Raw genomic sequence first — 60,948 nt, forward strand, 5'->3', positions numbered from 1 at the left:
TTTTTGTCGATTTAAGGCCTTGCACCGCCACATACAGTGGTTAATCAAGGTGGTTCTTGAGTGGGTTTTGTAGAGGGACGTGAGATATTCAAGATGGTGGTGGTGGCGTCCAAAAATACTGTCGGAGTTAACCGAAATTGGCTTCGGAAGTTCATGGGTCGCGAGGGTTAATTGGGTGGGTTTTCTGGGTTAGTTTATGGTTTTGGGTTCAGTTTCCAAAAATAGAAACTTACCCCTTTTTGGGTTTCCACAAATAGTCCTTACTAATTATAGTATGTCCACATGTCTAAAAGGTCTCATTACTTTCAAGGCTCGTAACTTCTTCATTTTAACTCGAAATTAAGATCTGCTTGCGCACTGATAGAATCAAGCTCTACCTAAATAACACAAGAGTTGACCGAAAAGGTTGGGTAAATTTTGAAATGGCAGAAATACCCTTCACTTCACTTTTCTCGAAATCGGAGAATTAACAAACTAATTTCAATTCCGTAATATGTCAAAAATAAAATAAAATACTAATTTTGGGGACGGGATATCACAATTATAACCTTTTGAAATCAGTCTTATCCTTTCGGAATTGTTGTAAATGTTGACTAAAACAATTTTATCCTTTCGAAAAAATTGAATCAAAAAACAAAAATGCGAACCCAATACTTAAATCATCTGATGAGGCCCAAGACCCAAAGCCCATCTTTAATGTATTAATATTAGTATATACCCAAGCCCAAACCCAAACTCAAGATCACAAGGTCCATGGGTAGGCTTAATTCATTTTAATTATAAGGAGCCCTCACTTATATTGCCTCATTGACTTAAGGTTTTGGTTGATGTAGGACTTGCCATCCCTCATAATCCCAATTGAGTAAACACAACTAAATTCTCTAATTAATCAAAAATAAAATTATTTCAAAAAATAATATAAATGAAGAAAGTTGAAGTTCGACTATAAAATTAATTGACGATAAGCAATCCAACTCCATATAAGCATATGGAAGATTCTTTTACGGAAATGGATTCTCTCTCAACAATAAAACATGAACACAATTGATTACGTGTCAGGACATATCAATCATCATATAAGGTGGTATCCAATTGTGGTATTAAAATGTGAACATTGTTGGTAATAGGTTAAAAGCCTACGATTTTGGGAACTTTCATGAAAAGGGCTTGAGCTAAGCTTATTTTAACAAAAAACCATGCTTAAATTTAATAAAAAAAAACTCTTAAATTTTAATAAAAATGATAAAAGAACTTAAATTTTAATGAAAAAGACATAATTTTAATATTAAAAATTTTATATAAAAAAAAAAAACTGAAGCTCGGGACTCGCGTGTCCTCACATATACTGTTTATGAAACTTACTACATTGTTTATGAAACTAAATGGTACTACAATGTTTATGAACCTTAACGGTATTACACTGTTTATGAAACTTAACAGTACTATACTGTGTATATACGTATTGTTGATGCACAAAATCAGTGAGGACTTTGGTACAACAGAAAATATTAAGTTTGTGATCTTCGCTAGATTAGTGTGGATAAGTATGTAAATGGATAGAGACAGGGAAGCAAACACAAAATCTACGTGGTTCACCCAGATTGGCTACGTCCATGGAGTAGAGGAGTTCTCATTAATTGTGAAAGGTTTACACAAGTACATAGGTTCAAGCTCTCCTTTAGTGAGTACAAGTGAATGATTTAGTACAAATGACATTAGGAAATATTGTGAGAGAATGATCTTTATTTATAGAAGAGAGTTTCTAGTTTCATTCTGACATTGACAAGTGTTGTGTTGTGATTGGCTTCTGATGTTGACATATGTCGCGCTATGATTGGTTTCTGATGTCGACACGTGTCGCGCTGTGATTGGCCTCCTGGTTTGAGGGAAACTCTTCTGGGTCATTGACGGTATAACGTTGATCGGTGCTCAGTAGTTTCGGAATTGGTCAAGAATGATACAAACGGTGCTCCCCTAAGTTCCCAAGTGAGGGAAGCTCCTCGGTTGGGGACTTGCAAGATCCAAGCTATTAAGTAATCACGAAACTTCTAAGTACCGAAGTGTGGTATCATTTTCACTTGCCTTATCTGTCTCATGTGTAGATGTGACATCTTCTCTGGAAGTACTTTTCCTCCATCCAGGGGTGGTATCTTTAACCGATGAAGATGCACAAGGTAATGTATCAATTTCACTTGAAGCTTACTTATAGTTTCGGGCTTGGTCAAGTGTGATACAAACCCTATAGTAGGAGTCCCCAAGTCGTCGAGCTAGGAGATTTGCCGAATGAGGTAACAGACAAGGTAAGCAATCAGACTTCCAAGCAAGCAACCTGGATCGGAGGTTCGACTTCGGCTTCCGGTTGATTGTTCTCATTCTCCTTGTGTCATAAACAACAACAAGGATAAGGAGAACCAAATGGAGAAGAGATGATATGAGATACTTTTGCTTTTGAAGAAGTAACTTTCTACAAGCTTATTCTTGAACTGGGCTGGAGGGATTTCTGGTTTCCTATAAAGTATAAGGCCGACTCAAGAATTTGAGGGTCAACAAGTCCATCAAATCTAGAGTACGTTCGACCTTGATGATATGGGATACTTTTGCTGTTGACAAAGTAGTGGATGTATCGGCACGCGTTTTGTTACGTTTGTCTCCACATGCTTCCTTGTATCCTTCTCACTTGCCTTATCTGTTCCTCAGGCAGATGTGGTATCTTCTCTGGAAGCATAAGATGTTGAAGATAAGTACTCGAGAGCAATGCCAGGTAAGTAATCAAGCAAAGGGTTCCAGGCAGTCAGTTCCTGACTGGAAGCTTGATTTCAAGTACTGACTGATTGCTCTCTTTCTCCTTGTCTTGCAGGTAAGAACAAGACCAAATGAACTGACATGGACAAAGCATGATATCGGAAACTCTTGCTTATAACCCTGATGATATGAGATACTCTTGCTCTGGTGTAGCTTATTTACAGAGGTTTTATCGGGAGGAAAAGAAGCTGAGTATTTCGAGAGACTGCTGAGAGTGCCTTCTCGGATGTGAAGAAAAGTTGAGCATTTTTTTTTATTTGTAGGTCTGCCTGGCTGTGGAGGATAGAGGTCGACATATATAGGAGTCTCCTTAACAACAAGTAGTAGTGTTATTCTTTTACCCTTCTTGGTCATAGCAATGTAGTGGGAACTACAAACTTCACGTGTTTTAACTTTGTCAGAGCACTTTGAAAAAGTTGTCTGTGGTATCTGGAAAGCTGATGTTGCGTGTGAAGATTGCAGACAAGCTTTATCCAAGGAAATCTGGCTCTTGAAGTTCAGAGAGCGATGCCTCTTCGATTTTCGAACAAGCAATCATGTCGGGGATTTGGCTCTCGAGATTTAAAGAACGGTGCCTCTTCGATTTTTGAGAAATCAATCATGTTAGGAGTCTGACTCTAGAGATTCGAAGAGCAGTGTCTCTTCGATTTTTGAGAAAGTAATCCTATTAGGAGTCTGGCTTTCGAGATTCGAAAGGCGGTGACTCTTCGATTTTTGAGCATGTAATCCTGTTGGGAGTCTAGCTCTCAAGATTCAGAGAGGGGTGTCTCTTCGATTTTTGAAAAAGCAATCCTATTGGGAGTTTGACTCCTGAGATTCGAATAGCAGTGTCTCTTCGATTTTTGAGAAAGTAATCATGTTGGGAGTCTGGCTCTTGAGATTCGAAGAGCTGTGCCTTTTCGATTTTTGAGCAAGCAATCTTGTTGGGAATGTTTTCTCCAATGTGAGTAAAGGTTGGGCATTTTTGCCAGTCTGCCTTGCCACGGAGCACGGAGGTTAACACACATTGGGACTTTCTAGTTATCAAGCAGTGGTGTTGTTCCTTTACCCTTGTGGGTAATAGTAGGGTAGCTGGACCTTCAAAATTTATGTGTCTAAACTTTGTCAGAGATCTTTGGCAAAGTTATATGTGGTGCCCGAGGAGCTGATGTTGCATGTGGAAATTGGTGCCTCTTCAAATCCGGAGAGTAGTGCCTATTCGATTTTTGAACCAACGGCCATGTTGGCCTTTCTTTTATAAGGGCACTAATTGTGTGCAATGAGTACATTTAGAGAGTTATTGCTGGTAGGAACTTTCCCTTACTTTAGAGATTTATTGCACCTCATTTCTCCTTCATCATTTCTGAGAATGTCTAGCCCATCCGACCGTTCTTTTGACTTGAACTTTGGTGAAGAGGCAGCTATGCCTTCTCAAGACAACATATGGCGCCCATCCTTCTTATCCCCTACTGGTCCATTACCGTTGGGGACTCTGTGATGAAGAATGATATGACCACTGCGGTGGTGGCCAGGAACCTTCTCACTCCCAAAGATAACAGACTAATTTCCAAACGGTCTGATAAGTTGGCTGTTAAGGATTCTCTGGCTTTTAGTGTTCAGTGTGCAGGTTCTGTGTCTAATATGGCCCAACGCCTATTTGCTCGAACCCGCTAAGTTGAATCATTGGCGACTGAAGTGATAAGTTTCAAATAGGAGATCAAAAAGCTCAAGCATGAGAATAAACAGTTGCATAGGCTCGCATATGACTATGCTACAAACATGAAGAGGAAGCTCGACCAGCTGCAGGAATCTGATAGTCAGATTTTACTTGATCATCAAAGGTTTGTTGGTTTGTTCCAAAGGCATTTATTGCCTTCGTCTTTTGTACCGCGTAATGAAGCTCCAAATGATCAACCTTCGGTGCCTCCTCTTTCTAGGGTTTTGCCTAATACTGAGGCTCCGAATAATCACCCTCTGGTGCCTCCTCTTTCTGGGGCTCTGCCGACTGCTGAGACTTCTCCTGAGCAACCTTTGTGAAGGCTCCCTTTTGTTTGTTTATTTTGATTCATGTATATGTACATATTTGTAACTTATCAGAGATATCAATAAACAAGCTTTGCTTCATTTCAATGTATTGTGTTAAATACACCAAGGCCTTCTTCACTAAGTTCTTTGAATTTTTCCTTTTGTTGAAGCTTGTATGTTGAAGCTTTATGAGTGAAGCATGTAGGTTGAGGTAATGCTCCCTTAATTTCCCGAGTGAGGAAAACTTCTTGTTTGGAGACTTGAAAAATCCAAGTCACTGAGTGGTCATGAAACTTCCGAGTATCAGGGTGCAGTAGCATATGGTAGGAGTCCCCCAAATCTCCGGTCGAGGGAGTTGACGAATGAGGCATTTTCTTTTTAAGCGGTAGCCCAAAACTCCTTCTTCATATATATTTGTTATGAAAGTTGTTAGGTCCAAAGAAGAAGAGGCCTAGGCAATTTTTTTTTTTTTCAATTTTTTTTTTTTCGAATTTTTGAATTTTCAAGTTTCCAAATTTTTTAATTTTCGAATTTCAGAAAAAAAAAATATAAATATTGTTGATGCACAAAATCAGCGAAGACTTTGGTACAACAGAAAGTGTCAGGTTTTGTGACCTTCGCTTGGTTGCTTCGGTCACTAGTGAGGATAAGTACGTAAATGAATAGAGACAGAGAAGCAAACACAGGATGTACGTGGTTCACCCAGATTGGCTACGTCCACGGAGTAGAGGAGTTCTTATTAGTAGTGAAGGGCTTACACAAGTACAAAGGATCAAGCTCTCAATTTAGTGAGTTCTTGTGAATGATTTAACACAAATGGCATTAGCCAATATTGTGGGGGAATGACCCCTATTTATAGAAAAACTTGTAGCTTTGTCACATTGACATGTGTCATGTTATGATTGGTTCTTGATGTCGACACGTGCTGCGCTCTGATTGCCTTCTAATCTTGACACGTGTCGAGTAGTGATTGGCCTCCTGGTCGGAGGGGAACTCTTCTGGGTCCTGGACAGTATAGCGTTGGCCGGTGCTCGGTAGTTTCGGGATTGGTCAAGTATGGTACAAACAGTGCTCCCCTAAGTTCCCGAGTGAGGGAAACTCCTCGGTTGGGGACTTGCAAGATCCAATCCCTTGAGTAATCACGAAACTTCTAAGTACCGAAGTGTGGTCTGATCTTCATCTGCCCTTCTCTGGAAGTACCTTTCCTCCATCCGGGAATGGTGTATTTAGCTGATGTTGACGCACAAGGTAATGTATCAATTTTGGATGAAGCTTAGTTGTAGTTTCGGGCTTAGTCAAGTGTGATACAAACCCTATAGTAGGAGTCCCCCAAGTCGCCGAGCTAGGAGATCTGCCGAAAGAGGTGACAGACAAGGTAAGCAGTCAAACTTCCAAGTAAGCAACCCAGGATCAGAGGTTTGACTTCGGCTTCCGGTTGATTGTTCTCCTTCTCCTTGTCTCTCATTCAACTGCCAGGATAAGGAGAAGCAAATGGATAAGAGATGATATGAGGTACTTTTGCTTTTGAAGAAGTAACTTTCCACAGGCTTATTCTTGAACTGTGCTGGAGGGTTTTCTGGTGCCCTTCAGAGTATAAGGCCGACTCAAAAATTTGAGGGTCAAAACAAGTCCATCAAATCTAGAGTACGTTCGACCTTGATGATATGGGATACTTTTGCTGTTGACGGAATAATGAATGTGGTATGGAAAGGTGTCGTGCTGTAGTGATCTGTTTCAGCTCACCGTTGAACCGTCTGCTTCAATCTTTTGCATGGCAGAAGTGGTGTGCAACCTTTGCATTTAAATGGTCATTCAGAACATTCCTTCATAGTGACTCATCCACGCTTGGCAGCTTCAGTGTAAAGAGCCAATATCTGATCAACTGTCATGAGGCATTTGCCGGTGGAATTCGTGACCTTGACAGCAGTTGAGGATGAGTACTCGAGAGCAATGCTAAGTAAGCAACCAGGCAAAGGCTCCAGGCAGTCAGTTCCAAATTGGAGGTTTGATTTCAGGTTCCGACTGACTGTTCTCTTTCTCCTTGTCCTGCAGGTGTGGACAAGGACAAAGACAAGGACAGGGAGAAAGCATGATATGGGATACTCTTGCTTTCGACCCTGATGATATGAGATACTCTTGTTCTTGGTGTGGCTTATTTGCTGAGGTATTATCGGGGGGAAATAAAGCTGAGTATTTCGAGAGGTTATGTTGAGGGTGCCTTTTCGAATGCGAGAAAGGGTTGAGCATTTTTGCAGGTTTGCCTGTCCGTTGAGGAGGGAGGTCAATGTATATAGGGATTTCCCAATAACAAGTAGTAATGCTATTCCTTTACCCTTCTTGGTCACAGCAATGTAGTGGGAGCTGCCAGCTTCACGTGTTTTAATTTTGTCAGAGCACTTTGAAAAAGTGGTATGTGGTATCTGGAAAGCTGATGTTACGTGTGAAGATTACAGACAAGCTTTATCTAAGGAAATCTGGCTCTCGAAGTTCTGAGAGTTGTGCCTCTTCGGTTTTCGAACAAGCAATCCCGTCGAGGATCTGACTCTCGAGATTCGGAAAGCGGTGCTACTCCGGTTTTTGAGAAAGTAATTATGTTGGGAGTCTTTTCTCGAATGTGAGTAAAGGTTGGACGTTCTTGCCAACCTGTCTTGCCGCAAAACACGGAGGTCGACACACATAGGGACTTTCCAGTTGTCAAGCAGTGGTGCTGTTCCTTTACCCTTATGGGTAATAGTAGGGTAGCTGGAACTTCGAAATTCTCGTGCCTAAACTTTGTCAGAGATCTTTGACAAAGTTATATGTGGTACCCGAGGAGTTGATGGTGCATATGGAGAGCGGTGATTGAACAGTAAGATTCACGTGCTTTCTACTTCACCAGAAATCTTCGACAGATTGCCCGTAATTTTCGCAAAGCTGAGTGTGCATGTGACAGGTGCTGACGAGGCTGAAAAAGCAGGTGCTTCTTCGATTTCTGAGATCGGCCCTCGTGGTCTCTGAGCAGCCCAGCTTTTGAGAAAGCAAACGCCTCTTCGATTTCTGAAGCTCCGTCGAGTGCAGATTTTTATAGAGGCTGGCATTAAGTTCCACAGCACACTTGAATCTCTACCAGTAGAAGCTCATTTCTTGCACTTCTAAGATCTTGATTTGTCTGACCTCTTCCTTCTTCAACACATTTGAAAATGTCTGGACCCTCCGACCGTCGTTTTGACTTGAACCTTGGAGAAGAGACAGCCACGCCTTCTCCAGACAACATATGGCGCCCATCCTTCATATCCCCTACTGGTCCTCTTACCGTTGGGGATTCTGTGATGAAGAATGATATGACCGCTGCAGTGGTGGCCAGGAACCTTCTCACTCCCAAAGATAACAGACTACTTTCCAAACGGTCTGATGAGTTGGCTGTTAAGGACTCTCTGGCTCTTAGTGTTCAGTGTGCAGGTTCTGTGTCTAATATGGCCCAACGCCTATTTGCTAGAACCCGCCAAGTTGAATCATTGGCTGCTGAAGTGATGAGTCTCAAACAGGAGATTAGAGGGCTCAAGCATGAGAATAAGCAGTTGCACCGGCTCGCCCATGACTATGCTACAAACATGAAGAGGAAGCTTGACCAGATGAAGGAATCTGATGGTAAGGTTTTACTTGATCATCAGCGGTTTGTGGGTTTGTTCCAAAGGCATTTATTGCCTTCGTCCTCTAGGGTTGTACCTGGTAATGAAGCTTCAAATGATGAACCTCCAATGCCTCCTCCTTCTGGGGTTTTGTCAAGTACTGAGGCTCCGGATAACCACCCTCCGGTGCTTTCTCTTTCTGGGGCTTTACCGACTGCTGAGACTTCCCCTAAGCAACCTTTGTGAAGGCTCTCTTTTGTTTGTTTATTTTGACTCATGTATATGTACATATTTGTGGCTTATCGAAAATATTAATAAATAAGCTTTGCTTCATTTCAACATATTGTGTTAAATACACCAAAGCCTTCTTCATAAAGGTCTTTGAATTTTTGCTTTTGTTGAAACCTGTATTGTTGAAGCTTTGTGAGTGAAGCATGTAGTTTGAGGTAGTGTTCCCTTAATTTCCCGAGTGAGGAAAACTTCTCGGTTGGAGACTTGAAAAATCCAAGTCACTGAGTGGTTGTGAGACTGCCGAGTATCAAGGTGCAGTAGCATATGGTGGGAGTCTCCCAAGTCTTCAGGCGAAGAGAGTTGCCGAATGAGGTGTCTCGCGTGTTACTAATTTGTCAAAGTAACGAATCCTTGTTTCGATGTCACACATTCGTATATGCTTTATCTAAAAATATTTCCAACTTTTGTGTGTTTGATGCTGCATGCTATTGACTAGACAAGATCAAGTGCAATTAGTAGCTTTTCTCTCTTTTTCATCTTTTCTTTGGTGGAATTGCTTTTCGTTTCCACTAATCAGCCTGAGTGGATGCAAGATAACACCTTTCTCTATAGCTCAGATTGCAAAGTCGTCTTCATGAAAGTTTTTCCTTATCTTGTGAACTACAACATATCCAAATTTGAGATCCATCGGAGTAGTACAACTTCAGAAATTCAAGTATGATGAGTAACTGTTCATCAATGTTCTGTTAATCCGTCAAACTTGTTGTGAGCTTCGAAACTCCATTTTCTCTTGTTCAGATCAACATACTTTCTTCATCGAAGTTGTTCCTCAGCTTGTGAACTACAACATATCCAAATTTGAGATCCCTCGGAGCAGTATAACTCCAGAAATCCAGGTATGATGAATGACTGGTTATTATTTTTCTGTCAACCCGTCAGATTTGTTGTGAGCTTCGAAACTCCATTTTCTCTTGTTCAGATCGGTATGCTTTCTTCATTGAAGTTGTTCCTCAGCTCGTGAAATACAACATATCCAAATTTGAGATCCCTCGGAGCAGTATAACTCCAGAAATCCAGGTATGATGAATGACTGGTTATTATTTTTCTGTCAACCCGTCAGATTTGTTGTGAGCTTCGAAACTCCATTTTCTATTGTTCAGATCGGCATGCTTTCTTCATTGAAGTTGTTCCTCATCGTCTCTTTCATAACATATCAAAAATTCAGAATGAACTAATGGTTAAATATTTCCAGATCTTCGAAACATCACAGCAGCTTCGAAATCTGCAAGAATCCGACTGTCATGTTTGGAGCTTCAACACTTTAATTTCCGTCGCTCAAACAGAAATGGTTCCTTCTTGAAAGTTGTTCATATGCTCAAGAACTATAGGGTGTCCAAAATTCAGCTCCATTGGAGAAGAGCAGAGGTTGCAGAAATTTGATAGATGAAAGGAGGCGGAAGAGGGAGAGAGAGAAAAAGTCTCTTGGGTTGGATTTCTATTTTGGGGCAGATTCCAATTTTTGTAGCACCTTCATTATTGATGAATTGCTTGTACTTTTGTCCATTATGAAACTTGGGACTTTGGCTTGTTGTTGGATCTATTATAATATGTTTGGGAACATATATAAGTGAATAAATAAGAAGGAAAATTTTGGGCCCTTGTGGGTGTAAAACAAAAAATGTTTATGTTTACCCAAGTGTTTTTGTACAAGTTCAAGGGCATCTTGGGTTTTGTGAACAAAATTTGTTTATTTGGAGCAAGGTTTTGTGTTGAAGCTTTGTAGGTGAAGCTTTGGTGTTGAAGCTTTGTAGATGAAGCTTTCGAGGTGAAGCTTTGATGGTGAAGCTTTGTAGATGAAGCTTTCTGGGTGAAGCTTTGATGGTGAAGCTTTGTAGATGAAGCTTTGTAGATGAAGCTTTCTAGGTGAAGCTTTGATGGTGAAGCTTTGTAGATGAAGCTTTGTAGATGAAGCTTTCGAGGTGAAGCTTTGATGGTGAAACTTTGTAGATGAAAGTATGTAGAGGGAGCTTTCTAGGTGAAGATTTTTTAGGTGAAGCTTTGTAGGTGAAGCTTTTTTAAGTGAAGCTTTTCGGGTGAAGTTTTTTTTTTTTTGGGTGAAGCTTTGTGGGTGAAGCTTTTTAGGTGAAGCTTTGTGGGTGAAGCTTTGGAGGTGAAGCTTTTCGGGTGAAGCTTTTTGGGTGAAGCTTTTTAGGTGAAGCTTTGTGGGTGAAGCTTTGGAGGTAAAGCTTTTCGGGTGAAGCTTTTTGGATGAAGCTGTTTTTTTTTTTTTTTTTTTTTTTTTTTTTTTTTTTTTGGCGCTTGACACGGTCTTCATTTGCTTGTTTTGTAGTGACTGTGGAAGACAGATTGCTTTCTGATTGAGAAGGGTTCCGGCATCGCTTGCTATGAATGTAAAAGAGTGAGGACTGAGTTGGCTAAATTACCTCTTTATTGAATTCATTGCCAAATGGCCTTCATTACATAGGATGCCGAACGGCTATAGCTCAACACTTGTACATCGTGAGTCTATTTGTAGTAGTACTTCAAGTGATCAGCGTTCCATGGATGGCCAAGGGTCTTGCCATCGGAGCTTCTAAGTGTGTAAGAGCCAGGGCGACTGATGCCAATGACTTCATACGGTCCATCCCAGTTTGGACTAAGTGTGCCTTCACTCGGGACTCTGTCGCAGAGTAATCTTTTCTTTAAGACCCAGTCTCCTATTTTGAAAGAACGAGGCTTGACCCTAGAGTCATAATAGTTGGAGATGCGCTGCTTGTAGGCGACATTCCTCAAGTGAGCTTGGTTTCTGTGTTCCTCGACTAAATCCAAGTTGAGGGTGAGTTGTTTGTCATTTTCACTTTGAATGTAGTTCTGGACTCGGAATGTTGCTTGCTCGAGCTCAACAGGGACAACCGCCTCTGTGCCAAAGGCAAGTGAGAATGGAGTTTCTCCTGTTGAAGTCCGATATGAAGTGCGATATGACCAAAGAACTTGGGGTACAAATTCTGGCCAACAGCCTTTAGCTTTGTCCAAGCTGGTTTTCAAAGTGCGCTTGATTATTTTGTTGATGGCCTCAACTTGTCCATTAGACTGGGGATGAGCTGGAGAGGCAAAGCATAAGTTGATGTTGAACTTAGAGCAGAACAACCTGAACTTCTTGTTGTCAAACTGTCGCCCATTGTCAGTGACTATCGCATTGGGAATGCCGAATCTACAAAGGATGTTCTTCCACACGAAGTCTTCTATCTTTGCCTCAGTAATGGTTGCCAAGGGTTCTACTTCGGCCCACTTTGTGAAGTAGTCCACTGCAACGACTGCGTAACAGACTTTGCCCTTCCCTGCCGGCATTGGGCCGATCAAATCAAGTCCCCACTGGGCGAAGGGCCAAGGGCTGATCATAGGAGTAAGAAACTCTGGAGGGGAATGAGGAATAGTTGCATATCGTTGACATTTGTCACATGAGCGGGATACTTTGATGGCATCCTGGTGGAGTGTTGGCCAATAATATCCTTGGCGAAAAGTCTTGTGTGCTAGGGACCGAGATCCAGCATGATCTCCACAGACTCCCTCATGTATTTCCCGAAGGACGATTTCCGCCTCGGCAGGCGTAAGACACCTTAAGTATGGCAGGCTAAAACCTCGCTTATAGAGTTGATCATTGATGATCAGGTAGCGGGTAGACTTGTATCGAATTTGCTTAGCCTGGACTTTATCATTTGGGAGGGTGCCATGAGCAAGGAAATTATAGATCGGGGTGATCCAACTATCCCCCTGTTGTAAGTTGCATACTTCTGCGGCCATGGTGCTTGGTGTTGCCAGCAGTTCGACATGAATTTTTCTTCCAATCTTGTCTTCCACAGCTGAGGCGAGGCGAGCCAGGGCGTCTGCATGACTGTTTGCCGCTCGAGGAACTTGGGTGATCTGGTAGTGGAAGTGCTTGAGCAAAAGTTGTGTTTGCGCAAGATATGCTGCCATGGAGCTGTCCTTAGCATCAAAGTTGTTGGTAACCTGGTTGACCACTAATTGGGAGTCACTGAAAATATCAATTTGTTTAACCCCGAGGTGTTTGGCCAATCGTAATCCTGCTAGAAGGGCTTCATACTCGGCCTCATTGTTTGATGCCTTGAATTTGAAACGAAGAGCATACTCCATTGCTACTTTGTCGGGCGTAGTCAAGACTAGTCCCGCTCCACAGCCCTGTTGGTTGGATGAGCCATCAACATACAGACTCCATGCTGAGGTCGTTGATTCTACTTTCTGAGCTTCCGATGGTAATGAAGCTACTGCTTCAGGTGTAGAAGCAATGTCAACAGGATATGTGAAGTCGGCGATGAAATCTGCTACTGCTTGACCTTTTTCGGCTGGTTTTGGTTGGTAGGAGATGTCAAACTCACCCAATGCTATCGCCCATTTGATCATTCGCCCAGACGTGTCAGGACTCTGGAGTATCTGTCGAAGAGAGTGATTGGTAAGCACGATGATGGCGTGTGCTTGGAAATAAGGGCGAAGTTTCCGAGCAGACATGACCAATGCTAGAGCTAATTTCTCAATGTTGGAGTATCGTGTCTCCGCATCTTGTAAGGCTTTGCTAGCGTAGTAGACAGGTCGCTCAATATTCCCATCCTTTCGAATGAGAACGGAACTTACGGCTGAAGCTGATACCGATAGGTAGATAATGAGAATGTCTCCTACCTCGGGCTTGGAGAGTAGAGGGGCTTTACTCATGTACTCCTTGAGGTTTTTGAATGCCTCGGCACATTCATCAGTCCATGTAATGTACTTCCTACTTCCCTTAAGTGCTTTAAAAAAGGGAGCACATTTGTCTGTGGCCTTAGAAATGAACCTGGTTAAGGCTGCCACCTTGCCAGTAAGGCTCTGGATGTCCTTTGAAGTTACCGGTTCCTTCATGTCGATGATTGCTTTGATCTTCTCGGGATTAGCTTCAATGCCTCGTTGGCTAATCATGAAACCTAAGAATTTGTCAGAGCCTACGCCGAAGGCACATTTGTTGGGGTTTAACCTCATTCGATACCTCTTCAAAATAGTGAAAGTTTCAGATAGGTTGGTGATGTGTTGGTCAGCATGTTTGCTCTTGACTAACATATCATCAACGTAAACTTCCATGCTCTTCCCAATCTTCTCGGCGAACATTGAGTTGACTAGTCTCTGATAAGTCGCTCCTGCATTCTTTAGGCCGAAAGGCATGACTTTATAGCAGTATAGTCCTCTGTCGGTAGTGAAGGCTGTGTGTTCTTGATCCGAAGGGTTCATGAGGATTTGGTTGTATCCTGAGTAAGCATCCATGAAGCTCAGGAGTTCACACCCGGCCGTAGAGTCTATAAGTCTGTCAATAAGAGGAAGAGGGAAGCTATCTTTCGGACACCCTTTGTTTAGGTCGGTGTAGTCAACACACATTCTCCACAAGACCTTTTGAAGCAAAAGACTTTCTTTGGTCGGATTTTTCTTAACAAGGACCACATTTGCTACCCATGTCGGGTAATTGACTTCGCGGACAAAGCCTATGCCTTTGAGTTTTTCAACTTCTGCTTTCATTGCCTCGTATCGTTCAGCGTCATAAGATCTTCGCTTCTGTCTCACCGGCTTGATCTTGGGGTCAATACTCAAACGATGACAGATGACATCGGGAGAGATGCCTGGCATGTCCTCGTATGACCAGGCAAAGACTTCAGTGTTCTCTTTCAAAAAAGATATCAATGCTAACCGAAGGGGTGGTGACAATGTGGTGCCAATCTTCACCATGCGATCTGGATAATCTCTTGAGATAGGTACCTTCTCCAGCTCTTCAGCAGGTTGGGCTTGCTGGGTGAAAGAGTCATCTCGAGGATCATCGGGTTGATTGTTGCTATCAGGAAGATCCAAGTTCGCTTCATCTAGGCTGGTCTTTGTGACTTGGTCATGTACAGACAGGGTTTCCTTGGGTCCGGGCAAGTGTTGTTGCTTAACTGAAGTGTTGTAACATGATCGTGCACTAAGCTGATCTCCTCTGATGTAGCCGTTGCCATGGGGGGTTGGAAATTTCATCAACAGCATATGCGTGGATACCATAGCCTTGAGATCATTGATGCCTGTGCGCCCAAAGATGACATTGTATGCCGTTGGGCAGTCAACCACTAGGAAGTTAGTGGTAATGGTAGCCGTGTAAGGGCCTGTACCAATAGTAAAGGGTAAATGTATGCTCCCTAAGGGTTGCACGATATCACCGGAGAAGCTTATCAGAGGAGAAATCGAGCGATCGAGCAAGCGTTCAGCTACACTGAGTGCCCTGAAAGCTTCGGCAAACATGATATTGACCGAAGCCCATGTGTCTACGAGGATTCGTCGAACATCAAAGTTGGCTATGTGAGCCTCCACGATCAATGGGTCGTTATGAGGGTAGATGATGCCTCTTTCTTCCTCAGGGTAGAAACATATCGGATCCCAGTTAGGCTTTTGATACTTCCCTCCCCTGATGTCTTCCACGTGAAACACTTGGTGACCAGGCCTCAGAATTCGTTCACTGTTTTTCATGGCCCTATTGGAAGATTCAGATATGGGTGTGCCGCCGCTTATGGAATATATGACATTCACCTGGCGTTGGTTACGGTTATCCCTTTGAGGGTGAAGGAGGAATTGATCAATTTTTCCTTCTCGTGCCAAAGCTTCAATACGATCACGGAGGATGATACATTTCTCGCTATCATGGCCGTTATGCTCATGGTAGCAACAAAACATGCCCGCGTTATTCGGGGGCGTGTAATCTGGGTGCCTCGGCTTTGGCTTTGGTATCAGGTGAGCTATGCTGGGGTAAATGGCCGCGCATGTGGCATTCAAGGGCGTGTATGTCTCATACCTTGGGGTAGGGGGTATCTTGACGCGGGTTTGACCCACTGCATTGACTGCCTGGGGGCGAGCGTTATTGTGGCGATACCCTTGGTTATCGGGATAGTGTCCCTTACTCTTTTTACTGAAATGAGAGTGGTGAGGATGGAAATCCTTCCTCTTGCCTTGAAATTGATATGTCTGTTGATTCGGCGAAGCATTATGCAAGGCATGGGGAGGTGCCACTGCTGTTTGGAAAGTCGAGGTCTTCTCATTTAGGTGAGTCTGGCTTCCATCTCTCACTTGTTGATAAAGTATGGTTGTAGGAGGTTTCTCCTGATATGTCTTTGCCTCGGCGGAGGCATGGTTATAAGCCTGCGCCATCACCTCAGAGTAAGTCTTCCAAGTATTGGCATTGATCATGTATTTAAAGAAACAATCACGTAGGCCTGCCGTGAAGGCTTTGAGGGCAGTCTTGTCGTCTGCCTCGGCACACCGGGAGTATTCATGGCTGAAGCGGCCAGCATACATACGTAATGACTCGTCTGGCTTCTGACGGATAGTGTACAAGTCATCTGCAGAGTGCAAGCGATCGGTTTGGAAAATGTGTTGGGAAACAAATAGTTTCCTCAATTCCTCAAATGAGTCTACCGTCTCAGGTGTAAGACGACAATACCAATTTAGAGCTCCGCCAGAGAGGGTGGAGGGGAAGAGAAGACATCGCTCTTCGTCGGTGTGCATCCGGTATGCCATGGTGGACTCAAAGAGGTTAAGGTGCTCAATCGGGTCCTCTTTTCCAGTATAAAGTTGCAAGCCAAGCTTTTGCTTTGTCTTTGCTTGAAGGGGGGTGTTGAGGATCCTCCTTGTAAGAGGGCCAGGCCTGGGTTGGTTCCAGTCAGGTATTTCAGCCTGACGTTCAGCCTTCAACTTGTTTACTTCCTCAAGAAGTTGTAGGACAAGGGGGTCCTGAGCGGAGTTATGTGCCACTGGAGCTTTCTTTCGTAAATCTCCATCTCCTCTTGGAATTAGGAAGGTTTGATCAAGGGCATGTGATTTTTCCCTGGACTCGCTGTACTGGCTTCCAGGGTATGTCTGTCGGAACACCTCTGAGTCCCCTGTACCCTCATGTCTCTCTAAGACTTGTTGCCCCTTCCCCAAATTGGTGGCCGGTTTGGGCCGTGGCAGGGGACCGAGTCTCTCAGAAATCCTTGGGTCATTAATCTTTGAGCTTATATGGATGGAATTCTCTCGACGTTGCTTCAGGAAATCCCGACAATCGCGAAAGACGGCTTTCGATCCTTCTGCCCCTTCAGCAAAGAGGTGTCTCCCTCCACTTCTCATGGTTCGGGTCGAAGCAACTGGGTTAAGAGAAGCCTCATGTTGATTATCAAGTCGAGGGGTAATCTGTTCCCTATCAGGGATATCTATGTCGAATGCATGTGACCCTCCATGTTGGAGGGCACCCAGTTGATGGTTGACTTCCACGGGGGCAACAAGCTCGCGTGTCTGAGCTTGCCTAGCTTCGTGGAGTGTCTCGAAGAGCTTCTCATATTGCTCCTGGAGGACCTCATTCCTCATTGCTATCTTGTTGTTCTGAGCTTCCAACTCATCGACTTTAGCTTGAAGAAGAACTCGTTTTCCTTCCTTCTTTCGTTGTTTCGCACTATGTGCAAGGGGGGTGTCATTCTGTGTGCTGTGGCTTCCTTCGCTTCCCATGTTGGATAGGGATGCCTGGTCAAAAGAAAGTGTACGAATGATAGAAACCAGCTTGACACAGCTGAAGAGAGTAGGAATAAGTGTCGTTTCCCACAGACGACGCCAAATGTTGATGCACAAAATCAGCGAAGACTTTGGTACAACAGAAAGTGTCAGGTTTTGTGACCTTCGCTTGGTTGCTTCGGTCACTAGTGAGGATAAGTACGTAAATGAATAGAGACAGAGAAGCAAACACAGGATGTACGTGGTTCACCCAGATTGGCTACGTCCACGGAGTAGAGGAGTTCTTATTAGTAGTGAAGGGCTTACACAAGTACAAAGGATCAAGCTCTCAATTTAGTGAGTTCTTGTGAATGATTTAACACAAATGGCATTAGCCAATATTGTGGGGGAATGACCCCTATTTATAGAAAAACTTGTAGCTTTGTCACATTGACATGTGTCATGTTATGATTGGTTCTTGATGTCGACACGTGCTGCGCTCTGATTGGCTTCTAATCTTGACACGTGTCGAGTAGTGATTGGCCTCCTGGTCGGAGGGGAACTCTTCTGGGTCCTTGACAGTATAGCGTTGGCCGGTGCTCGGTAGTTTCGGGATTGGTCAAGTATGGTACAAACAAATATATATATATATATATATATATATATATTTTAAAGCTTTGTAGGCGAAGCTTTGTTGGGCACCATGAATTGATTTTGCTTCACACTATCTTGATCAAGATAATGTGAAGCTTTTGTAGGTGAAGCTTTTATGTTGAAGCTTCGTAGGTGAAGCTTTTGTGGGTGAAGATTTTATGGGTGAAGCTTTTGTGGGTCAAGCTTTTATAGGTCAAGCTTTTATAGGTCAAGCTTTTGTAGGTGAAGCTGTTGTGGATCAAGCTGTTGTGGATCAAGCTTTTGTGGATCAAGCTTTTGTAGGTGAAGATTTTGTGGGTCAAGCTTTTGTGGGTCAAGCTTTTGTGGGTCAAGCTTTTGTAGGTGAAGCTTTTGTGTGTCAAGCTTTTGTGGGTCAAGCTTTTGTGGGTCAAGCTTTTGTGTTGAAGCTTTTGTTAGGTACCATGAATTGATTTTGCTTCACACTATCTTGATCAAGATAGTGTGAAGCTTTTGAGAGTTTGTAGTTGTCCTCCATTGATGAAGCTTTTGTTAGTGAAGCTTTTATGTTGAAGTTTTGGTTGGTGAAGCTTTTATGGGTGAAACTTTTGTTGGGTACCATGAATTGATTTTGCTTCACACTATCTTGATCAAGATAGTGTGAAGCTTTTGAGAATTTGTAGTTGTCCTCCATTTATGTTGAAGCTTTGGTTGGTGAAACTTTTACAGGTGAAGCTTTTGTTGGGTACCATGAATTGATTTTGTTTCACACTATCTTGATCAAGATAGTGTGAAGCTTTTGAGAATTTGTAGTTGTCCTCCATTGATGAAGCTTTTGTTGGATTTCCCAATTTTTTTTTTTTTTTTTTTTGGGAAACTAGAAATTTGAAAATGTGGGAGAGACAACATATACAAATTTTGCTTCCACACTGTTGAGCAAGAGATTGTGATGCAAGCCACACCTTGTACTTGTCAAAGGTTTGGATGAACCATATAAAGTGAATTTGCTTCAAACAGTCTTGAATTTGCTTTGAAGGTTTAAGATTGTAGTTGCCTTCTATTGATGAAGCTCTTGTTGGCACCATAAATTGGTTTTGCTTCACACTATCTTGATCAAGAGTGTGTGAAGTTTTAGAGAATTGTGGTTGAACTCTTTGATGAAGCTCTTGTTGGCACTATAAATTGGTTTTGCTTCACACTGTCTTGATCAAGAGTGTGTGAAGCTTTTGAGAATTGTGGTTGCCCTCCATTGATGAAGCTCTTGTTGGCACCATAAATTAGTTTTGCTTCACATTGTCTTGATCAAGAATGTGTAAAGCTTTTGAGAATTATGATTGAACTCCTTTGATGAAGCTCTTGTTGGCACCATAAATTGGTTTTGCTTCACACTGTCTTGATCAAGAGTGTATGAAGCTTTTGAGAATTGTGGTTGTCCTCCATTGATAAAGCTCTTGTTGGCACCATAAATTGGTTTTGCTTCACACTATCTTGATCAAGAGTGTGTGAAGCTTTTGAGAATTGTGGTTGAACTCCTTTGATGAAACTCTTGTTGGCACCATAAATTGGTTTTGCTTCACACTATCTTGATCAAAAGTGTGTGAAGCTTTTGAGAATTGTGGTTACCCTCCATTAATGAAGCTCTTGTTGGCACCATAAATTAGTTTTGCTTCACACTATCTTGATCAAGAGTGTGTGAAGCTTTCTACAAGTTGTAGTGTTTGCATTGTTACAGAGGGGAAATATTTGAAGCAGATGCAAGAGGGCTGAATAGCTTGATCTTCGTATGCCCTGCACTAAAGTTATTGTTGGCTTGCAATAAGACTTTGTTGGTGACTATAACTCTTGTTGGGCATAAGATCTCCCCTAGTTGAGTTGTAAAACTTGAGGGTTTTTTATTATTTATGAATGCTAGGAGTTCACATGTACAAGTTGTACCATTCGTTTTCTGGTTGGTAGAATGAATGGTGAGTTGCTTTCATCACTTGGTTGGTGGTACAAATGTGAGTTCCTTCATCACCTTTCATCACATTTCATCACCTGGTTGGTGGCACGAAGATGAGTTCCTTCTTCACCTGGTTGGTGGCATGAGTGGCAAGTTGCCAAATGATATTAAAGTACAGGTTGTACATTTCATCACCTAGTTGATAGCATGAATGAGAGTACGGGTTGTACATTTCATTACCTAGTTGGTGGCACGAAGATGAGTTCATTCTTCACCTGGTTGGTGGCATGAGCGGCAAGTTGCCAAATGATATTAGAGTACGGGTTGTACATTTCATCACCTGGTTGGTGGCATGAAGGAGAGTACGGGTTGTACATTTCATCACCTGGTTGGTGGCATAAAGATGAGTTCCTTCTTCACCTGGTTGGTGGCATAAGTGGCAAGTTGCCAAATGATATTAGAGTACGGGTTGTACATTTCATCACCTGGTTAATGGCATGAAGAAGAGTACGGGTTATACATTTCATCACCTGGTTGGTGGCATGAGTGGCAAGTTACCAAATGATATTAGAGTACGGGTTGTACATTTCATCACCTGGTTGGTGGCATGAAGAAGAGTACGGGTTATACATTTCATCACCTGGTTGCTGGCATGAAGATGAGTTCCTTCTTCACACTTCATCATCTGGTTGGTGAGAATAAGGGCAAGGTGTCGAGGCACATTGTAGCAAGTGTCAAAGACACAAAGTATGTTGAACCCTTTCGAAGCACAGTTGGCTTATGTATGAATGTGTTGGAATGTATGATGTTTATATATGAATGTGTTGGAATGTATGATGTTTATGTATAAATGTATTGGAATGTATGATGTTTATGTTGATTGATATGAGTGATGCTTATGAATGTTTTGTTATACATGAAGGGATCCATGCTTTTGATATATGAACCATGTTGGTTGTAATACTTAGTATCACATACTTTGTGTCAAAGTACGCATGTTGAAGCTCTGAGTTGGAGTATAAGGGTAGGTCAGCGTAGACCAAGTATTCCAGTGCTAGGAACGCAAAAGACTCAAAAGAAGTTGTATGAATTCCCTCTTCTTTAAATATTTGCCGAATGACTTGTGTGACAAAAGATCTCAAGCGGTTGAAAGTCAAAACATTTGTAATGTGTATGCCTTCTTATAATAGTATTTCCTTCAGTACCTAGTCCTCCACTTTGAAAGAGTGAGTCTTTGCCCCATAGTCATAATAGTCGATGGTACGTTCACCCCTGGTTGTCTTGATACGAACTTTTATCCCTCTTGTTGTAATGGGCTTGTTGAGAGTAAAAATCATTCCTCTTACCAAGAGACAAATACGTTTGGTGACTTAACGAATAGCTAAATTAGGCAGGAGATGATGCAATGGGTGTCTGAATGGCCAAGATCTCCTCACTTGGTAAAACTTGACTTCCACTTCCCACTTATTGATAGGGGTTAACCATATGGAGGTTCCCTTGGTATGTCTTTGTTTCGGCGGAGGCGTGGTTGTAAGCTTGTGCCATCACCTCAGAGTAAGTCTTCCAAGTGTTGGCATTGGTCATGTACTTGAAAAAACAATCACATAGGCCTACCGTGAAGGCCTTAAAGGCGGTCTTGTCATCTGCCTCAGCGCATCGAGAATACTCATGGCTAAAGCGACCGATATACTCTCGTAGTGACTCGTCCAGCTTTTGGTGAATAGTACCAGTCATCTGTAGAATGCAAGCGATCGGTCTGGAAGATGTGTTAAGAGATAAACAGTTTCCTCAGTTCCTCAAATGAGTCTACTGTCTCAGGTGGAAGACAGCAATACCAGTTTAGAGCTCCGCCAGAGAGGGTGGAGGGGAAAAGAAGACATCGTTCTTCATCGATGTTCATCTGATATGCCATGGTGGACTCAAAGAGGTTAAGGTGTTCAATTAAGTCTTCCCTTCCAGTATAGAGTTGTAAACCAAGCTTTTGTTTTCTCTTCGCTTGAAGGGGGTGTCGAGGATCCTCCTTATGAGAAAGTCAGGCCTGGGTTGATTCCAGTCAGGTATCTCAGCCTGGAGTTCAGCCTTCAACTTGTTTACTTTTTCAAAGAGCTACAGGACAACGGGGTCCTAAGTGGAGTCATGTACCACTGGAATTTTCTTTCGTAAGTCTTTATCGCCTCTTAGAAGTAGGAAAGTTTGAGTAAGGGCGTGCGGTTTTTTCTTGGATTTGCCGTACTAACTTATAGGCGAGTCTGTCAGAATACCTCAAAGTCCCCTGTACCTTCATATTCCTCTGGGACCTATTGTTCCTTCCCTAGATTGACAACTGACCTAGGTCGTGGGAGGGGACCGAGTCTTTCAGAAATCCTTGGGTCATTGATTTTCGAGCATATGTAGAAGGGATTCTCTCGACGTTGCTTTAGGAAGTCTCGGCAATCACGATAAACGGTTTTCGATCCTTCCCATCCTTCTGCAATGAGGTGTCTTCCTCTACTTCTTCTGCTTCAGGTCAAAGCATCTGGGTTGAGAGAAGTCTCATGTTGATCAATGTTTTGATGATTAGCTCGCTCCTCATCAGGGATACCCATGTCGAAAGGAGGTGACCCTCCGTGTTGGGGGTACCCAAATGATGGTTGATGTCCACAGGGGCAACGAGCTCGGGTGTTTGAATATGCCTAGTTTCGTGGAGCGTCTCAAAGAGCTTCTCATACTGCTCCTAGAGGACCTCATTCTTCATTGCTATCTTGTTGTTCTGAGCTTCTAGCTCATCGACTTTAGTTTGAAGAGCAACCATTTTTCCTTCCTTCTTTCGTTGCATCACACTAGGTGCAAGAGGGGTGTCATTCTGTGTGTTGTGGCTTCATTCACTCCCCATGTTGGAGAGGGATGCCTGGTCAAAAGAGAGTGTACGAATGGTGGAAACCAGCTTGGCAAAGCTAAAGAGAGTGGGAATCAGTGTCGTTCCCACAGACAGCGCCAAATGTTGATGCACAAAATCAATGAGGACTTTGGTACAACAAAAAATGTTAAGTTTGTGACCTTCGCTAGATTGCTCCGGTCACTAGTGTGGATAAGTATGTAAATGGATAAAGACAGGGAAGCAAACACAAAATGTACATGGTTCACCCAGATTGGCTACGTCCACGGAGTAGATGAGTTCTCATTAATTGTGAAGGGTTTACACAAGTACATAGGTTCAAGCTCTCCTTTAGTGAGTACAAGTGAATGATTTAGTACAAATGACATTAGGAAATATTGTGAGAGAATGATCTTTATTTATAGAAGAGAGTTTCTAGTTTCATTCTGACATTGACACGTGTTGTGTTGTGATTGGCTTCTGATGTTGACACATGTCGCGCTATGATTGGCTTCTGATGTCGACACATGTCGCGCTGTGATTGGCCTCCTGGTTGGAGGGAAACTCTTCTGGGTCCTTAACGGTATAACGTTGACCGGTACTCAGTAGTTTCGGGATTGGTCAAATATGGTACAAACACGTATATTATTTATTTTGCCTTAAGTAGGTACGAGTGAAATCTACATATATCACTTATATATATATATATATATATATATATATATATATATATATAATTTATTATACACATGAAAATACACTTTACGAGATTATAGTAATAGACATGTGTTTGTGTTATCTTGATTTGTTTATGAATGGAAGTGACATGTTTTGCAATGTAAGATTAAAGTTAATTATTCCAAGTATTGTTGAAGGATATTGGATGGTCAAGTGCGCGTGATGTTGCAACAAAAGCTTATCTACCGAAGAAGGTTGTATCCTGTAATATTTGAGGCAAGCCAATTTCCTAGATATTGATGTAGATATTGGACCATCATTTGTAGTAAGGAGTATCATTCTTACTAATCATCTTTGATTTTTATCAAAAACTTGATCACTGCAATGACGAGAAAGAAATTTTTTTTTTGGGGGTAGGGGGTAATATGGTGGGAGGCCATGGGCCAATGTCTTATATATATATATATATATATATATATTCTCTAGTCCTTATCATTAAATAAAGTTATTAGGTGATTCTTTGTTAAAATGCAAAGTCTTGACATTATTTTTATTAGTTTTTCTTATGATTTTAGCGTTAAAATTCAAAATGATAAGGGAGAGGGAAGACAGTGACGTGAGAACTCCTAGGTAAAATGGAAAATATTGTTCCAATGTGCCATAGCTCATGTGACCGGGCAGCTAAAAGCCTAAAACCATGTGCGTGCATGTTAACAATCATGCATATTGAGACAAATTATTTGGATAAAATGTTTGCTCATGTGAAGGAATTGGGTGAGACAAAGTGAACATAGAACTACAAGGGAAACAAGTACCAGGTGAGAGAGAGAGAGAGAGAGAGAGAGAGAGAGAGAGAGAGCGAGATAACCCTACATCATAAAAGGGGTAGCAAAAACCATGTGCATGCTAACATGCATATATATACATCGAGAGTCTATACATTTGAGGATAACATGGTCGTCCATGTGAAGGAATGGGAGTGGAAGGGAATGTAAAGGGGAACATATATTACATGCATGCCCATGCTCAGAGAGAGAGAGAGAGAGCCCGCTTTGTTTGGTTCTACATGTTTTCTAGAAGAAATGAGGAGAGAGCTTTGGTTGGTTCTACATGTTTTTAAGAAGAAAAAAAATGGGGTTGAAAGTGTTTTGGCATGCAATATGGGAAGTTTGGCCACCAACCTGCTGCCCGGCCGCATGCTTGCTTCATTCCCGCAGGTATCTAAATACAATCATAAAGCGAATCCAATTAACTAGAATATATAAGATTGACGCACATCCAATTTATAATTTAAAGGGCTTGGGGATTGTTAATGGCATATGATTGCCTACTTGTGATCAATTTGGACATATTAAATTCCATGTACCATGATTAATCTTGACTGTCTTGATATTGGTTTTTTTTTTTTCAAGGAAACAAAAAAAAACACCACATTACAGGGTAATAAGTTGTTTTTGATCATTTTAGGGTAAAAGATTGAATGTTACTTTTGGTATTACAATTATACGATGTCATAGATGTGTACGGGGGAGATTCATATATTACACATCCAATTTTTTTATTTTCTGTCACAAAAACCGAATGTAAAGATGGTCACAAATTTCTGAATACATGATCTATATTTGACTCTTATTACACGTTATTACAATATGCCGAATTCTGTAAAAGTTGATAATAAAATGATCACAAAAAAGGTTGCGCTGATAGAATCAAGCTCTACCTAAATAACACAAGAGTTGACCGAAAAGGTCGAGTAAATTTTGAAATGGCAGAAATGCCCTTCACTTCACTTTTCTCGAAATCGGAGAATTAACAAACTAATTTCAATTCCGTAATATGTCAAAAATAAAATAAAATACTAATTATGGGGATGGGATATCACAATTACAACCTTTTGAAATCAGTCTTATCCTTTCGGAATTGTTGTAACTGTTGACTAAAACAATTTTATCCTTTCGAAAAAACTGAATCAAAAAACAAAAATGTAAACACAATACTCAAATCATCTGATGAGGCGCAAGACCCAAAGCCCATCTTTAATGTATTAATATTAGTATATACCCAAGCCCAAACCCAAACTCAAGATCACAAGGTCCATGGGTAGGCTTAATTCATTTTAATTATAAGTAAGGAGCCCTCACTTATATTGCCTCATTGACTTAAGGTTTTGGTTGATGTAGGACTTGCCATCCCTCATAATCCCAACTGAGTAAACACAACTAAATTCTCTAATTAATCAAAAATAAAATTATTTAAAAAAATAATATAAATGAAGAAAGTTGAAGTTCGACTATAAAATTAATTGAGGATAAGCAATCCAACTCCTTATAAGCATATGGAAGATTCTTTTATGGAAATGGATTCTCTCTCAACAATAAAACATGAATAGAATTGATTACGTGTCAGGACATATCAATCATCACATAAGGTGGTATCCAATTGTGGTATTAAAATGTGAGCATTGTTGGTAATAGGTTAAAAGCCTATGATTTTGGGAACTTTCATGAAAATGGCTTGAGCTAAGTTTATTTTAACAAAAAACAATGCTTAAATTTAATAAAAAAAAACTCTTAAATTTTAATAAAAATTACAAAAGAACTTAAATTTTAATGAAAAAGACATAATTTTAATATTAAAAATTTTATAAAAAAAAAACTGACGCTCGGGACTCACGTGTCCTCACACATACTGTTTATGAAACTTACTATATTGTTTATGAAACTTAATGGTACTACAATGTTTTATGAACCTTAACGGTATTACATTGTTTATGAAACTTAACAGTACTATACTGTGTATATACGTATATTATTTATTTTGCCTTAAGTAGGTACGAGTGAAATCTACATATATCACTTATATATATATATATAATTTATTATACACATGAAAATACACTTTACGAGATTATAGTAATAGACATGTGTTTGTGTTATCTTGCTTTGTTTGTGAATGGAAGTGACATGTTTTGCAATGCAAGATTAAAGTTAATTATTCTAAGTATTTTTTAAGGATATTGGATGGTCAAGTGCGCGTGATGTTGCAACAAAAGCTTACCTACCGAAGAAGGTTGCATCCTGTAATATTTGAGGCAAGCCAATTTCCTAGAGATTGATGTAGATATTGGACCATCATTTGTAGCAAGGAGTATCATTTTTACTAATCATCTTTGATTTTTATCAAAAACCTGATCACTGCAATGACAAGAAAGAAACTTTTTTTTGGGGGTGGGGGGTAATGGTGGGAGGCGGTGGGCCAATGTCTTATATATATTCTCTAGTCCTTATCATTAAATAAAGTTATTCGGTGATTTTTTGTTAAAATGCAAAGTATTGAAACTATTTTTATTAGTCTTTCTTATGATTTTAGCGTTAAAATTCAAAATGATAATGGAGAGGGAAGACAGTGACGTGAGAACTCCTAGGTAAAATGGAAAATATTGTTCCAATGTGCCATAGCTCATGTGACCGGGCAGCTAAAAGCCTAAAACCATGTGCGTGCATGCTAACAATCATGCATATTGAGACAAATTATTTGGATAAAATGTTTGCTCATGTGAAGGAATTGGGTAAGACAAAGTGAACATAGAACTACAAGGGAAACAAGTACCAGGTGAGAGAGAGAGAGAGAGAGAGAGAGAGAGAGAGAGAGAGAGAGAGAGAGAGAGAGAGAGAGAGAGAGAGAGAGAGAGAGAGAGAGAGCGAGCGAGCGAGCTAACCCTACATCATAAAAGGGGTAGCAAAAACCATGTGCATGCTAACATGCATATATATACATCGAGAGTCTATACATTTGAGGATAACATGGTCGTCCATGTGAAGGAATGGGAGTGGAAGGGAATGTAAAGGGGAACATATATTACATGCATGCCCATGCTCAAAGAGAGAGAGAGAGAGCGAGCGCGTGCTTTGTTTGGTTCTACATGTTTTTAAGAAGAAAAAAATGGGGTTGAAAGTGTTTTGGCATGCAATATGGGAAGTTTGGCCACCAACCTGCTGCCCGGCCGCATGCTTGCTTCATTCCCGCAGGTATCTAAATACAATCATAAAGCGAATCCAATTAACTAGAATATATAAGATTGACGCATATCCAATTTATGATTTAAAGGGCTTGGGGATTGTTAATGGCATATGATTGCCTACTTGTGATCAATTTGGACACATTAAATCCCATGTACCATGATTAATCTTGACTGCCTTGATATTGGTTTTTTTTTTTTCAAGGAAACAAAAAAAAAATTACCACATTACAGGGTAATAAGTTGTTTTTTATCATTTTAGGGTAAAAGATTGAATGTTACTTTTGGTATTACAATTATACGATGTCACAGATGTGTACGGGGGAGATTCATATATTACACATCCAATTTTTTTATTTTCTGTCACAAAAACCGAATGTAAAGATGGTCACAAATTTCTGAATACATGATCTATATTTGACTCTTATTACATGTTATTACAATATGCCGAATTCTGTAAAAGTTGATAATAAAATGATCACAAAAAAGGTTGCGGGGGACAAAATCAATTCCAGAGAGATGAACATTAAACAATATGATTACAGCGTGGGGTGAAATCCCACACTAAACTTGTAACCATCCTTGTTTTCTTCTGTCTTTATCCAAGTTTTTCCTTATTCAAATTTTATGCGTTTTTTTCTTTGCTATTATGTTTTTTCCTCAATATAATAATATTATATCATATTAAAGCAATGGATGACTACTTTTATTGGGAGAGTTAAGTCCAATCACTTCATAAACGAATGGTTGTTTTTTACTTGAAAGGATTTTTCAAGTAAATTTTTTTTTTTTTGGTCTGAAAAAATTTCATTAATCCAATAGAAATTTACAGGCCAACAAAAAGGAAAGCAAAATAACTCACATACATTGGATGGAAACATAAACATAAAAACCCTGCTCCATTAAATAAACTAAGATAGAAACCCAAATCTCTAATTTATGTTCGCAGAAAGCAGCGTCTACCGCAATCACTGCCACGAAAGCCTTGCCTGCAAATACCGAAGCAACAACACTAGAGAAAACGACCAAGTGGTGAAAACAAACAAGACATCACAGCACAAAACCAAACCCACAACAAGAAGCACACCACATCCAAATTTCTTCACCAAAGACGCAGAACCAAAAGATAGTTACCAGATCCAAATCTCATTCACGATTCCTTACAAATATATACAAACTCAATAACACAGGGATAAAAGGTAAGGCTATGGGGTATGTAAAAATACCTTTACTTTGGCCGAAGCCGCAGTACACTTGGTCTCGGGGGAAATCTAGCATGCCGTTTTGGGGGTACAGTGAGGGAGCGAAATAAATCTGACAACCATATTCGGTGCGGAGTCTGCATATCGAAGCAAAGGATGGGGTATGTATGGTTTATGGGGAAGGAAAGCAGAAGAGTGGGGAGATGGAGTTTTGGGTTTGGAAAACAACGGCCAGATGAGAGGAACAATTTATGACATGCATTTGTATTGACAAAGATTTTTGACAAGAAAATAAATACAGGCACAATACTGTATATGTTTGATGGAACTGCATGACTATGACGTAAATAAATATAAAAACAGAATGACATGTGACCCCAATCTCTTGGAAACTACATGATCTTGCTTTTTTGTCAAACTGCAAGACCTTGTTTGTTTAGCATAGAAGACATCCACAAGCACAAACCAAAAGTAACGGACGTAGTGCATCTCGATCTTGACTAGTAGGTAATTATCGTCGGAAGAACTTTTCTAATTTTCTTTACTCCGTAGAGATCATTATACCTACCTTCAAAATATGAAGCTATAATCTCTTTTGACGTTATATTAATGATTATACAAGAACAATGTTAGGGAGATTACATTTTTAAATCATATAGATGTACAATCTCATATGATAAATAATGCATACAACTAACACTTAATCAAATAGATTTATTAATTGACGTGACATGTATACATCACTCGTCACGTAAAATGGTACATCAATGTGGTGCGAAAAATACGGTCTTCTTAACATTTTTCGATTAGACAATTGCAAAACTTAATTGCAATAATAACAATTTCCAATGGATGTTTTATCAATAATATATGTTTTGCCTTTTGAGGTGAAATTGATTACGGTTAGTCTGTTTTTAATTATCTTTTAAATTATTTTATTAAAAAATAAAAAATAATAATAAGGGTGTGCAAAATGAGAAAAATATATGTTGAAATCGCTTTTTGACAACATATTACACGATCATATTAATCTGTTAATCATTCACACATGAAAGCCAAATTTTTCAATCTTTTGAATCGAATCGTTACCACTACATATATATGTCTAAATTAATTAAACGTGAATGAAACTAGCCAAAGGTGTGTTAATCTTTTTTATTTTTTGCACAATTATGATATATGTTCGTACCATATTTAGGGCCTCCGTATTTAGATCTCGTACAAATACTCGGGGACTTAAATGTAATTATGTAATATAGGAATGGGCAAATATGTAATAAGTGAGGAGCCCTTATTCTATAAAATGACTATTCACCCTCACAATTGGGGGAGGCCATTTCTTAGGCCATGGGAAGAGTTCTCTCACCCTCAGAAGCTCTCTCCCCTCACTCCCCTCACTTCTCAAAGAAATACAATAATCAGTGTGGACGTAGCCCAAACCTTAGGGTGAACTACGATACATCTTGTGTTATTTACATTTCTTGCATATTCACGGTCGGATTTACCTTGTTCCAAGACCCCTCCGATTTTGTGCATCAACATTTGGCGCCGTCTGCGGGAATCGATACGAAAAGTTGTGTCGGTTCTCTTTCATTTTTTCACCTCCGTCGTGAATCTGCTCACCCAAAAAACCACATATCTAAATTTCTCAATTTCCAAAACGCTCAATCCTCGATCCAGATCCAAAACCTCCCCCTAGAACCTACATTTTCAATCTTCTGACCCATCACTTTTATTCGACCCCACATCATCAATGGCCAGATTGGAAAGCTTGATCAGGCTGGTCGATCGCATCCAGCGAGCCTACACCGTTCTAGGAGATTATGGTGGCGGCGACGGCATGTCGTTCTGGGAAGCTCTTCCGACAATCGCCGTCGTCGGAGGCCAGAGTTCCGGAAAGTCCTTAGTTTTGGAAAGCGTCGTTAGGAGAGATTTCTTGCCTCGTGGATCTGGTATTGTGACGAGAAGACCACTGGTGTTGCAACTCCATCAGATAGAAGCGAATCGGTCTGAATATGCAGAGTTTCTTCATTGTCCTAAGAAGAAGTTTACTGATTTTGCTTCTGTACGTAAGGAAATCTCAGAGGAGACGAGATCGCTGGTTTCTTCATCATTCATAGTATCAACCTCCGCCTCATCTTCGAGAAGCTCATGATCCCGACCCCGCTTGCTCCAGCTGAGTCTGCCGAGTATGTACAAACCTTTCGAGATCAACAAACACAACCGACGAATGACAAGTTACTGAGTGAGTGGACTCAATCAATTGAACGATTCTTTATACACCCAGCCGGGTTGAAGCTGATCTCTGAACTACGGCCTGAAAACCAGAGAAAAGCCACCACTTCTACTTCAGCCTCCGCCATCCCTCTCACCTACCATCGCCCACATCTTTTCCACCAAAGAGTCAATCAAGTTCATATTCACCTCGCCCTGGGTCAGATTCTAGCTCTTAGTTTCGCCCGAAGGCTGGGTTCCGGATTCGGGTCTGGAAAATTACGTAACAGCGGCTCCATTCCCTACCAATCAGCATCTGAGCTCGTGAGCTCACACTGTGTCGAACCGTAGAAATGCGTCATCCAAAGGCTCCGGCGTCGTTTGATTACAGGCTTCGAATGCGAGGAGGCAAGAAACCGTTGCGATTCCGAGTTTCTAATGTCACAATCGAAACGTGGAAGAGCTTGGCGGCGTATACGGGCGAAGGACAATTGACCAAACCTAGCGCCACCATGGACCAGCTCGACTTTGAATGCGGCGTTTGCATGCCGTTTCGCAAGTACGGTCCAGAAACTGTGAGAAATACGATGTTGAAATCCAGAGGAGAAATTATGTCGTTACTTTCGAAGGGCGTGGAGATTGTGTGAAGTTTGGGATTGTACTGGTCTACCTTGGCGTATGACTACTTCGTAGGAAGGACGAAGAAGTTGTTTCAGATTTTGCTCGGCAACTTAGAAACCTCTTATGTGATTTGGGGCCTTCTTTCATTAAAGCCGGCCAGCAAAGCAAAATAAAAGTGAGGGAGGCCTAAATGTTTGTCGCTGAGTTAGGTATTCGTCGATAACGAACTTCATGTGGAAGTTCCAGGTGGGATGGGTCCCGCATCCCCAGGTGACTTTGGTCTTGGTTTTCTGCTGCTTACCGCTAAAGTTGTCCGATTGGCCGGTTATGGCCGTCACCCTAGGGAAGAACGAGCTTTAATCTTCATTCAATCATATTACAGAGACTACGTACCACGACCAACGGTGGAAAATAGGAAGAAGATAAGTTTTCTTACAATATTTTTATTATTCTCCATGATGATGTCTGCCATCTGCAATAAAAAATAAATAAAAAGAAAAAAGACAGCCACTGATGATAGGTGAAATAACGGGATAATCATCAACCAGCTCAGCTCCACCCCCAGCACAACTGTGAAGAAACCCACTTTTCTGAGAAAATCACGAGAAAAGCAAAAGGATGTCTGGAAATGTGGTGGAAAATCAAAAGTAAAGCAGAAAACGAAAGCAAAAGCAAAAGTAAAAGAGAAAGCAAAAGCAGAAAGTAAAAAAGAAAGCAAAAGCAAGGAATAAACACCCCACCAGAATGATGTGATTTACTTTTCTTGGCAAATGTATGATGTGATTTATTTTTCTTATCTTTCGAAAACATCTGTATAAACCCCATCAGAAGGTAATAAAAAAATAAAAACAATTAAAAAATAAAAAATACGTCAAGCCCAAAATAAATGGGCTGGAATGTTGTGTGGAGGGCGAAGGCCCATAAGCCCAAAATAGCACCAACTAGGTGATCAAAAGTACGCCCAATACTACAAAAAATTATTCGGCACCCCGCCGCTATTATCGCCAACCAAGTGATCAAAAGTACACCCAGTACTTCAAAATTATACATGAGCATTACTCATGAGCATCACTCATATCAATCAAATATAAACATTCATGAACATCACTCATATCAATCATACATAAACATCCATGAGCATCACTCATGTCAACATTCGTGAGCATCACTCATGTCAACATCTATGAGCATCACTCATGTCAATCAACATAAACATTCATGAGCATCACTCATGGCAATCAGCTTCAAAAGCTTCATTTACAGAGCTCTAACTTCAACAGCTTCATTTACAAAGCTCTAGCTTCAAAAGCTTCATTTACAGAGCTCTAGCTTCAAAGCTTCAAGCTTGCAAAACTTCACCTACAAAGCTTCAGTGCAGGGTATACAAATACCGCCTCCGAACAACCGCCACTTCGACCCATACATGGATTCAATTTGAAGTCTCCAGCCAACAGGCTCTATTGACCGAAGACTTGGGGGACTACATTATGTACCATATATTGGGCCTCAACTGGGCCTCATGAAAAATACTTGAGAAACCGCATCGCCGCGAGCATCACTCCTAACCCATTATTCATGTATTGAGGAGCGAGCCCTTATTCTATAAAAAGACTCATCACCCTCACAATTGGGGGAGGCCATTTCTTAGGCCATGGGAAGAGTTCTCTCACCCTCAAAAGCTCTCTCCCTCACTCCCCTCACTTCTCAAATAAATACAATAATCAGTGTGGATGTAGCCTAAACCTTGGGGTGAACCACATTACATCTTGTGTTATTTACATTTCTTGCAGATTCACGATCAGATTTACATTGTTTCAAGACCTCTCCGGTTTTGTGCATCCACAATATCAATTGCAATTTTCTTAATAGTTAGATAAAACGAGTGAATGTAATGCTCGTGTAGTAACACACTTATAATTGTTAATTATAAAGCTTAAAATAAAAATTCACTGGCACTACAACTTATTTTTTGAGGAAAGATAACACTACTTAACGATATTACGTGTCCAACCACAGAAAACAAGAAAGTGGATTGCAAGTGTTTTTCTCCCCTTCTTTTTCTGTTGGTCAAAAGTGAGGCTTTTGGCTATTGGAATCAGTGGATCTAAGCTGGAAGGATAACAAGGCTGTCTAATGTATGTATCAGCTGAGAAAAGCAAGTGAGAAAAGAATGAGAACGTCTCTGCAGAGAGAGGAAAGCTGTCATATATCTATGGCTCCAAGTCTGCAACAATTTGTTCATATTTTGGCAGCATCTGATCATTGCGCGTTGCTTGGAGAGACACCTATATACAAATAACATTGACTCGAAAATTGGACACTAACATTATTTCACTGTGTTGCCACTATTGCCACAACTATTGACTGAATGCTTGTCCGCTTCATACATATAATGGAACGACAACCCTTTGTGGAAAATATTTCGTATTACCATCGAATCCATGCAGAACTAATTGTCAAGGCGCGGCATCCCAAATCTATCACCTGCTGCATTGTATTGTTGGAATTGTAAATTTTTACGTCAATTGGACTATACATTAATTGAATTTCCAAACTTCATGTGCTGCTTTTTTGTTGGATTATGGATGGGCAATATTTTATTAAAGATTTCTACAGTCCAGACCAATCTATTCTTTTGTGATTCATGTTGAAGCACAAAATATGAAATATCAGCGGGTACAAAACGAAAGGTTTTGAAAATGTCTTATCCACTAGATACTGAACACAGTTCTGTACACATAATACTTTTTCGCTCAAAGTTTATATCAAGTATTTTGTTTTCCCCTCCTTGCCTTTTCGTGTTGTCCTGATCAAGGCATTCCATGTTCTCACACATTTTGGCCATTAAAAGAGATTTAAAGTAGATTCCACTCAAACAGTACTCATATCTAAGCTATTTTTAATCAACATCTATCTATTATTCGTATGATTTGAATTCAAAGTCTCCTTTAACATAATGAAAATTAAATACTAATAGAATAATCAATGAGTTTGTACTTTAATTTTTACAATTTTGTTTTTCAAATTTGATCAAAATACCAAGCTGAAATGAGACCAATGCTATACGTTGAAAAATACAATGCCACGTTGGAGAATCACAAATTTTATTGAATAGTTCCACTTCTAATTGCGCTAAGGCCTTATGATAAAAATCACAATTGTCTTGTTGTGCAAGTGATTAAGTTGGAATAGTATTAGTGTGATTAATAGTCGGTCGTCAGCCCGCTAAAATCTTCACATGGTATCGAAGCAAGTCTACTCCAACTTGATCTGATCTAACAACCGTTCCAATTGTGAACAAGACCCTGTCGTAACGATGAACAAGACTCCAACTCATTTACGAATCTTTCACTTATTTGGAAAAAAGGGTGCTGATGCGAAATTGGTTTACATGTGGCACACTAAAGATGTGGTCTCACGTGAAGGAGAGTGTTGAAAAATGTAATCCAACATCACAAAACTTGACAGAATAAACTAGAACTTAAATTAAGTAGTTTCACCCTTAATTGCACTGAGGCGTAAAGCGTTTTGAGCCTCACTTTGAGAACATGACATTATCACCCCACATTAAAGATATTATGAAAAACATTAACTAAAATTTCTCCTAAGACTCTGTACTATATATCTTACATATATTGTCGTTCTTTTTCCTCATATAAGTTTTGGATATATTTATTAGAACTCGTTTGGATGTGCTTTTAAAATCACTAAAAGCGCTTTTGGTGAAAATGTTTTTGGAACCAATCCTTAGTAAAAATGCAAGTAAATTCTAGAAAAAGCACTTAAAGTGCTTCCTAGAAGAAGCACATAACTGGTACTTCTTGCGGAAAGCACTTTAAGTGCTTTTGGAACCAAAAAACATTTTCTCTAAAAGCACTTTTAGTCATTTTAAAAAGCACATCCAAACAAGCCCTTATTCAATAACCATTCATTTAAACTCATCTAACTAATTTTATTACATATAAGGCTATATAAGCTAATACAAAAAATTTTGCATTTCCACACAAGATTCTAAAATGCTAGCTCTAGCTGCAATTGAGTTCATCGTTGCCTATGCAGAAACACCAGGACAAATCTCAATGTAGCCATAATCAAGAAGCTCCTCAATCATCTGCTCAATATGATCATCCTCAAGAGGCTTAATAAACTCCTGCTGATGATGATGATGATCATGAGGAACCCCCTGCAGATCACCACCAACCCAGCTCCCATGATCTACCCATTGTTCTGCTCCGCTATAATCCCTGACCTTCTCGCCCCCTTTTCCGGTAATCCAGGTGGTAGAAGGGAGCGGCATGTGTACTTGTTCTTGGGGCTCCTCCTTTGGCACTGAAGGTTTGGTAGTTTTGGCCATTTGGAGAGAGGCCATGTTGCATTTGTGCAGCTTTGCCATCAAAGCTGCTGAGAGAAGCGTGGATGAATGCGACATGGGCTCGTTAGGATTGTATGGGAAATTTGTGCGCGCTTTTAGGCCACACATGAGCCTTGCTGCTTCATCGTATGCTCGTGCAGCGTCCTCCGCAGTTTCGAATGTGCCTAGCCAAATTCGTGTCTTCCTTAAAAAACAACAACGTAACGCTTTTCTAGTTCAGAATCAATCAAAGCAATATGCATAAAAAATTTCAATTAAAACAATTATCATTAACCATTAGAATAAAAAGAAAGCTTTATTTAGTGAAAGCATGATATGAAGATATTTCATTGAATACTGAAGGAATATGACACGAACGTTTGTAAACGATTTAAAAGAAACGGTTCGGAGAGAGAATTACAGTAGAGGGTGGCGAATCTCGGAGACCCAAGAGCCCCAATGCCTCTGTCGGACGCCTCGATACCGCTGCTGGGATCTAGCCATGGTGGTGGTGGTTGTGCAAAGAGAAGCGTTTCGAAAATCTGAAGGGGCCCAATATGGTGTACTTTGTGTGAGTAGCAGAAGAGGAGGTGACTAGTAGGAAGGCAAAGGGGATTTATATAGGCGTTCTTTCTTGCGGCCTTTGTTACCAATGGGGCCCTCTGGTGAAGGCTTTTCGCCCTTCTCTTTTCTTTTCTGCTCTTGTCCTTTTTTTGTTTAGCTTTATCATTGCAAGGTTATAATTTTTCAACCAAACAATGATTTTGTATCCTACTTTATTAATTATGCTAGTAATAAGGGTGTGGGTTTTTGTTGATTGATAAGAATTGTCATGTGATGAAAGAGATGTTAACCTGTCAAGGTTAACAAGCTAAGTCCTTTACACACTTAGCGTTTCTTAGCACTTAAACTAATTGGACGTTTTCTGACGTTTTGTGGTGTGTGTGTGGGCGCGCTACCATAGCCTTGTGTTCATATAGGCTTAACCTTAGTGAATAGGATTCTTTTAGCCAATAGGATTGACCCACCAAGTCCAATTCCAAATAGGAGAGTATTAGGAGCCCTTAATTCCTAATCAGTCAAATATTAGCCTTTCTTAGGATCCAAGCAATAGCCTTTACTGAATTCTAACCTTACTTACACTCCAAACAATCCTTAATTAACTGTAAAGACCTATTAGCCATTAATTCTAGAATCAATACATCCATCAAAAGATAGACACGTAATTGTACCTAAGTGGTTGCAAAGTAGAATTACTCGTTTATCTAAACCCTAAACAATACATCATAATCAAACAAGCAAGATTATGAATGTTAAAGTCCTCTACCGCTAGAGTTAGGAAGCTTAAAATTTAATTTGTTTTATTTAAGACACAATGTTACTACATCAATTGTGTCAATTTTCTTATGAATTATTGTCGTTCATTAAATTAAAACTCAAAACTTCCTAAAAAAGGCTATTTCTTAATTTACAAATACGATAGTTTATAAGGGATAAGTATAACGTTTGATATTACACAAACAAGTAGAATATAAATGTTTCTTTATACCAAAAAGAAAAAGTATAAAAATGTTTCTAGTTGTAGATCATGCATGCATGTGTAGAGGGTACATGGTTGTTTTTGTATCCATCGTAGTGATTAGGACATGGGTACGTGGCTTACATCACAATTTCTAAACACAGGAAACCTTCCCATATGCCACAACACAGGATGAAGATACAAACCCATGTTTGATGTAATTTTCATGCCATGCCCATGCCCTCAACCTCTTTCTCATTCCCTTCTCTTCTCTTCCCTTCCCTTCTCTTCCCTTCTCTCGTGGAGTTGTGGACTAGCAGTAGCAGCCGTTAGGTGTTATATTTGACCATTATTTTGTTTGTTTTGTTGTATTAAGCGAAGCCGAAGCATGCAAATATTTAGATGTGATGTAAAGGGTGACATCGAAATATACACCCAATTTACATTCATTCGCTCTATAAAGGCAGCAAGGCCTAGGCGACTCGTACATGACATGCTATTTGGTGTTGCTAGTATACGTTGTTGAGCCGAGTTGATCGATAGGATGATATATAGGACAAGTATTTGTTGCCTCTTGAATGTCTTACTCTTACAGGAGTAAGTTTTGGTGTGATCCAAACATTATATACATGGTGGTTCACATCAACTTATGTTGTTATGTGTGAATATTTGATAATGTTTTACATATTCTATAATATAACCTCGACATGCAGTGCACTGTGTATTAAGATACATGAATTAGTAATAGCAAGTAATGTTATGATAATTACATTATTTTGTTGGTTAATTTATGAATTGGGTAATTCTAAAGAGATGAAAATATATATAGGCTCATTCAGGCACAAACTTGTAGAGGCATATATGGGGTATAGGCCATATGGAATTTCACGCCCTTCTAAGTTCTAAGAGCCCAGTCATGATCACACTCTCTAATAGCCTAGTCAACAATTGAAAATAGTCGGTCCTATCGTAACCTATTACGCCCTTTTAAATCATAACCCACTAAACCTTTCTATTTAAGGCTAATCTAGCCAAGGCAACTTTGAAATCCTGGGTCTATCCCTGGCTCATTCAAAATCAAGTTTTATTTTGATAAGTAAAATATTAACATGTTATATATAACACATCACTTGTTAATTAATAATTGATGAATTTCTCTCCCTAATTTAAATGAATTTCATGTAGATTATTCTATCGTTTGTAATGAATACTTACAAAGAGTTTTCTAATATGATTGATGTCAATTAACATTGTAGTAGATAATAATGACACAATATGTAGTGTATCAACAACCACAAGCCTATACAAGAAATGTGGTCATCAATATAGATAGTTTTTGTATATAAGTAGCTTCACTCGTCCAAAAAAAAATTATACCTTTTATCGTATATCACTCCAATGTGGTCATCAATGATACCCTTGATGAAATACTACACATGCTCGTACATAACTCAATATGCGTTATTTATGCTTAATGCTCCACTTCTATCACAACCCTTTCATACAAGCGAATTTCAAAGAAGAAAATCAAACTTAAGACCTTCAATGCAGAGATACTTGATTTTAACCACTTGTTACAAGCCCTTTGCAAATTCGATCACAATTAATTCAAATTTTGTTAGAAGGCTCTAGGCTACATGCCTAGAAAGAATTACTTTGGTGTGTAGACCAAAAAACAAACATGATTTAGGGTAAAATTCTTAGAAGGCTACAAGGCTAGAAAGCTTTGTTGTGTGACTTAGAGGAAAAGGTGAGATTACGCGTGCTTTATATATGGTATAATTCATATTCCAGTCCAAGAACAAAAGATTTTATTTTTTTAAGTCCACTTCAAATGAAGACATTAAATCTTGGCCTTATTTGTTCTTTTCTTGACATTTACTCAAAGATACTGTGACTTTGTGATTCACTTTAGTTTCATTGTCCTCCATGCACCTTAATACGTCCTAAAGAATATTTGCGGGGCCATCCCAAAATCTGAGTCATTGACTTGGTGGGGGATATACTTCCCAATACCCCAGCAACTCAACTTTCTTTCATTGACCAATTTAATGGATAAATACTTTATCATAATTAACACAAGGATTGGCCTCTCTTCTTGCATTTTACCCACTGTTATGAAAATCTTCCCTTAGGCGCTAAGCGGCTAGTACCACCTCGATTCATTCCTAGGTATTTGAAAAGTAATAACAGACACTTAGATCTGTCTAGGCGGATCTAGGTCACGACTCATACTTTCATTTTACATTTTAGTTTTTGAATACTTGGATGAACACTTATTATATGCTTGTGTCCCCATGTTTTCAACATGTTCTAATATTATATATATATATATATGTTATTCTATTTTGCAATTTATGTATCAAAATACGATTATGCATTTTTTAAATATAAGTAGACATTTATGTATATATTATATAACAAATATATAATAAAATTAAAATGACCGCCTAAGCCCCCGCCTAGACGCCTGGACGCTAGGCCCCTACCCACCATCCGACTAAACACCTAGCACCTTTTAGAACCTCACTTTTACCTCTTTTATTAGTTTTTGCATACTTTCAAAAGACGTTGAGGGATACGAAAGAAAGATAGAACCATATACATTCTTTTTACTTTTTTTTAAGAATGTAACGATAATAGCTCTTAACCACTGAGTTTACAAGTTTTGCCAACTATAAGCATTTCTTATGTAGCTCAGTGTTGTAAGGATGGATATTTCCATTGATATACGTTTTTCCAGCTAATACGGGTATATATAATTCTGTGCTTACCGCTTCCAGTCTGTTTCGCGTGAATGTTTGAAATTAATAGGGTTTTGGAGCAAAAGAATAAAGTGAAATTTCTGTATACAAAAAGAGACTAATTGTTAAGTCGAAGGAGAAACTTAATATCGACAGCAATCTGATATGCAAGGGAAATAAGCAAACAAAATCTCTTTAGATTCTTGATGAAATATCTATATATTTGCTTATCAAAATATGTTCTTGTACTTTTGTTTGTTTGCTCTTGTTATTTTCCTCCATGTAATTCGTCTTAATGTATATGTTATGAATTTGTAAGAGCAATATCAGAGAGAGAACTTAGAGAGAGAGAGAGAGAGAGAGATGAAAAGCTCAAGCTATTTCTTATGTATTGATTACTTAACCAAGAAGTTATTACATGAATGAGGTATTTATACAACTCACTAGATTCTACTAAACTAACTGCCTATCTAAGATTTAGACAAGTGTCAACATCTCAAGCACTATCTCTATCATCCCCCTACAAACTCAGGCTTTGAGATCCCAAGCATGAGATTGCTGCAATGAATTTTGAACAAAGGTGCACTAAGTCCCTTAGTCAAGATATCGGCAAAATGTTCCTTGGAAGACACAAATTGCACTTGAAGTTTGTTTGAAGCCACTCTTTCTCGAACAAAATGTACATCAATCTCGATGTGTTTGGTCCTTTGATTAGGGGTGGGTTCAAAAAACCGAAAACCGAAAACCAAACCGAACCAAAACCGAAAAAATTGAACCGAACGAAAAAACCGAACCGAATTGAAAAAACCGAAGCGAACCGAATTCTTTTGGTTCGGTTCGGTTTTAATGATCTAGAAACCGAACCAAACCGAACCGAACCAAATTAATTAAATTAATTTTTTATTTAATTATTTGTTTTGGGTATTATTTTCTAAACCCAATTTGTAAGTTAAAATGTGCTAAACCCAATGTGTTGCCAAACTTTAAGCTCAAAATATTAAAAAAAAAAAAAGGCCTATAAAAACTCTAAACCCTAACCTATTATTTATCCCCCATATAAGGTTCCGGAACCAAACCTCCTCCTGAAGTACCTACATCCATCTCCATAGCACTGTTTACTTCTGCCCCAACTTTCTTTTCCAAATCTACTCTCATATAACATGTAACAGAATCCATAAACATTTATTTCGGGTAGATTACTTGGGTAATTTATGATGGAAAAGAATCCAACACACACTAAATAAATCCACCCACGCATTACTTTTTTACTAATCAAGTTGTCAACATCCAGTTACAAGCAAACAACCTTGATCTTTGAACAACATCATACAATTTAACTTTTCTAAGTCATTTGTACGATTTTTGTGTTGTGAGGTTGTTAGTTTGGACTTTGGAAGACTTGATTGATGATTTTAGTTTAACTTTAAATGTTTATTTTCATTGTCTTTGATTCTAGTTAGAATGCTTATGTTATGATTGTGTTTGATATGTTAAAATTTAAAATTTCAAAGTTTTTCATTTTTTGAAAAAAACAAAAAAAACAAAAAAACCGAAACCGAACCGGAAAAAACCGAACCCAAAAAAAACCGAACCGAAAAAAAAATGAACTGAACCGAACCGAACCGAAATTTCGGTTTGGTTTCGGTTTTGGCAAAAACCGAACCGATTTAAACCGAACCCACCCCTACCTTTGATGTTGTACGGGATTAAATGACAATGCTATGGCAAAGAGATTGTCACAAAACAACACAGGTGGTGATGATACTTGGATTTGCAGAAAACTCAGAATCTGTTGAATCCAATCCAATTCAGCTGCAGTGGTAGAAAGTGCCCGATATTCAGCCTCAGTAAAAGACCTTGAGACTGTTTGTTGCTTTTTAGAAGACCAAGATATGGGATTACTGCCTGAAAACACCACTAAACCTGTTGTGGACCTCCTGTCATTAGGATCACCTGCCCAATCAACATCACTAAACGCCTTTAGTGTCAAGTCTCCTCGAGAATAGGTGATACCAAACTCCTTAGTTCCTTTCAAATACTGTAGGATTCTTTTAACAGTAGTCCAGTGAGAAACCATGGGATTTTGCACGAATTGACAGACCTGATGCACAGAGAAGGCAATATCAGGTCGGGTGAATGTGAGATACTATAAAGCTCCCACAATACTCCAATATAAACCAGGATTTGAAAATGGTTCACCATCATCCTTCAGTAGCCTATTATAAAGCAAGCAAGGAGTGTCAAAAGATTTGGATTCAGACATATCTGTTTTCTGCAATAAATCAGTAACATACTTGTGCTGAGACAAGAACAAACCAGTGGGAGATGTAGTGATTTGAATACCAATAAAGAAATGGAGAGGGCCTAAGTCCTTGATATCAAACTCAGAAGTCAAATCAGAAACCACTTGTTGAATGACCTGAGATGCACTGTCTGTTATTATAATGTCATCCACATAGAGTAGGAGAATGACAATATTAGATCCCACAGTTTTCACAAACAAGGAAAAATCCGAGTAGGTGTTCTTGAACCCCAATTTAGGTAAGAAGGTAGTAAATCTCTCATTCCATGCCCGTGGAGCCTGTTTCGGGCCATAAAGGGATTTATGTAGTTTACAGACTAGGTGAGGATGAGAAAAGTCCTTAAAACCAGGTGGTTGGGCCATGTATACCTCCTCTTGAAGAACACCATCCAAGAAAGCATTCTTGACATCAAGCTACCGAAGAGACCAATTGAAATGAGCAGCAAGTACAAGAACAATTCGCACTGTGGTAGGTTTAACCACAGGACTAAATGTATCACAATAGTCAATTCCAGGTTCTTGACTAAATCTTTTGGGTACCAATCGAGCTTTATGCCGTGCAATAGATCCATCAGAATGTCTTTTGATTTTAAAAATCCATTTGCAACCAACAAGATTCTTGTTAGGTGGCAGTGGAACTAAACTCCAAGTACCCTGTGTATATAGTGCACCAATCTCATCTGTACACAACAAACACTTGGTGTGCAAGAAACACAGTAGGCGAAGAATCGAGAAGCAGGGACTTGATCTACAACTTGAGAGATTCAAGAAACCCTAGAATCGAAGAAGACGAAGATATGTCAACTACACATTGTTATCGGCAGGCGATGATTCAGAGAAGATGAAATTGTAGAAATCAAAGGTGCGAAAGACTAGGATTAAAGCTTTAGCTGCGAGCTATCATGGCGATTGATACCATGTTAATGTAAATACTATGAATTTGTAAGAGCAATATTAGAGAGAGAACTTAGAGAGATAGAGATGAAAAGCTCAAGCTATTTCTTATGTATTGATTACTTAACCAAGAAGTTATTACATGAATGAGGTATTTATACAACTCACTAGATTCTACTAAACTAACTGCCTATCTAAGATTTAGACAAATGTCAACATCTCAAGCACTATCTTTATCAATTCGCACAAATGTATACAATCAAAGGAAAACTAACGAAAAGTCCAAAAAAAACTAAGGAAAACTAATGAAAAAGGCTTGAAAACTTTGAGTTTTAACGATAAGGACAAAATAAAGGGTAAAGTGAATAATACCATAATTGACTTTTTAGTGTAAAAATATGGTTTTTCGTTAAAGTGAACAGTACCGGGAGTAGGGAAGGGCAAAATACCCGCGGTTACCCGCCCATTTAAACTTCACGGTTATGGTTATGGGTAACCGTTTAGATAAATAAATGGTTATGAGTATAACCGTTTACCCGTGAAATTTAAATGAGTGGTTATGGGTTATGGGTATTAACTACGGTTATAAACGGGTAACCGTTTACCCATTTATTTTATATATGTAAAATTAACATAAACCATGTTCTCTATCGGACAAAACTTAGATCAATGCTATTAACTATAGTGTATGGTTCATATAGCGGTGTTTTAATTAATTAAAAAGTAATACATGATAATCTGTGGAATATTTCTATCCTTAAATTGAATAAATCAAAAGAAATTTAAGTGAGAAAAATAAACAGGAGCGCACTGAAATTATTTCCCTTGCAGTATGCATGCATTAGATTTAGTTAAGATGTTAGTCAAATTACCAGTGGAATTGCAGGGTAGAGCCTCCGTGTCTCAGTCAAAGCTGCTAAGAGATACTGCATTTTATTAAGGGCATCTTCATTAAAACAGTCTGCAAGTTCACCAATGCTTGAATCATCTTTCAGACTTGCTACTTCTCGAACTTCTGTTGCAACATTTTCTTGCATATGAGGGTGCTTGCATAGCATATAAATAACCCACGTAAGAGTGCCCGCCGTTGTGTCTTTGCCGGTAATTAATTCAATTATTGGAATAGTATAAGGACTTAGAAAATTAAATACGGAAATGTATGATGTACCTATAAGAGTATTTAATTGTCAAAAAAAATTATGACAATTTTTTTTAAAATTTTCAAGTTGTTAAGAAACATGTAGACGGGTGCAAAAAGGGTAATGGTAATAATAATTAAAAAAAAAAAGATAAGCGGGTATTAAACAGTTACGGTTAAATGGCTATGCAGGTTATGAGTATGGTTAACCGTTTATAAATGGTTATGGTAACGAGTATACCGTTTAGGCAATTATCAAACGGATAAACGGTTATGCTAGTATGAGCATAAACGGTTATGGGTAAATAATCGTGATTACCCATCCGTCATAATCGTTACCCGTCCCTAACCAAGAGTTTTTCATTAAAGTTCCCAAAAAACTTTAGGTCATCTCCAACCGAAGGGTCAAGAGTGCCAGAGGGTCGAAAAAAACCCGAAAACCGTCTCCAACCGAGGGCTAGGCCAGAGGGCTCTAGAATCTGGGATGGCCCCACGGAATCGGAGAGGGCTGGAGTGCTTGAGGGTTCGCTGTGCAACCAGCCAGCCAGCCCGAGGCTGGCTATTTTTTTTTTAATGTTTTATTATTTCTGTCAATTATAACCGACAGGGATACATGCTATTATTTAGTATAAATGTTATTTATGTCGGTTATAACCGACAGTAATACATTTATATTAAATAACATTTATAAATGTTATTTCTGTCGGTTATAACCAACAGTTATACATTTATATTAAATAATAGCATGTATTACTGTCGGTTAGTAATACATTTATATTAAATAATAGCATGTATTCCTGTCGGTTATAACCGACAGGATTTCTTAAGAAAAAATTCAAATGCAACGGCTAGTAGCCATTGCATTTGTTTTTTTTTTTTTTTTTTACAGTTTTTTTTTTTTTATTTGCAAAATTTTTCATATAACTTCTATTTTTTCCTATAACTTCTATTTCACAAAATTTATTAAATATTTTTTTAATTCCATTTTTTTCCTATAACTGCTATTTCACAAAATTTGTTTCATATATTTTTTTTTAAATTCCATTTTTTTCCTATAACTTCTATTTCACAAAATTTGTTTCATATTTTTTTTAAATTCTATTTTTTTTTCCTATAACTTTCTAAGTCATTATACAACATTAAATTAAATTAAGTAACATGAAACAACATTAAACAATACGAAACAACATTAACCAACATAAAAATTATACAACATGAAACTTAAACAACATTTTTAAAAACATTTAAGTTGTAGTTTTTAAATAATAAATTATGTTTGGCCCTAGCCCTTTGGCCCTCGGTTGGAGACGGTTTTTTGTGAAATGGCTAAAACGAGCCCTCTGGCCCTCTGACCCTCGGTTGGAGACGGAGGCAAATATGGCCATGTACTATTCATTAAAATATTAATATCTTGAAGAATCTTGGAGGGCCAGAGGACTAAAACGAGCCTTCTGGCCAACCATTGGTTGGAGATGGCCTTAGTTTTAATTAAAAATGACAAATAAAGGTATGATGAATAGTACCAGTAAAGGATAAAAATGTGGTTTTTCGTTAAAAATAAATAGTACCGGAAATATTTCGTTAAAATTCCTTAAAATCAAACCTTTACGCACAGTGCAGCATTCTCAAGTGTATCATTCTCTTATTATTTCTTTGACTGTTTGACCTATAGTGCTATAAGACTCTCAATCAAAGTCTATGCGTTCAATTGATACAATCAATGCAAAATTAAGAATTTTATCAATAGTAGTGTTTCTCTTTATTTATAAGTGAGATATTTTAAATTTAATTGTCGTAATAATAATTAAGTTCATTACCAATTTGCTTTTTTTTTTTTGGGCAAGGCAGTACCAATTTACTTTGGTTAGCCTATTAGATGGCAAACAAACGCCCCCGAAATGTATTATGAGTAGTCTTAGAAAATTTGCGGGCATCCTTAATGTGTCACAACATATGTATACATGTACACAGACATCCACATGCACACAAATACACACTCAAGCGCTAATCAACCCGTTAGTTGATAATATGAGTGATAAGTAAAATGTAGTTATTAGTTAAAAAAAAATTAATTCCTTGAATAGTTATATATCAAATTTGAAATCCGGTTAGATACAATAATATTAGGAAGGGTAGAGCCTTCGTGTCTTAGTCAAAGCTGCTAAGAGATGTTGCATTTTATTAAGGGCATCTTCATTAAGACAGTCTGCAAGTTCACCAATGCTTGAATCATCTTTCAGATTTGCTACTTCTCGAACTTCTGTTGCAACATTTTCTTGCATATGAGCATGCTTGCAAAGCATATAAATAACCCACGTAAGAGTGTCCGTCGTTGTATCTTTGCTGGCAATTAATTCAATTATTGGAATGGTAAAATGACTTAAAAAATTAAATACGAAAATGTATGATGTACCTATAAGCGTATTTAATTGTCAAAAAAAAAAGAAAATTATGACAATTTTTTTTTTAATTTTCAAGTTGTTAAAAACATGTAGACGGTTGCAAAAGGGGTAATGGTAAAAAAAAAAAAAAAAAAAAAAAAAAAAGATAAACGGATATTAAACAGTTACGGTTAAATGGGTATACGGTTATGAGTATGGTTAACCGTTTATAAATGGTTATGGTTATAGGTATAACCGTTTAGACAATTATCAAAAGGGTAAACGGTTATGCTGGTATGAGCATAAACAGTTATGGGTAAATAATCGTGATTACCCATCCGTTATAATCGTTACCCATCCCTAACCAGGAGTTTTTCATTAAAGTTCCCAAAAAAACTTTATTTTTAATTAAACATGACAAATAAAGGTATGGTGAATAGTAACATGAAAAAATAAAAATGTAATTTTTCGTTAAAAGTAAATAGTTCCAAAAATGTTTCGTTAAAATTCCTTAAAATCAAACCTTCACACACAGTGCAACATTCTCAAGTGTATCATTCTCTTATTATTTCTTTGACTGTTTGACCTATAGTGCTATAAGACTCTCAATCAAAGTCTATGCGTTCGACTGATACAATCAATGCAAAATTAAGAATTTTATCAATAGAAGTGTTTCTCTTTATTTATAAATGAGATATTTTAAATTTAATTGTCGTAAATAATAATTAAGTTCATTACCAATTTACTTCTTTTTTTCGGGCAAGGCAGTTCCAATTTACTTTGGTTAGCTTATTGGATCGCTTAACCCAAATCACCCACTGCTTAATTAGTGTATATTGTTGTATCGACCAAAAGAAGAAAATATAATATATTTGAATGATTTTTTGAAGAGATGGATCCTTAAATGAGTATCTATAAAAACAGTTTAATCATTGAATGGTGCGTTTGTTGCACCGGACCATTTTGGACTGGATTAGCTTTAGGAACTAAGCTGGATTGGTTTAGACTAGACTAAGTTGGACTAACTTAGTGAAGCGTTTGGTGTAGTGTCGGACTAAAAAACAAGATAATTAATAAACTATAATATTATATTAATTAATGCATATATAGTAATATTTTATATCATTTAATGTTTATATAATAATATTTTATGTTTTTTAATGCATATTTATTCCCCTTTTACTTTACAACAAAAAGACTACCCTCCATAACCATCTTTTCTTTTCTTCTCCCCCTGGCTCCGCCCCATTCCTTCTTTCCTCCATCTTTTTCCTGCAAAACACAGGTGTAAAGTTCATCGCAAATCCTTCAAAACAAGCTCATCCGCTTCACCATCTTGCCACTGTTACGCATTTCCACCTTCCCCATCCTTTTTTCCCAAAAATTTTCGGATCTCTCTCCTTCCTCCTGATACATGTGTTGGCTTCTCCACCTACAAAGCCACCTCATGATTTTTTGGCCATGGGTGGATTTTGAATTTTGGGTTGGATTTTGTTGTTATTTTTTCGCGTTTTTTTATTTTTTTTATTTTTTTTTGTGGTTGGATTTTGAGGTTTGGGCAGTTGGTGGAGCCTTGTTTCAGATATGAGTGGTGATTAAAGGGTTTTGCAGAGGAACGCTTGCTGACGATGCAGCAGGCAAACAGAGCAGGTTTGAGGACGGGACTAGCAATCTCATACGTATTGGGGATCATCACTAAGACTACCTAGTGAAAGACTTATTCGGTACGAGTCCGACCTAGTCTCATTAATGGTAATCCTTGTTTGCATCATACACCGGCTAGCAAACCCAGCTAAGCTAGTCCAATCCAAGGAAGTTAGTGAGGGCAAACAAACGCTCCCGAAATGTATTATGAGTAGTCTTAGAAAATTAGCGGGCATCCTTAATGCATCGCAACATATGTATACATATACACAGACATCCACATGCACACAAATACACACTCAAGCGCTAATTAACCCGTTAGTTGATAATATGAGTGATAAGTAAAATGTAGTTATTAGTTAAAAAAAATTAATTCCTTGAATAGTTATATATCAAATTTGAAATCCGGTTAGATACAATAATTTTGGGAAGGGTGAGGATTTGAGTTAAGCCACATCATGGTTATCCATCATATAGTATCAAAATCCCCATCCATAGAACTATCAAAATCCCCATCCATAGAACTATAACCTAAGACTTTCCACGTATAAATAGAGAGGATAATACGGTGGTAGGTTGCTAGTTCGTACTAAGATGCTAGTTTAAACTAGTAGGAAAACACACATAAAAACATCAAAAAAAAAATTCGTGGTCCTTTCGTGACACCATATTTTCAATGTGAGTTCATGGTGAAAATTTTATTAATTAAACACTTGTAATGAGCCGTCGGCAATTACAGTCCAAATCTAGATTGCCGTTAGTGTGTGAGCCTAACAAAGTCTCTTTTGGATTTCAATTAGTGCATTCTCTAATCCTCTCAATTCACATGATGCTGAGGAAATAATCAGGAGCTGAGTAAACAAATTTCAAAAGAACTCATGAAACATAATACATTTGATGATTTGAACCTACACGCAGAGAGAGACTTTACTATAAACTACATGGAGATCTTATCAAAAGCAAACACCTTAATTTAGCCTCAGTTTTCCTCAAATCTCAATTTCATTCGAACCCTGATTCATCCCCAACTCTATCAAAGACAGATGATCTTTTTGGCTTCTTAGTCTAGATTGAAGGGACGATTTTAACACCACACATAATGCTTGTGGATGCAAATTTCCACTATTTTCTCTTTTGACGAAAATGCACCTGCAAAATTAAGGTCAAAAGCCTGCACTCACGATGAATGGGGGGCTTTGGTCGAAGAACCTCCAGTGCCAAAGTTATAATTCTGAAAAGAATGTATTTAGAAGTTTGTGAGTAGCAAATGACTTAGCATTTTAGAAGGATGAGAGGAGTGTTTATAGGAGGGTGGCCGGCTCCTTTTGGTGGAGAGTGGCTGGCCATATATGGTGTAATGGGGTGAATAATTGCAAGATATTATATGAAATAATATCTTGCAATTAACATAACAATTATTCCTAATTTAAATATGAAGTTTTGGGAGTTATTTTTTGAATAAAATCAATAAGAGATTGATGATGAGTGATGAGAGGAATATAAAATAAATTTCATATTGATCACCTTTTATTTTTCTTTGATTGAGTCGTTATTGTCCGTTGCATGCCATGGGAATCTTGATGTGCCTCGAGAGTAATCTTGTCTTTTTAACTCAAAAGTCCATATGTCACCTCCATGATTTTTTTTGAATTATTTTTTGTTCCACAATGCTCATCTGCTTTTTTTTTTTACCGAAACACTAATAGAAGTTTAGATTTGACTACAATTATTAACAAGGCTCATTACAGGTGTTTAATTAATAATTTTTTTCATCACGATGATCACTTTAAAAGTGTAATGTCACCTCAGTTACCACGAAAAAGATTCGGTCACAATCCAATTATTGTTAATGCACATGTTTTACATTACAAGAAGACCGGGATATGTTATTCATATTAGCATCGCATCATGTGAAAACATGGCGGGTAGCGTCAGCATATACAATCGCGATTAACATACATGGTTAGTAAAACATTGTATTCCTTTTAATCAAATTAAATCTAATCCAAGTGATCATGATTAATTAATGTGTGCGTATTCATGTTTCCTAAACTCAAAACACGTGCAGCAATCTAACAATTACTGAGTCTTCCAAGTGTAAGTTCTTGTATCCGGATCCTCTTTGTAAAGATTTCAAAGATCCGTGAATCATATCCGCTTATTGTACATCGTGCGGTCAGAAATTATTTTAAATTTTGTTATTTAAAATTGAACACAAACAATATCTGATAAAAATTGACCACATGATTTACAATGAACCAAAACTATTCACAAATCTTCAAGTTCCTTATAAAGAGGATCCGGAGAGGATCCTGTTGGTAAGTTCCTTAGAGCAGTTCCACCGGGGAACTGATAGGTCAGCACCCAGCCAAAAAACCAACTCGGCACCCAGGCTATCCACTCCAGCCCAGCATTTTGAATGGCACCTAACCTAAGCCAGGCAAGACCCACATGTCGGGCAATCTGACGTCAGCTGGGTCATCAACCTCCTGCACGATCAACGCATCGCAAAGAGATCTTGGTGTAGAGCTCCTCCAGGCTGAGGTTGATTATGGGTTCTTGGTGCAGAGCTCCTCAGGGCTGAGGTTGATTCCGCGGCAGGGGAAGATTCCATGGCGGAGGGAGATCAAAGACGACAGAAGAAAAAGCACCGCGACCGTCGCCAAGAAAACCAGAACCGGGTACGAGGAGGGGGCTTCTCTTCTGCAACAGTGATGATGTCCCATTAAAGATTCAATGGCCTTTGTCAATGGAAGTTAATGTTTCTGCAGAGAAACAAAGTGGATGGAATTTGAAATTTGAAACACAATTGACATATAAAAAATGACTTGTGTATATCAGGGAAGAAAAAGAAGAAGGAGTCCAGAGAGATCCTTTTGAGAAAAGTGGGAAGAAGAATTAAAATTAAACTATTATTTTATAATAAAAATTAATAATATTTTAATAAAATCGACTAGGTTATTTAGTTTTAAAGTAGGAGATGCATTTGGCCTATTACTATTCATTGGAGTCTATTACTATTTACTAAGTGAATAAATGCGCTGGGTGCTGACGTATTTGTGTTAGGGGTAGAACTCCTCTTGCTACTATCCCACGAATGAGTCTCCGATTGATGATTTCGGGTATGAGAATATTTGGATAGTGTGTGTTTTGACCCAACTCAGATAAGAATGGGCTGGATCCAGTCCGACCAGCTCTCTTGCTTTTATTATTTTTTCCGCTTTGAGCTTAAGATTTTGCAGATCCCAGCCTGCCATTGCAGTGAGGAATCTAATCCAACGAAACAAATGTAACTTTAACTCCTGCAATCAACTGTAAAAGTCGAAACTCTGTAGCGACAGCGACAGCGACCCGGACCAATTTGGTACTCTGCTTTTTTTACTTTCCCTTTTATCGTACGCCGCCCTCCCCACCAAAATAGTAAAAACTCCTCACCCAATCTGAGGGCGCCACGTCATCGTCCCCTTCTCTTCAAAGGACGCCCGGAAAACACCAAATTAATCAGAGCCTCCCAATTCAGCCCCTCTCTGTCTGTCTCTCTCTGTGCAACAAAGAGCTCTCGGACGAGGCTTTCCGCGCTCGATTGTTCTTGACTCTTCTGTACGGGTTATTTCGGGTGAACGAGATGAGACGCTCCGGTTCGTGCTCCGATCTTTCCATTTTCTTTCTTAGCATCGCTCAGTTGTCGTTGAATTGATCGGTTTCCATGTTTTCATGATTGGTTTTGTAGTAATTAGGATTGACTGCTTTGTTTCGATTTTAAAGTCTTTAAATTGTGGCTGAATTCTGTACTTTTTTAATTTATTTGTGGATTTTTGTGAGTATCGATCAGGTTTGGTTAATTTATTTGTGGATGTTTGTGAGTATCGATCAGGTTTGGTTTTAGCTTCGTTCTTTGAATTGAATCGAATTGAAGTTGATTTATAATTCTGTTGAATCGCTGAAATAATGGTAAATTAAATTACGAAAGGTTAAAGCTTTGTCGAATTCGAAAATCGGAGAATGGTTTTTAGCTGAATTGGTGAGGATGCTGGAATGTTTGTTGCGTGAAGGGGGTTAAAGGTTCTGATTTGTTGAAAAGAATAAACTCTTTCAAACAGAAAATTGAATGACTGACCAGAGTAGGCTTAAAGTTTCTGATTTATCAAAAAATTATAAAATTGAATCTATTTAAATTGTTCTTTATTTGCTCTCTTCTTGTTTGTTATTTCCATCTTTGCACTCTCATTAGTCAAAATATATAAAACAACGACGGAAAAGTTATCGAACAGGCCAAACTAATTGTCTATATCACATTGTCACAGCAGTTTGTTTAATTTTTTTCGGTAAGTTTCAGGGGATAGTTACATTTAGACGGGTTTCGTCTAAACTTTAGTCTTGTGGCAAAAGTTTGCATCTTTTTTAATCATGATTAATGGTTGGGGTTGTAACGTAGGACTCAATGAGAATTGTGGGAAAATACTTCCTTCAGCGATGGCTTCTCAGTACTTGGAAGTCATGGGGAGGGACTCTCAAATAGTGAGGCGGAGGTTTCTAATCCTCTTTAGTATTTTCTACATCCCCACTTATGGGTTGCAGAGGGGAAGAGAGCCACCTTGGGTTCTTGAACTCTCAGTCAGCTGGTCTATGCTGCACTTCTCTCAAAAGCTTTGTCAAATTTATCCTACTCAAGTGTTAGATACTTCCTGAAGCACACATTACTTAGTAAACCTTGCTTTAAGTTGAAACACATTTCGGGTTTGGGGCTATCTGGTTTTCTTATTGGATTACCGCAGACATTAGTATTTGTAGAATGTGTTCTTCAAATCTTATATAATAACCTGTTTGAATATTAGCATATTGCTTACTAGCTTGTTGCGTTAGCATTCCATGTTATCTTGTGCTTATAACTACTTTAATCTTAATCTGCTCAGCCACTAAAGCAGCTAACAAGGAGTTGGAACGGATTGATGCCGTCTTTAATTCATATGCAAATGCGTCTTCTGGTTTGATTGAGTAAGTCTACTGCACAAAATACTTGTTATAATTTGTGGATTTTGCTATTACTTTTGTTGCAGCAGGAAAGAAGGTTATAATTTTTTTAGTGATAGTGTTGAGCATGCTCAATGACAGATTTAATTCAGTAATTCCTTTGGCATTCAAAATGTTATTACATTTTTCCCTTGTCGCGTATTTAGTTGCATCTTCCAGGGGTAGGTAAGAATTTCATGAAAATATGTTTTGGGTATCACCATTTTTTGTACTAACGTAAGATCATTGTTGGTCCCGCATGGTCACATTTTATGATTACTATTCAACAGAAAGAGTTGTTATGAATCACCAATTGTTCCTTGTCCAGAAAATCCGCAGTGACCAATAGAATCGCATTATTTCCAAATACCTGATCGAACTACTTTCTTAAAGGCGGGAGAAGAAAAGTAGTATTGTTTCATGGCATTTCAATTACAATCAAAATTTAATCATATTTGTATCAACTCTACCTTATTAAATTTTTCCCATGGAGAAGCTGTACTTTTTAAATGTGTGCACACCTTTGTTACGGGAAAACTTGATGTTCCCTTTTGACTTATTAGTTGTTCGTGCTCTTTGAACAGCCCAGAGGGAATCGAACGTCTTTGTTCAGATTTGGAAGTTGACCATACGGATGTAAGGGTCTTGATGCTTGCCTGGTAAGTTCAGTTTGGAGTCATTTGATCTTCACTTCTTCGAATTATCCTTGATTTGAATTGTCAAAGCTAATAGACTATGTATGCCAGGAAAATGAAAGCTGAAAAACAAGGATACTTCACCCTGGTAAGCAGTACTTGCTCATCTGCGTATCAAAATTCTTCAAGTATTTTTTTTAAATGAAATTGTCATTTACTCCTTTTACCAACTGTTTGTACGTTTCCACAATTTATTTCATTTCATCTAGCATCCAACTGTACATTGTTAAATTAATTTTGATGATTGCATGATTGCATAGCAATGTCTTTGCTTTACATGTCTGGGTGTGTTTACTCGTGGAGATTTAAATGTATATACATGGAGTCTTTGGCTTCACAGGGGAGCATGTGCGTGTGTGTGTGCGTGTGCGTGTGCGAGTGTGAGTGCGAGTGTATGCATATAAGGCATATGTCAAAAAAGACACATCTGTGTGCTCTATACGTACATATTACATATAGACATTCACCTACTTATACAACACAGATCAAATGACACTAGTGTTAACTGTTAAGTTGTCAAGCTTTACCGACCTTTTAAAGGATTACTTTGTTTGGGCGGGTGTAGTTTAATGCTCCATTTGGATTTTATGCTCCAATAATGCTGACCACATACGTCAAATCTGAATTCAATTTCATACTTTAACCATTCCATAGAAGTCGCATTCCTGATATAATTTTCTATTAAAATTGAAACCTCATGTGGAACCTTGCATTCATTACTCTAACCGTTCCATTTGTTTCATGACATCGCCAATCTCCTCTTTGACAGGAAGAGTGGCGAGTAGGACTTAAAGCACTGAGGGTGGACAATGTAAGTAAATTAAAGAAGGCACTCCCAGAGCTAGAGAAAGAGGTAGAATTTTTTAAATTGCTTCCTTTTATTACGGCAATTTAATTAGTTCATCACATCCACATGATTGAGGTCACAGAGATTCTGATCTTTTCCTGTTAATTACATAATGGATAGGTCAGGAGGCCATCAAACTTTGTGGATTTCTATTCCTATGCATTCCGATATTGTTTAACGGGTAATGCATCCACTGTGTCTCTCTGGTTATATTTTTTAAAGTAATTGATTTTCCTTTGGTTTTTTACCCTTTATATATGTATTATTTACAGAGGAGAAACAGAAGAGCATAGATATAGACAGCATATGCGAGTTATTAAATATTGTTCTAGGATCGCAATACCATTCGCAGGTTGACTTATTTACTCAGTATCTAAAGGTGAGTAGCTGAATGAATATTGTTGTATTAATGAACTGGTATTTTGGGAGCAGCCTCTCCATAAATGGGGGTAAGGCTAGCCGACATTCACCTCTCCCAGACCCTGAGTAAAGCGAGAGCCTTGTGCACTGGGTAATGAACTGGTATTCCGTTTAGTCGGGAAAAAGATTCTGAAAATGGTAAATGCAATTTTTTTCTAAATGCAGATTCAGAATGATTACAAAGTCATAAATATGGATCAGTGGATGGGCTTTTACCGGTTTTGCGATGAGGTAATCTTAGACGTTGGTTGTTAATTTGAACACTCCTGCTTTGTTTCTTCTTTTCATTTTTCTTATTCACTGCTAGTCGTGTCTTATGCCAATAACCGTCAACGTTTGGTTTTGCATATCAGTTGTTGCCATTTTCCTTTTTCCGTAAGTGCTAATCTGCTTTCATGATATGTTGGCTAACATGTTATCCTTACAATCCTTTTCACAGATAAGTTTTCCAGACCTTAGCAACTACAACCCTGAACTTGCATGGCCTTTGATCCTCGACAATTTTGTTGAATGGATACGAGAAAAGCAGAGCCAGAGCTGATAATTTACAGTGAACCTGAGTCTCTGCTGTAAACCCTACAATTGTTGGTGAAGCCCTCTTCGAATCCTTGTTTTCTCACCGTGATATGTTTATTTTCACTCCGACCCTTAATTTTATTGTGATTGGCCTTTTTGCAGGACAGTTTAGACAACACAATCAAATGGCCTCAGGAATTTACTTTTGCTCATTTTCTTTTCTTGCAAATATAGGATTTACCCTTTGGAAATTGCATGTTTGTGATATGAATATAGTTCCGAAAGTCGGGCGAATGTTATAGCACAGCTTCCATAGTTTACTCTGTTTAATATCCAATTAATGCTGTAAGTTACTTGAGGTGATCGAGTTGAGGCCATTGAATTATGCTATTTTAGTGTGGAGAGATTTTATCATGAATGTGTTTGATAGAATAAAAGCACTTGTGAAAATTGGGATTTGGTGTTATCACTTTTTATATCATAAACCATGTTGGACTTTTGGCAAATCTGCAATAAAAATAGAACTGATTTCACTAAAGGGACACTGGAACTGATAAAAGAGGCACTACAAGGTCACCATTGGGCGTTTTATTGCCTGTTTAGTGCCCCTTCTTTAGTGACAGAAGTTCGACTTTTGACAAAAAATCTATTGATGTTATGTGTCGTAATTATTTTTTTAGGAGCATTGCGTGGAGAGATTATTGGGTTTATCGGATACATTCCATTGATCAGCAAAGAACACGAATTTGACTGCGTAATTGTTTGAGATTTTGTGGTAGGATCGTAATGGAGTCAGAGACAAGGCAAAAGATTCGAACTTCAGGGTAGGAGCGTTGGCACAATGAGGCTCTCACAATTTTGTGGTCATATAAGATCCTCTTGGAACAGTGAGACCTGCATATAAGTAATGCCTCAACTACACACGAAAACTTGCGTAATTTGGTCCAACAAGTCATAAAGTAGTTGTGTATTTGTTAACCTAATTGAGTCAAAGACGGGGCCGAATTTCATTTCGAATAGTACCAAAGCAGGAATAGTTAGCGAACGTGAAGGCCTGAAGGGCACAGTATTTGTGGGGCCTTCAACTTTCTTTCCTATAGGAAAAGCAACTTTAAACAAAAGCACTTGGAAACTCTCCTGTGAGAGGGGAGCACAAGGTTCCCGGTTGTAGGCTTTCAGTATCACAAAGTGAACCTCCTTCAAGAAAACCTCACCTTTCACATTTTTGTTTTTCATAAAGCGGTATAAAAACTACTCTAATCTACGGTGAACAAAATTCAAACTCACTTTCTTTAATCTTTATGAATTTTGATATGGATTTTACTTTACTAAAGCAACACTTTTAAACCACAAAAATATAGAATTCCAATAATGCAAGACGACATGTCATTATTGTAGACATCGAAATTTCGGTGAAATAAATGTTCACCAATACATTAAAATTTTGACATGTCAGGGCATACGTGGCATGCACCACGTGTCGCACGAATTGTACACATGGTGTGTGACTCAACGAAATCGGACAAATAATCAAGAAGGACATGTGTCAACACTTGACGGAAATGAATTATTTGATTTTAATTTAATTAAATCAAATGTTAATTGATGGAGTCAAATCACGCACCGGCCCACAAATCGAGTCCTGGTTCTTTCGTCAATTAATCAAGCTCACACTCAAGGCCAAATCCATATGTAGTCAAGGCTTGGAAAGTTTATAAATAGGAGGAACCAAGACAAAGAAAATGAGGTTTAGAAAATCATTCACGCCCAGACGTTGAAGCTTTGAAACTCTAAAATTCTCAAGCACTCAAACCCTCCAAACACTCAAAGACTCGAAAAGCTCTACGCATTCTTCGTAAAACCCGTGAAAAACCACTAAGCACCCCTACGCGTGCCGGTTCCTTCATTGCCAAAAGCCAAAACCTTGCGGCATCCGTTCATCCAAGATCAAGTCATCGTGACCCTTGAATCAACAACACCACACATCTACACATTTCAAAGATCGAATCAAAGGATCAAGTTGTAAAGAGATTGTAACCCTACAAATTTATTTTGTACACATGTTCTTGTCTCATTTGTCGCGGGATTTTCATGTTTACAACTGTATATTTGTTCCAACAACTACCGATGCGTTATTGACATTTATCATAATGTTTTTGACAAAACCACCTAAGAGTTGGGTACAAGAAAACCACACAAGGATGATGCCAACTTAAACCTTTGCAGGGCAGAAAATCACTTGCCAGCAAAAGAATGAAAGATAACAGAAACAAGAACTTGACTTTGCTTCATCTTTGAGCAATGTTCTAGAAAATAAATAAACTCTACTGCGAATTTCACCATCAAGAGGATGAAGAAGCAATAATCAAAGGCGAAGGGGGAGGACGAGCGCGTCTTGTTCTGCTTCTACCCCTGCGGAATGTTGTGCCAGAAGGAGAGGATGATGAAGATGAAGGAGAGTTAGAAGATAATGCCGCATTGTTTGACTGGTTTGTTAACTTGTCCTTGTCTCCTTCATCTGCCTTGTCTTCGATTCTGTGAACTTTGGTCGTATTTAAAGTCACAGGAAGAACACAATTGCAGAGGAACCCTGCACAATAAGGAATGATTGGTTATGAGTAGTGTTAAAACCAAGTAACTATTAACAAACAAAGCAAGCTCATTTCTTTGGAAACGGATGCTTTCGAGGATCGAAACGTTCGAATAGTATTAGGCTCAATTTTTGGTAGTGGAATGCAGCATTTTCTGAGAAGATTATTTTCAAAGGACGATAATTTTTTCGGAGATGAGTTCTAAGTGCATTCTAGCTACTTCTACCTTTTCAGAGATGAGCTCTAAGATCGTTATCAAAATTTGCACTTTTCGTTGTCAATTTGACGAAATATACAGGAAAGGTCAGCAGAGCAATACCTCTGAACTATACAGGTTTCATGACTAAAATGATCCATAGAAACTAGATAAATTGAAGCAAATAATTCCTACCGATTCTGGCAAGCCGATTAACCCAACTTGGAATTGGATTTCCAGTCAATGTGATACATGCATCATTGCAGAAGTGGTTGCAGTTCTTGGTGATCAAATTGTAGGCATTGCCTCTGTAATTCGCGGCAAGGTCTTCCAACACTGCCCTCACCTCTAAAGGCCCAACATCCGTCTTCCCGATCAAAATTGATTTCCTAAATGTAAAACCATCACACTTTTTCGGTTCTCCTTCAAAAATTCCAGATGTTGGAAACTCATGAGCTCCGAATGCATACTCCACACCGTGTACTGCACAGGTGAATCCAATCAAAAACCTCCATGAACATCCAACAAAAACAAGAAGAAAAGGAAAAACATTTCGAAAACCATGTAAAGCTCATTGTACTCGGAAACAAGAAGTGAAAACGAATCCATGAACCTTTGATTTCTTACCAGAAGCTGGTAAGGAAATCAGTAGCTATGAATTACACTAACAATAATGTTTCCGGATTCCAGGAGTTCAATGGCTCACATCAATCTTTTATCTTGTATTGCTAAATCATTCAATACCTAAAACTTTGTTTTTTGGATCAAAATCCAGAACTAATCCAATTGAACCACATACATCTTAAACTAAACAGAATACAGGGCCAAGCCAAAGAGCAACCAACAAAATTATGTATATTTTTCTCATCTACCAAACACAATTATGTATATTTTCTCACCAGCCAAACACAAAGTAAAGTTGGTAGAACTAACCTTGTACACCAGAATGGTAAACTCCAAGGCCAAGCCAATAAGCGTATCCATTAAAAGGCGTGAGATCGTAGACATTGAGGTATACAGGCACTGATCCACTGTCTTCCTCATCCTCCTCAATGGCAGTTCTGCACCCACTCTTTTTACACAACATTTTCACTCTCGTTTCTTCCTTTTCTCTTCTGCTGCTGCACTCAGAGTCTCACAGACTAAAAAGTGACACTTTCAGCTGCCCAACTACCACCACCATCTCTGCCTCTCATTATACAACAACAACATCCTCCAACAAGAATGTCATCGAATTACAATACAATTTCCGAGTTGCTTTTCGGATTCCAAATGATGGGTTTTCTTCTTTGCTTCCAAAAAATAATGGGTTTTTGATTTTCTGGTGATTTTTCTAGTGGGAGAGGAGAATTTGGAGAATCTTCTGCTGATGGATGATGGGTTCCACAAAGTGAATGTGAGAGGTGGTGCTGCCGCAGCTCTTGGCTTTTTTTTAATAAGAAAATGGTTGGTGCTGTGTTATAAAAATCTGGGATCTGTGAAAGAGAACTGCTAAAAGACACTCAAAAGTGAAACTCTCTCGTGAATTTTTCGTCGTCTCAAGTTTAATAACATAATGTTTTATAATATTGACACGAAAATTAGCGTGGAAGTGATGTTGGTGGTATTACAGGGGAAACAGGGTTATCCCTGATTGGTTACAAATCTGAGCTGGTCTCAGTCTCATCCCACTTTTAAAATTTTGAATTTTTTGGGAGAAAGGGACGTACAATCATTACGGAACGTAGTGGGTTTCTTATTTCAATTAAAACTTTTTTAGGATAAAGGAAACAATATCATTATTTTTCGGTTTTGGTTAAGAGAAAGAAGGAAAGTGCCCAGCCAGATGAGATGAATGAATATAATTAATTGAAGTAATATTTTAGAGAATTATTGTTGACAATATTTTTTTTTTTTATGTTGTACTCTTTATAAATATATTTTTTTTAAATATAAGATTTTTTCTGTATATAAAATTTTATTTTCCACTCTTCTTAAACCAAAATATGTTGATTCCTCAACCACAATTAAAGGTGGGAAGAAAAACCGCAAAACCAATTTGAACCGTGGTAAAAAAATTGCTTTACCAAAATTTTCAAAGCCGAAACAAAAACCGAATTGGAACGTCTCAAACCGATACTTGTGTGAAAATGTTAAGAACCGGAAAATCAAACCGAACGTCTTTGAATATAAATTATTATTTTATATTATATTTTATATAGATAAGTCATTTTTCCGAGAAGGCCATGTGCATAAGCCCAATATTTTCTCCACTTCTCTCCCCCTCCTTTATTGTTTTGTCACATATGTCCCTCTACTTTATTTTTCTTCATTCTTTTCTAGTATCTTGTGCATTATATACACTTTAGTTTAGTTTAGAATGTACACTTTGGTCTTGATCTGAAACATTATAAATGT

The 60,948-nt window shown here is 38.6% G+C and overlaps 4 protein-coding genes and 1 long non-coding RNA gene across 10 annotated transcripts; 3 read left to right on the top strand and 2 right to left on the bottom strand.

The window, feature by feature from the left end:
* The first annotated feature begins 6,399 nt into the window (after positions 1-6,399).
* On the top strand, positions 6,400-10,243 carry LOC126610164 (uncharacterized). Of its 3 annotated transcripts, XR_007618404.1 has the most exons (3): positions 9,044-9,541; positions 9,625-9,722; positions 9,898-10,243. XR_007618404.1 is itself a non-coding variant. In XM_050278151.1 (2 exons), exon 1 carries the CDS (start codon positions 7,986-7,988, stop codon positions 8,658-8,660), a length of 675 nt encoding a protein of 224 aa, XP_050134108.1. In that variant the 5' UTR covers positions 6,400-7,985; the 3' UTR covers positions 8,661-9,541; positions 9,723-10,243. The 3 variants fall into 3 exon arrangements, 2 of the variants coding, with proteins under 2 accessions (XP_050134108.1, XP_050134107.1); XM_050278151.1 differs by lacking the exon at positions 9,625-9,722 and having other exon boundaries at positions 6,400-9,541; positions 9,723-10,243; XM_050278150.1 differs by lacking the exon at positions 9,625-9,722 and having other exon boundaries at positions 6,400-9,541.
* Positions 10,244-35,216: 24,973 nt separating this feature from the next.
* Positions 35,217-36,228, bottom strand: LOC126611643 (ethylene-responsive transcription factor ERF003-like). The gene is made up of 2 exons (XM_050280009.1): positions 36,076-36,228; positions 35,217-35,859 (listed from the first exon to the last, which is right to left on the bottom strand). Exons 1-2 carry the CDS (start codon positions 36,156-36,158, stop codon positions 35,355-35,357), a joined length of 588 nt encoding a protein of 195 aa, XP_050135966.1. The 5' UTR covers positions 36,159-36,228; the 3' UTR covers positions 35,217-35,354.
* A 15,513-nt stretch (positions 36,229-51,741) lies between these two features.
* On the top strand, positions 51,742-56,214 carry LOC126612158 (uncharacterized). 4 transcript variants are annotated; one of them, XM_050280490.1, is made up of 10 exons: positions 51,742-51,914; positions 53,190-53,271; positions 53,871-53,945; positions 54,033-54,069; positions 54,751-54,834; positions 54,949-55,009; positions 55,101-55,207; positions 55,414-55,479; positions 55,688-55,832; positions 55,932-56,214. In XM_050280490.1, exons 1-9 carry the CDS (start codon positions 51,902-51,904, stop codon positions 55,787-55,789), a joined length of 627 nt encoding a protein of 208 aa, XP_050136447.1. In that variant the 5' UTR covers positions 51,742-51,901; the 3' UTR covers positions 55,790-55,832; positions 55,932-56,214. The 4 variants fall into 4 exon arrangements, with proteins under 4 accessions (XP_050136447.1, XP_050136446.1, XP_050136445.1 ...); XM_050280489.1 differs by having other exon boundaries at positions 51,743-51,914; positions 55,688-55,836; XM_050280488.1 differs by having other exon boundaries at positions 51,743-51,914; positions 55,927-56,214.
* LOC126612159 (uncharacterized) lies at positions 51,921-52,203 on the top strand. Its single transcript, XR_007618974.1, has 2 exons — positions 51,921-52,108; positions 52,151-52,203. It is a non-coding gene; the product is annotated as an uncharacterized LOC126612159 (long non-coding RNA).
* A 1,658-nt stretch (positions 56,215-57,872) lies between the features above and the next one.
* Positions 57,873-60,081, bottom strand: LOC126609761 (deSI-like protein At4g17486). The gene is made up of 3 exons (XM_050277677.1): positions 59,485-60,081; positions 58,747-59,034; positions 57,873-58,354 (listed from the first exon to the last, which is right to left on the bottom strand). Exons 1-3 carry the CDS (start codon positions 59,636-59,638, stop codon positions 58,107-58,109), a joined length of 690 nt encoding a protein of 229 aa, XP_050133634.1. The 5' UTR covers positions 59,639-60,081; the 3' UTR covers positions 57,873-58,106.
* Positions 60,082-60,948: the final 867 nt, after the last annotated feature.

Source organism: Malus sylvestris, chromosome 17 (genome assembly GCF_916048215.2).
Source record: "Malus sylvestris chromosome 17, drMalSylv7.2, whole genome shotgun sequence".
NCBI lineage: Eukaryota > Viridiplantae > Streptophyta > Magnoliopsida > Rosales > Rosaceae > Malus > Malus sylvestris.

Coding starts and splice junctions, on each gene's coding strand:
- LOC126610164 (XM_050278151.1), top strand. CDS start 7,986: ATGTCTGGACCCTCCGACCGTCGTTTTGACTTGAACCTTGGAGAAGAG.
- LOC126611643 (XM_050280009.1), bottom strand. CDS start 36,158: ATGGCTAGATCCCAGCAGCGGTATCGAGGCGTCCGACAGAGGCATTGG. Junction 35,860..36,075: donor GAGATTCGCCACCCTCTACT/GTAATTCTCTCT, acceptor TTGTTTTTTAAG/GAAGACACGAATTTGGCTAG.
- LOC126612158 (XM_050280490.1), top strand. Junction 53,946..54,032: donor AGGGTCTTGATGCTTGCCTG/GTAAGTTCAGTT, acceptor TATGTATGCCAG/GAAAATGAAAGCTGAAAAAC. Junction 55,010..55,100: donor ATTCCGATATTGTTTAACGG/GTAATGCATCCA, acceptor TATTATTTACAG/AGGAGAAACAGAAGAGCATA.
- LOC126609761 (XM_050277677.1), bottom strand. CDS start 59,638: ATGTTGTGTAAAAAGAGTGGGTGCAGAACTGCCATTGAGGAGGATGAG. Junction 59,035..59,484: donor TTACCATTCTGGTGTACAAG/GTTAGTTCTACC, acceptor TCACCTGTGCAG/TACACGGTGTGGAGTATGCA. Junction 58,355..58,746: donor TAATCGGCTTGCCAGAATCG/GTAGGAATTATT, acceptor CTTATTGTGCAG/GGTTCCTCTGCAATTGTGTT.